Genomic DNA, 66,772 nt, shown 5'->3' with positions numbered 1-66,772 from the left:
TGTACTGCGTACGTGCAGCATTTTGATAATTGCAAGTGAACTTTGTTAACTTTAGTTTTAATAGGTACAAATTCTAGCAAAGCATTTTTGTTAGTATGAATCTCAGCAAACTGTTTCCTTAAGTAAAATCCTAACACCATAAAATCTGTCAATGTAAAACTATGCAAACGACGTGAGTAGCAGCAAAAAGCAAATTTCAGGTGGAAGCCTATAAGGCAGCACTTCTCAAGAAGGTGCCAAAACCATTTACTTCTGTTTTATTTAAAAAAAAAAAGTTTTATATAACAACTTCAATCCGCAGTTGAACTGAGACTTCTGCAGAGAATATAAATGAGATCTTATGTTTTGGAAGCACTCTGAGGACTCTCAACGCTGCAAGGCAAAGCTGCCTCCTCCTTTGTTATCAAATAAATGATTATGCTCTTCCTGCTATGCAGGACATCAGGAAGTACCTGCTTATCCTTTCTGATGAAAAACAGCAGCATCTGTCTTGTTGGCTTTTTCTTAGCCTTTATAAATAGGTAGTTGCTGTGGTGTTTGCTTACAATCATATAAATGTCCTCTACTGTAAGCTCTGAATGCAGAAGTGCCAATAAAGTAACTGTCCTGGCTACACCAGCCTGACCGCAGCTGCTACCAGAAACACGCCCTGGAAGCACTCCACGGGTTTGGTTTTTTTTAATCAGCACTCCAAGATGCAGACCCAGACTGTCTCCAGCTCAAAACATGAGACAGCAAACTCTGTCCTTGGGGATCTCTGTGAGCGGAAGCTTCTCTTTAAGATTTTAGAGAAACTAGGAGGAGAAGGAGAAGATGATTTATCTTCAGATTCCCCAAGATAGCCCGGGGGCTTGAAGATTGAACTTTGCTATCAAATGAGTTGAAGAATGAATTGCTGCTTGTTGATGTGCTCCTCTTGGAGAGGCTATGTAGGAAGCATCCAGACAATACCGGTACCCATTTGCTGTACGTAGTGTTTCAAACATAGCAAAGAAAGGTCAAAAGAGGAAATAATTGCCTGTTTTGGAAGAAGATTAAGTGGAGATGATGTAGGTGATTATGCTCAGAAATGCTCTGATATGCTCATGTGAAATAGGATAGCTAAAGGAACATAGTTCTCAAGACTGTGAAGTAAAAAAACAAGCTTTATGACCAAAATCGGGGGGGAACCCATTTATTTGGATGAGAAACCCAAGTAAAATGCTTTTTTTTTTTTTTCTGTGGCAGAAGTAGAGGCTTGTGTGGAGATAATGAATCTGTGGCGCTCCTAGAAGAAATGCCCATTAGTGCTGCTGCTTGCTCTGTTCACTCTTCTTAATGCATTTCCCTAAAGTTGCATCTGCTTTGAAATATAACTCTGGTTCTGCAGACTTCAGAAACGCCCATTTTCCATAAAATCTTCTGGACACATTGCTTTCCATGTAACTCTAAAAGCAGCAGCTGTGTCGGTGCTGAGGCTTTTGGTCCTCCCAACCCAAACAAGACTTGGAGCTTGTTGGGGCTGCCCTGGTGTCCGAGTGCCTGTGGAGGCAGTTGGACAAAGCAAGCCAGGCCTGGATTTCATTTTCTTTTAAATGGGTTGGAGTGTCCTGTTATTCAAGCCCAACACCAAACAGGCTGTGCTGTATATTTAAATAGTGGCATTAATGTTGTGTTTTTCAGAAATAAAATGTGCAACTTTGCAAAAACAGCTGACATTTCCATGCTGCTCAAAAATAACCATGGAAATGTGTAGGAAACGGCAAGTGTAGATCAGCGTTTCTGTCTTGACGATGGTAGTAGGCTGCAGAACTGGAATAACCACATAAAGCTGTATCTGGTGCTTTTAGAAATCCATAGAAGTTCCAAACCCATGCAAAAATGCAGCGAGTTGCTTGTCTTATGGAGTTGGTATAATGTTTTGTTTATAGGAACTACAAGACACAGGAAGATGCATTTGTCACCCTGAAATTTTTCAGTCATTTCCACAGCTGAAGCACAGTCATCTTTAACCAGTTCATGCTTATATCTGTATCCTAGATAAAAACTGGCATGGATTAGCAACAACATCTCCAGAACTGACTGCTCCTCCTTCGTGGCCTGTTCATGCAGCTGCAGGCAGCGATAAGGGAACCGTAGCTACAGAACTGCAGCCAAAGCTGCAGTGGCTGTGTGTGGCTGGGTTACAAAATGGCAGCCATCTGCTGGCAGCAGGTTCAGAACATGCAGAAGCTGTGCCAGAGTGGCCCCGCAGCGCTGTTTGCCCGTTCTGCGGTGCAAATCGGGCTCGTCAGGCTTTTTACTTAGAAGCAAAGCCCAAGATAGAGGAGCCTTTAGCAGTACGGTGCATAAAGGAGTTTGGGGATCAAGCCCACTCTTCCAAAGATCCTGTGTGTAAATCTGTACTACTTAGCATAAGTGGTAGGAAGCTGTGATAGGAAATTGCTGAATTGAAGATGTAAGAGTGTGTAACACTTGGTGGAGTTAACGACTCGCTTGCACATAGAGAACTGGAGCCCTTTTGAAGCATGTCTTTGCTCCGTTTATAATGTGCAGGTGTTCCTTGTGGCAAAATGTCAGTGTTAAGAAGCTGCTAGTGTGTTGTCAACAGTGTGCTTGCTTTATTATTTAACAACTCTTTTATAGAACCAAATTTAACTTGTGAAGAGGATGAAGTTACAAAGGGTGGAGGGAGCCAGCATCTATATGTCTGTAATCCTCAGGTATGAAAACTGCACTCTGTCACGTTAACCTTTTACTAGAGCTTTTGTGAAGCTTCTTTCCTACTTTGAGTGATTAATAGGTAATCTGCTAAAGGTTTATTTACTATAGTCAGTATTTTCAGCAATAAAATGCATTTGCATTTTACTTCCCAATATTTTGCAAAGATGATTAATATTTTAAAGCAATCAAAAGCAAAAATGAAAGGCTGTTTTTCTGTGATACACTTCTCAAACCAAACAGATGGTCTGACTGGTGTTAAGATAAATGAGAATGCAATTTCCGTGTTTATAAACAGCCATAACTAAACGCTCTTCCTAATAGAAATTTCTCTGCTAATTCTGACAGACCAAAACTTCATTAAAGGCTGATTAAAACTTAAAATGCAAGTTTATTACTCAGACTTAAAACTCCCACTACATTCCCTGCATGCAGTAAAATGGTGTCATTTAAATGTGGAGGACTACTTCAAACACAGGTCCTTAAGATTTCTTAAAACAGAATCGCCCTGGGTAACTGTGAGTGACTTACTGTGCAAAAATAACTGATGCTTTGATCTGTCAGGGCTCTTCGACACCTTCAGCTGTAAATAGTGCTCTTGACTTCAATGGGTGTGTGTCTGTATTTAAATTTCAGCTCAAGTGCTGAGCAGAGCCAGAGCTCTTTGCATGCTACAGCACTGAACCCTGCTGTAGCCTCTAGTATTATATTTGGGTTTTTTTACTGCTGTTACAAGGCAATGTCTTATTTTCTGATTTTAGGTCGATCATTTGGCAAGTAAGACGTCTGAACTTAATGTGTCAGAGAGCAGGACAAGAAGCGGAAAGATATTTCAAACCAACACTGTTAGTATCGTTTTTTTCTCTAGTCCTGTTCTTTCTATTTCTGTTCTTCTTTAAGCCAAACAGTGAATAAAACTCTAAGCTTTAATGCTTTTCATGTTGACAGAATGAAATTCTCATCACTTCTAAAATTCCCATTAACTTCAACACATTTGGATTCTTAGTGTCAAAAAAAAGTCTGTTCCAAAGAGTTAAAAGCTCAGTGATGATGTAGTTAACACAGGTTGAGAAAGATTCATTAGGATTAATTTATATCTTCCTGAGAATACACTTAGCCGAATTCCCTGCTGGTTGAATCCGTCGTTGATAGGAGCGTGTGCCAGGAGAGATCCCCAGCCCAGTGCCATATGCTTGCTAGTGATTTTACTTGGAAAACATGAGGCCAAAGTTCTAACCTTGGATCTGTGACTCATTCATACCAAGAAAAATCTGCTATTTCTTTGCTTAATCATATTTTAGCAGATGAGTCTCGTAGTTGGTGCTACCTGCGGGGAGCCAAATTCCTCCAGCCTTGCACAGGTGGAGCAGAAGTTGTCTTCAGGGTGGAATTTGGCCTTTGGGGATGGCGTTGGGGGGCCCCCGTTTCTCTGTCGCTGCTGCCTTTACCAGCTGAGCTTGGCAGCTTCAGCTTGGGGGCCTTCACCAGACCTCAGCATCTCTTACGTGTGAATGTTTGAGGTTACTGGTAGGTTCTTATCAGAAAAAGCTGTGGGGTGAATGACTGCTGTTCTAGTAAATAAGTGCTCTTCATTTACAGTCAGAAGGGGAAATGATGCGTCAAAGCCAAGGAAAATTGTACCCGTCCTGTCCCCACTCAGAAAAGCTCTTCACTAATTTTTAGCGCAGGTTAGGGAACAGTGGTTGTGTAAGGATTCATAACGTGCAGCTCAGTTGTTGCCAGTAGTTTTCTCCTAAACCAATAGTTGCCTTATTTCTATAAAGGCCGATGGAAATTGAGCTTTGGGAGCGTGCAAAATTCGTTCGTCAGCAGAATGTTCTGAAGAAATCCAGAAGATAAATTGGTCTGTGTCTTAAAAATACCTGTCTATGAAAGCTGCATGTGAAAAGGGCTATTGGTGTTGGCAACAGATTCATGAAGTGGAGATGTTAAATGCAGAATATAGAACTAGTAGATTCAGTCTTTGTAAAGTACCGCTTACTGCAGAACAGAATTTTTTACTTCCAACCCCAAGGCCATATGCGGTGTTTTTTGTTACTCACTGATGTGAAAGGGGAAAAAAAACAAAACAAAAAAACCCAGAACATCATTCTGTATGCTCACTATCACTGTATCTTTCTTTTAAAAAAAGCTTTTGTTAATGAACTTAATACTAGAATTTAAACAAAGCACAGTTGCTTTGAATAATCGAAAGCAGAGCTAAAGGCTAAATTCTCATCTTTTCACGTGTGCACATCGGAAATAAGCGGATCAAACTCAGGAAGGCGAGCCTGTGTGGTGCTGAGCCCCCTCTCCCGTTGGTATGGGGTGCTGTGCTCCTGTGCAGAGCCCTCCTGGTGCCGCCGGGCTCTGCGGCTGGGCTGCTGTGGTGGCTCCCAGCTGCTCGTGGAATTGGAGTTGAGGCACTCCCTCTGTGGAGGGAGCAGCCTCTGTCACGTTCCCTTGCAGCCATGACACACAGGGGCTTTTTTTTAAAAGCCTGCCCACAGTAATTTAGAGGGATGCTCAGTTCTGCCAGAAAACATATCCAGATGTTGCTCCCGGCTTAGCACCTCTGGGCGGGGAGCAGGCGATAGTGAGGTCGGGCTGGATGCTCCGCACGCGGCTCTCGACACGTCGCACAACTGCCTCGGTCAGGGCGGGCTTTTCCTGTGTTGAACTTGCCAACGCTGTGGAGCGGGCTGCGGTCTGTGCAGCGTGGCAACCTGTAATGCGGTGTTTCTTTGCCCTTGGCAGGTTCATCACTTTGAACTCTCATCTAGTCAAGACGTGCTGCCAAAAAGGAGAAAGATCAGCGAACCAAAGGAGCGGTTTTAGATACTCCTCTCCCTGCTGTTGGTTTACAGAGTTCTTCTCCACACCACTTCCACTTTGTTGTTTCATGTGAATGTTCATATTTAAATATCTTTTAGGGATCTTTTCAATTTGTAGTCAAAATAGAGTGTATTTTAGGGAAAGAAAATCTGTGAAGAAGCCCAGCTGCAGGAATGAGAACTGAATTGTTAGAGGAGGTCGTACCCCATCGGGAGGGACAGGAGGGACCTGGCTGCTGCTGTTGCCGAGACCGTTTCTGTAATGAGGGTGATTTGGGGGTTTGACTCCCTGCTCGTAACGTGTTTAAATCCTGATGGTGATGGTGTAACTGGCAGTGTTGGGCTGTGTTTTGGAGCTGAGGAGCTCCCTGTCCAGAACCCGCCTGTACGGGGCACAAACCCCTCGGGGCTCGGCTTCGCGGCCCTGCTTTGCGGTGGCTGCGCCATCGGTTCCAGCGATGTTCTGTTTCTTGCTTTTGCTACTGGGGCAGTTGGGGGGCCTTGATTTTTTTGCATTTCTGCCAGGCTGAAGGCTCCAGCCTCGAGTAAAAAACGAGCATCTTCACACCTTCAATTACATATTTCATGCCAAAATGCAGGGATTTCTGTACAGCTGTGATGAGACATGTACGTAACTACAGATGGAGTATTAATCTGTGGCAGGCATCTACAGGTGTGAGATTATTTGAAAAGACTTGTATTTATGCAAAATGATTAATTGCAGATTGCAGGTGCCGTTTCTTTTTCTAACTAAATCTTGTTCATTTTTTCCGGTGCTGTGAATGACCCGGCGCGGCGAAGAGCTGCTGCCGCCGTGACGGGGGGACAGCGGAGCCCTTTTGGGCGTTTTTGACGTTGAAATGCAGCGTGCCTCTCTGCCGTTCCCCATGAAACGCCGTCAGCGTGCGGCCGCCGCCTGTTCCTTTGCCCTGCGTGCGGGGCGATGCCGGGAGCCCCGCCGCTCCCCGGGCCGCGTCCCGCTACCGGTTGCGCGGGAGGCGGAGGCGGCGGAGGGGAAATCCCGCCCCCGCCGGCCCGGCCCCGCCCGCTCCCATTGGCGGCTCCCGGCGGCGCGGGCTCCCATTTGCCGGCGCGGGGCTTGAGCTACCGGAGCCCCGGGAGCCGCCGGGCCGCTCCCGCCCCCGCAGGAAGCTTTGTCCCTCCCCGGCCCCGAAGTTTGGTCGCAGGGAGCGGAGTGGGGGGGACCGGCGGGCAGGGGTAAGGCCGGGGCAGCGCCGTCCCGCGTTTTGTTCCTCGGCCCCGAAGCTGCGGGCGGGGCGGGGGGGGGGCGGGGCGCGCTCCCCCTCGTTTGCTGTTTTTGCGCGTTTTGCAGGGGAAAAGTTGTGGGCTGGGGTCTGGGCGGGAGGCTTGGGGGTGGCGGCCTGGGAGGGCGAAGCTGAAGGCGCGGCTCGGTGCCCCCTGGAAAGATGGGGGTCCCTGGCGAGCGGATGGGGCCCTGGGCGAGCGGGTCTGGGGTCCCTGGCGAGCGGGTGGGGCCCCGGGGTCTCTGAGGTCCCTGGAGAGGGGGTGGGGCCCTGGGGCCCTGGCGAGGGACAGGGCTGCACCGGGCGAGGTGAGAGGGAGACCCGTGCGGATGAAGGTGCTCGTCCCGCATCGCCCCGGGACGCTGCCGGGTGTCCCACCACCCGCCTGGGTGCGGGGCCTGGGCTCTGTGCGGGGCTGGGAGGCCCCCAGCGTGGAAGGACTCGGCTGTGGCTTGGATCTCCCATCCTCTCCCTGGACAAGCACGTCATTAGGTGACAGCCGGCCGCTCCCTGTCTGTGGCTCTTGTACAGCCATCCTGGGAAGGGTGAGCTGAAAATTCCTGGGTGGAAAGGTCCCTTGTCCTTGTCTGTGCCTCCCTGGAGCCTGGGCTTTGGGTCTTGGGGCTTAGCACTGTCGCAGTCTGTTGTGTTTAGAAACAGGGCAGACCTTGGTTCTCCGTGTGCCCAGCCGGAGGGGGAGATGACGACGCTAACGCACCGAGGACGGCGTGCTGAGGCGGGAAGGAACTTGGACAAGAAACCCGACAGCGAGGAAGATGCAGCTGCGGACAAAGACCTGAATGAAGATGATCCCGACGACTCCAAAGATATCCGCCTCACGCTCATGGAGGAGGTGCTGCTCCTGGGGCTGAAGGACAAGGAGGTAAGGCAGGCGTCTCCCGTGGCCGCGTGCGCAGCGGTGGCAGCGCTGCCTCCGGGTCCCTGGAGGTGAGGTTCTCAGCGAACAGCAGAAGGAATCGTACAAGTTCCTCTGAGTCCTCTTCAACAAAGCTAGCCTGGCTGGCTCAAACCACCTTCATCTGTAGCTTAAACTGAGCTGTGGAGGTTGCTTGCAAGTGCTGTCCCACCAGCTCTGCTACGGGAACTGTCAGAAGCAGCTGGAGGCAAGCGGTGCCTTATGGTCTTGTGCTCCTGCCATTTGCAGAGCAAAGGTGGGTTTGTTCTTTGCCAGGGTCAAAGAGGTGGGGTAAAAGGAGCCTCACCTGGTGCATGAGATGGTAAATGTCCTCTTCCCTAGCCCTAGTGCACTTTGCTATATGAAACCATCAGCTGAAACGCAGAGATACTCTGAGCACTGGTTCCACTTCGTTAAAAATTGATGTGAGAAACGGCAGGGGCAGGTTTTGAGAGAAGAGAGCGAGGCGAGAGAAGGCAGCTGGACCGAGAGTTGAAAGCAGGTGCAGGATGGGTCTGAGCACAGCAATGGCAAAGGAGGTAGGGGCCACGTCTCTGTTTTTAGGCCTTAGCTGGGCAGGAATGGCATCCTGCAGCTCAGGGCGAGTGGGGCTGGATGGGGATCTCTCTGCTGGGTGCTCGTCTTGCCCAGGTGTGCCTGGTTACTGGCTCTCCTTGGCAGCAGTGGATGAACTTCACAGCCAGTTATTTTCAGTGGGTTGTTCCCTGCTAGAAAGGGACCCTGGTCAAACTGAATTGTTTTGTGCTTATCAGCCGGTAGGAACTCGTTTCTCAACTCTGCCTAGAACGAGCTGTGGGGAAAGGAGAAGACATCTTGCGTCGAATTCTCTGAGCTGCTTGGCTCTTATCTGCTGTGTCGGCATGCCTTGTCGTCTTTAGTGCGTGCGTCATCTTGATCTCTTTGGGGGAATCTGATGCTGCTATTCCTGTCAAGCAGATGGGGAAATCGAGACCAGGGGAAGCTAACCAGTTGCCCAAGGTGCTTCTTGGGATGATAATGGCAGAGGAGAGCCTTAAACACAGGTTTTTCAGCTCCAGGAGGACTCTTCCTATGAGCCTGTCTCCCACCCTGAGGAAAGGAGACCCTGTGGTCGTCAAAGCTGTGGTAGATGGGCCACCTTCTCTTCATCTGTTTCTCTGGGTTGAAATTAAGCCCCTGTGAGGAGCCTGAACTTTGTTTTCTGTAAGGCCCTGCTACTGCTGAGTTAGTTGGAGCTGGTGCTCAGGCCATGGCTTCTGACGTGGACCACGCTCACAGATCCGGCAGGGGAGAGCTGCAGGTCGTATGAGTGACAGCGGCCTGTAGCTGTCCTGTTTAACAAACCCAGATATTATCTAGGACGTGCTGAGCCCAATAGGAAGTAACCGGAGAGCAGGGCTATAAAGAACACATCATGCAAATAATTTTGGAGCAAATATTTGAGAGCAGCCTAGGAGCATGGCGTGGTCTGCTTTCTTCCTGGGCTACGTTTAGCATTCTTGTCTTGGTTAATGTTTTCCTGGGAATGGCCCTTCAGCCACCAGGAAGTTAGGAGAGCACAATAGATACGAAAAAAACTTGTCACACTTTTATTCCCCGCCCCCCGCCCCCATCCTGCCCTTCCACATTCCTCGTCTCAGAAGGAAGACCAGGGGCAGCAGCAGCCTGGCTGTGAGCTGGGCTCCCAGGCATTGGGTTTTCCCAGCTCTGTTGTTCACTCATGGTTTGATGATTGGAAAAAAAATCAGACAATTTTAGCCAAATCCAATGAGCTCACAGTGTAATTTCATTATTTTAAATACGAGTCTGTCCATCTAGGAGAAACTGGCTGCACACCGGCCTGGCATTTGTTACCAGTCTGATTTCAGAAGCTGAAAGTAGCCCAGGAGCTTTCGACTTGTTTGATTTCAGACCCCTTAACATTTTCTAGGGGTAACGTGCCTTCCAGCCCAGTGAACTGAAAGTTTTGGTCACCTCCACACCCTTTGCTGGAGAAGTTGTTCCTAAAGGGCACGTGCAAAAAACAGGGCATCTCCCGTGGCTGTAAATCAGCAGGGCAGGGATGACAGGTTGCTTTGTCTTTCCTCACAAGGAAATGAAGAAAGCAAATAAAGATTTTCATTTCTTTTATGGTTCTCTGTGCTACGCAAGCTGAGCAACCCGGTGTCCAGATGCACTGTATAAACAGACAGACTGGGGACAAGAGTTTACCCATATGGACTGTAAAAACTTCCGTGTCGGGGGGGCTGCATGTTCTCAGCCTTTTTTCCTTAGGAAAGGGGCTTGTTAGGCTGCTTTCTCTGCAGTCTCTTGGTAGCTTTTAGACCTGCCCCTTCTCTCCTCCCCCCCATTCCCTCCAGAGAAAAAGAGCAACGAAAAGGGAGTCACGAGCGGGCCGTAGCGTTTCTGCTGATTGGCGTCCCCCTGCAAGTAAAAATAAGTGCGTTGTGACTTTGCATCCCGCTTGGCTCGCCCTTCCCTTGGGCCCATCGCAAACGCCAGCACCTGCCCCGTTCCCAGCCCCACTGCCTGCCTGGATGGGCCTCTCCCCGCAGCCCTGCCTGCTCTCCACTTGCCCTGAAATCCAAGGGCTGCCGCCCCACGTCCGTGCCACGACACAGCTCTCATCGGGCCAGAACAACCGGGCTTTGTTCTACTCGGCAGATAAAAGACAAGTGGAAGAAGGGAACGGAGAGGTCGCCTCGGCTGTCCCTTTGCTTCAAACCAGGGTCAGCTCTCTCCCGAGAAGCATCAGCTGAATGTTCTTAAACCTTAAGGGACAGAGCCTTCCCTTCCCTGCCCCCTCCCTCCGGGGGCGAACTGTTCCTGGCCTTTCTTGTCTGGCTGGTTATTTCTTCCTGCTGCCAGCTCCAATCTCTCTGGCTACAATTTTAGCCGAGGACTCTGTCCTGTGCACAGTGGAAGTGGGAACTGGCCATTCCCTTTCTTTTTGCTGCTGCCTTTTATGTGGCTGACCCTGCTTATCCTGTTCTCCCTCTGTCTTCTCATCCCTGGACCAAAAACCCCGACTCAATTGCTGGTTCCTTGTGGGCCATATTTTCCAGACCTCTGCACCTTCTTGTTGCTTTGCCAAATGCCTTAATGATTTTGGAGCTTGTGCTTCTCGGGCTGAGGACCCCATCCCGTGGCGGGCTCAGAGAACAGGGCTCAGGGCCAGGTGGGGAACGTGCCGAGGCTGAGCAGATCCAGTCAGCAGCAGCCCCAGCGCTACCCCGCTGCTGGGACCCGAACTGCTGCACCCCAGCCCCAAGGTGCCTGCTCTGGGGGGAGAGGCGGGATGTGTTTTCCTGTCCTTCATCCCCGGCTGGAAATCTTCTCTTCCCTCGCAGAAGCCTGCGGGTGGGTTTGAGTGATGGGGGGTGATGGGGCGGGTGGGTGAGGGGCTGGGGAAGCTCTTGTGCCCTGTGGTGGGAACTGGGGCTTGCTGCAGCCTGCGCCCCAGGGAACGGTGCTGTGGGTCGTGGGGAAACTCTTCTTCATGGGCCTGAGGAGCGATTTCTTCATACAGCTAATTACTCCCAGGGCATACCTCGAGCTGGTGGGGGCTTTCTTCAAGAAAAGCAGATTTTGCCTCCCGTTTCCCCCGGGCACATCTGCAGCCAGCGCTGAGGCAGGGCAGAGCAAAGCCCGCATCGCTGGTTGCAGCCCCACGGCAGCAGCAATGTCCTTCTGTGGGCAGCGGCTTGCCAGGGGAAAGGGCCCTGCTTTTCTCATTCTTGCTCAGATTTTTTACGATCCGGGGTTGGGCACAGGTGCCTGGCCAGCACCGGGGTGTGCCGGCTGGTTGTGGGTGCAGCAGGAAGGGCACGGCCTGAATTGCTCAGTGTTTACAGGGAGGTTTGGGGCAGGGAGGGGGTTCGTTGGGGCTGCTGGGCACTTTTCACCTGGAGGGGAAAGCCCCTTCTCCCTCTGGCCTGGGAGGCAGAGCTGTTAATGGGAGCTGGGAGAGTTGCCTGGGCAAGGGCCGAGCAGGCTGGGAGGGGTGAGGGGCTCGGCAGAGCTCCCCTTCCCATTTCTCTTCTCCCCTTTCCATCCATCCTCTCTCTCCCAGGGCTACACCTCCTTCTGGAACGACTGCATCTCTTCAGGCCTGCGGGGCGGCATCCTCATCGAGCTGGCTCTGCGCGGCCGGATCCGCCTGGAGCCACTCTCCATCAGGAAGAAGAGGCTGCTGGAGAGGAAGGTGAGGGAGCCACAGGAGCTGGGCTGGAGGCCCCACAGGCTTCAGGGCTCCGTCCACCCCAGCCAAGCCCGCTGGCAGCGAGCTTTGCCGAAGCGGCGCTGCCTGCCAGGGCTGGTGCCAATCCTTCAGGAAGGTCTGCGTCCGGCCTTACGCCGTGTTTCCCTTTGTCCTTCCAGGTGCTCTTGAAGTCAGACGCACCCACTGGTGACGTCTTGCTGGATGAGACCCTCCGACACATCAAGGCCACGGAGTCTGCGGAAACAGTGCAGACCTGGATAGAGCTGCTCACTGGTAGGGCCAGTTAAAGAGGCCAGCTCCCCAGCTCCCTCGGGGCCCGTCCCTGCCGCCTCTCCCCTCTCCGCGGCTTGGCCATCCCCTCGCTTCGCTGGAGACGGGCAGAATACTGACAGCGGCACAGGGGAAGGCTGAATGTGGGGGCAGGGAACGGTTTTCTGGGTCTTTTTTGTTGTGAGTTGGGTGGAAGACTTGGATCTTGCTCCCAGTTGCCTCTTTTTTCATGATGAGTCTTCACCAAGTCTGGAGTTCAGGGTTCTGGGAAGAAGGGGCTTTCCAAAGGGATCTGCCCCAGGCTGCTGCACCCTGTGGCTGCTGGGAGCTTTGCCAGCTTGGACTGATGGGAGAAGCGGGTCAGAGTCAGGCCAAGGGGAGGAAGAGGGTTCCTGCGGTGGGGACTGGTGTCCGTGCGAGCACGGGTGGTCCTGGGCTGGAAGCAGCCTGGGTGCTGGGGTTGGGTGGCAAAGCTGTCACTGCCCCGGCGTTAAAGGGGCTCTCCTCTCCTGCAGGGGAGACCTGGAACCCCTTCAAGCTGCAGTACCAGCTGAGGAATGTGCGCGAGCGCATCGCCAAGGCGCTGGTGGAGAAGGGCATCCTCACCACGGAGAAGCAGAACTTCCTGCTCTTCGACATGACCACCCACCCTGTCAGCAATGCCACTGAGAAGCAGCGCTTGGTGAAGAAGCTGCAGGAGAGCATGCTGGAGCGGTGGGTGAATGACCCCCACCGCATGGACCGCAGGACTCTGGCTCTCCTGGTGCTGGCCCACTCCTCAGATGTGCTGGAGAACATTTTCGCCAGCCTGGCAGACGACAAGTACAATGTGGCAATGAACAGGACCAAGGACCTCCTCGAGATGGACCCCGAGGTGGAAGCAGCCAAAGCCAGGGGCACAGAGATGATCTGGGCCGTCCTGGCAGCCTTCAATAAGTCCTAAAAAGTCCCTGAACCCCCCCAAACCAGGTGGGGGAGCCTCACCCCCTCCATGCGAGGCCGGGTGTGTTTGGGCACCGAGGTCCTGCAGCTCAGCTCGGGGAGACCGAGGGGGCTTTGTTCTCCCCCCAGGCAGGGGTGGGAGGGCGAGAGCATGGGCAGGTCACAGGCTCCTCCACGGGCCGGTGCTTCTGGGGAGAAGTGGCGACAGCTCTTTGCTCCCCTTCCTGTGCTTCTTGCCCGTGGGCTTCCTTTTTGGGCCGGTGCAGAGCTGGGGGGTGGCAGAGCCCAGCCCTGCCTCTGCGTGCAGGAACCGAGCTGCTCGGATTGGCCAAACCCCGGCAGAAACGGGGCCGCGGAGCAGCCTGCGCTCCCGGTGCGCCGGCTTGTCCGGCCACCTCTGCAGCTCCCTCTTCTGCGCCTGGGTCTTGCCTTTGAGCTGCCTGGGCAGCGGGGGTTCCCATTCGGGGCACACCGACCTCCTCCTAGGATGGGGTACGGGCAGGGACCGGTTCAGGGGTGTCCGGCGGCTGGCACCCATCTGTGCCGGCTGGCCCGGGGCAGCCCAAAGCCCTCGGCACGTGTTGCCGTTGAGGAGCAGCTCTGCAAAGGCCGTGGAGCCCTGCCCTGGGCCGTGCCCCCGCCGCACGCCCGCTCTTTCTAGCAAGAGCTAAAAGTTAAACTGTGATTTTTATTTTTATCCCCCCGCCCCCTTTCCTCCACCACTTTGATCTCCTGTAGTTCCTGTCAATGTATTTCTCTGCAGCCCAAGGGAGTCCTGGGTGTTTAAATCTGTCCTCCGTGGCTGTGGGGGGTGCAGCTGCCCTTCCCAACGCGGGGTTTGCGCGGGCGGGGGCACCGGTAGGGCTCTGGCTGGGGAGGGCGTCCCCGGGCCCCGGCGGTGTCATGAAGGTGCCGGGTCTCAGCTGCCGCTCCCCGCCCGTACCCAGGGCCGCGTCCGCGGGCGGCGGGGCCGGGCGCCGTCTCCTGTCCCCGTCCGGCCTGGCCCGGGCCCGGGGGGCACCTGGGGCTGCCGGTGGCACCGGCCAGGGGGCAACGCCCCGGGACCCGTTTGCCCCCCTCGGCCTCGGGTTCCCGCGGGCTCTGCCGTCCCCTTTGCGTGCGGGTGCTGCCAGGGGTCCCCGAAATCCCGGGGGTGGGGGTTCCTCCTCGCTCCCTCGGCGCTGCAGCGCGGGGAGCTCCCGAGGCCCGGCATTCACCGCGCAGGGCCTGCAGCGGGCGGCGCGTCCGGTCCCGCCGGGTCCCAGCTGCCGGAGGCGGCCGGGGAGCGGCAGGGGCCGCGGCGGCCCCAGGGCGGCCCCGCGGGGCCCCGCCTCCCGCTCGGGGAAGGCCCCGCCCCCTTGTGCTGCCTCACTTCCCACTGGCCAGTGGCCGCTCCAGCCGAGTGGCCTTGCCCCGCCCCCCCGGGCGCTGATTGGTCAGCTATGATGTCACCGCGGCCGCCTCCCTATGCCCATTGGGCAGCGCGCCTGTCCGTCGGGCTGCTGAGGCGTTAGGGGGCGGTGGCGGCCATTTTGCAGCAGAGCGCGGGGCCGGACGGAGCGGAGGGAGCGCGGGGCGCGGAGGGAGCGCGGAGCCCCCCCCCCCCCCCCAACCCCCCGCCATGGCAGCCCCGCTCGGTACCGGCGCCCGCGCGGAGGAGACTGGGCAGGAGAAACAGGTGGGGAACCCCGGGCCGGGCCGGCTCCCATTGGCTCGACCGCACGTCGCTCTTCATAGCCCTGTGCGCGCATTGGTTGCGTCCGTTGTCCTTCTGATGAATGCTGGTTTCTCATTGGCTGTGGGGCTGGTGGGGGTTGGTCTTCCGGCGGGGCAGGCGGGAACGCTGGGTCTCGATGGCGGCGTGGGGGGGTGCGTGGGGGTTTGTGGGATACTGGGGGTGGGAGGGGGCTCGGCTGGGGGGTTCCGGCCGCCCCGTCGGCAGCCCCCCCCCCCCCCCCCCCCCGCCCCGGCTTCCCCCCTTGGGCCGCCGCGGGGGCTCGGTGGCTGCCGCGCTGGGGCAGAGCTGCCCGCAGGCACCGGGGGCCGGGCTGGCGCCGGAGCGGGGCTGGGCCGCGGCTCCGGGCGGCTCAAGCGGCTGCCGCGCCCCCGGGGGCGACCCTGAGCCCTCCCGGGGCTCCGGGCCCGCTCCGGGGCGCAGCCGCCCCCCTGCCGCCAGCGCGGCCTGGCTCTGGTGTTCATTCCGCCCTGGGGTGGGCGTAGGAAGGGGGCAGCGAGAGACGGAGCTGGGCGCTCCCCCGCGGTGCGAGGCGCTGCCCGGGGGCAGCTGTGAGGGAGGCCGGGGGCGGCCCTGGCTCTGCCGGGGGCCGCGGAACGTGGGCGAGCAGCGGGGCGCAGGAGAGACGGGCTGGCGGGAGCCGGCGGCGCTGGCCGCCGGGCAGGGAGCGAGGCGACGGGGAGGCGAAGAGCCGAGGGGAGCAGGCTGAGGTGCTGGAAGGGCCGTGGGGGGCAGAACTTCGGCTCCTGCTGCCAAAACCCCCCTCGGCCCGTCTGACCCCGGCGCCCAGCGGGGCCGAGTGGCGTGCGCTGGCTGCGGCGCTTGTTCCTGGAGCCATCATGGAGACGGGTAAGAAGAGCCAGGCTCCTTTGGGCCATGTGTGGGCGAAGCCCTGCAGCAGGCAGGAGCTGAAGATCATGGTGAGACTCTCGGCACCTTCCCCCGCCTTTGATCCCCTGGGGACCCCCGTGGACGGGGGCGTGAGGAGGAGCTTGCACGGTTGGGGCTCCGAGTGGGATGCGCCGAGCCTGCGCATCATGCCGCTGCTCCCAGCTCCAGTTGTCCCAGTTGCAACTGTCGGGAGCTGTCATTAACTCAGGTTTGCTTTGTCTTTGTGAGAGGCAGCCGAGGAGCCGTTTCATGGCAGCCTTTGCGCGTGGGCTCTTGCAGCCTCTGCTGGGAGCTGGCCCCAGGGGCCGCAGCCGCGCTGGAAGCGCTGCTCCCCCAGGTCACCGCCAGTGGAAGAGCACATTGGAAACCTCTCGCGGTGCCAGCAATGCTTTCCAGCCTGGGGGCTCGCAGGCTCCAGCTCCGCTCTTGGCCACCTGGGAAGGGAAGTCCTGGCAGTGGAACATGCAGGAGCACATCCCCGCCGAGCTTCAGTGCCTCGTCCCTGGGGAGCCCGGGACTCCCATCCCACCCGCCTCCCCCTTGCGCGCTTGCCGGCTGCGTCCTGCCAGCTTGCTGGCCCTGTCCGATGCCAAGGGCTTCCCTGTTTCACAGGTGGGGCGGAGGCTCGTGGTGGCAGCGTTCTGCCATGCTTATTGCGTGGAGCGTGCTGGTCACGAGTGGTGTTCCCCAGGGCTCAGTACTGGGGCCAGTCCTGTTCAATATCTTCATTGATGATTTGGATGAGGAGATCGAGTGCACCCTCAGTAAGTTTACAGGTGACGCCAAGTTGGGTGGAAGTGTCGATCTGCTGGAGGGCAGGAAGGCCCTGCAGAGGGACCTGGACAGGCTGGATCAATGGGCCGGGGCCAACTGCATGAGATTCAACAAGGCTCAGTGCCAGGTCCTGCACTTCGGTCACAACAACCCCATGCAACAGTACAGGCTGGGGGAGGAGTGGCTGGAGAGCTGCCTTGGGGGGAAAAGGACCTGGGGGTGTTGGTTGACAGCTGCCTGAACGTGAGCCAGCAGTGTGCCCAGGTGGCCAATGGCATCCTGGCCTGTATCAGGAATAGCCTGATCCTGGCCAGCAGGAGCAGGGAGGTGATAGTGCCCCTGTACTCGGCACTGGTGAGGCCGCACCTCGAGTACTGTGTTCAGTTTTGGGCCCCTCACTCCAAGAAGGACATCAAGGTGCTGGAGCGTGGCCAGAGGAGGACAACAAAGTTGGTGAAGGGGCTGGAGCACAAGTCTTATGAGGAGCGGCTGAGGGAGCTGGGGGTGTTTAGTCTGGAGAAGAGGAGGCTGAGGGGAGCCCTCATCGCTCTCTACAACTGCCTGAAAGGAGGCTGGAGCCGGGGGGGTCGGTCTCTTCTCCCCAGTAACGAGTGATAGGACGAGAGGGAACGGCCTCAAGCTGCGCCAGGGGAGGTTTAGGTTGGATATTAGGAAAAACTTATTCATTGAGAGGGTGGTCAAGCATTGGAACAGGCTGTCCAGGGAAGTGGTTGAGTCTCCATCCCTGGAGGTATTTAAAGAACGGATAGATGTGGTGCTCGAGGACATGGTATAGATGGACTTGGCAGTGATAGGTTGACGGTTGGACTCGATGATCTTAAGGGTCTTTTCCAACCTTGACGATTCTGTGATTCTATGATCTCTGGTGGGCTGGGAGTGGTTCAGGGCCTCGGCACTGGGGAGAAGATGCACATGGCATCCATCGGTGCAGCCAGGCTGGCATAGAATCATAGAATCATTAAGGTTGGAAAGGACCCTTAAGATCATCGAGTCCAACTGTCAACCTATCACTGCCAAGGCCACCACTAAACCATGTCCTCAAGCACCACGTCTACCCATCTTTTAAGTCCCTCCAGGGATGGAGACTCAACCCCTGCCCTGGGCAGCCTGTTCCAATGCCTGACAGCCCTTTCGGTGAAGAAGTTTTTCCTAATACCCAACCTAAACCTGCCCTGGCGCAGCTTGAGGCCGTTCCCTCTCGTCTTATCGCTTGTTCCTGGGGAGAAGAGACTGACCCCCACCTCACTACAACCAGCAGGCAGGAGCAGGTCTGCTGCTGCCAAGTCTGCCGGCATTGTCCCTGCTGGAAGGGGAACAGCAATGGCAAACACTCCTGGCCAACATCCTGTGAAACAGTGACTCGCGCTTGTGCTGTGGCTCGGCCCCAGGTGGTCGGTGGCGGAGGTGGCCATTGGTGAGGTGTTCCCATTCGAGCCGGACCAGTGACCAGCCAGAACTCGGCCTTGCTGTGGGTGAGGCTGTCCAGGCCCTGCTGGGACCCTGACTCCTTCCCACCCCAGGCCGAAGCTCCTGTCCCCAGGCCTGTGCTGTTCCCTGGAGGGGGGAACACGCCTCCCTGAAGAGAGAGGCTCGTGGTTGGGGAGCGGATCCCGAGCCCTGCACTGGGAATCCCCCTTCGGGCGTTGTTGCTCAGCTGATGCTTCTTCAACGGCTGGGCTAGGAGGTGTCTCAAAGCCCCTGCAGAGGGGCCAGGCGACAACCAGGGCCTGGCACCTCCTGCTGCCATTGGCCCCAGGGGTCCAAGGCTTCGAGTGGGAACATCCTGGAAGTCCTGTGGCTGTGAAACAGGTGCTAAACCGCTGCTTTGCTGCCTGCGCCTGTTGTCATTCCCGATAAATTGGTTTTGGAGAAGAAGGGTTTCTTCCATCTCGGCTGTGCCGCAACGGGGAGCAGCAAGGCTGAACCCTTCCCACAGCACAGCGCGCTGCTGCAGCCCGTCATGCTGTGCAGCTCTGGACTGATGTTTGCCGATGCTGGGCTCACCGGCTGCTGGTCAGGGGAAGGCGCTTGTCCAGCAGCGATTTGCGGTGATGTTTTAAGCCCAGTTTGCAAAGCCAAATGTCAGCACAGGTGCCTGCAAGGGCACCCGTCTAGGAAGGAGGCAGGGAGAGGGGCTCAGCCGGTTTCCACAGGGACTGGAGGTAGAGGTGGTTTCTGGCTGGGAAGGTGTTTGTAATAAGATCCAAGTGCATCTGGGCTTTCAGGGGACCACGCCTTGCTCGGCAAGCGAGGCGCCGGGGTTTGGATGCGCCGCTGAATATTGCGTTACAGCATCGCAGGGGTGTTTTTCCCGTGGGGCTGAAGGGCTTTCCACCCCCTCTTTGTTTTTCAGGACATACAGGAGAAGGAAGCCGTCACCCCTGAGAGAGCAGAAGAGGCAAAACTGAAGGCCAAATACCCCAACCTGGGCCACAAGCCCGGAGGCTCCGACTTCCTCATGAAGAGACTGCAGAAAGGGGTATTTATTTCTCAGCCATGGCTTGTCCATGTCCTCTCCTCCCTCAACAGCACAGGCAGCCAAGCTCCAACCAGGCCAGAGGAATCACACCAGGTCAAAAAGTCTGTTGAACCCCTGGGCCAGGCTCCTTTCAGTGCCTGCGCTGGACGTGGTACCCAGTGGGCACAAGCCTGAAGCAGCGAGGGCTGCTGTGGTCAAGCAAAAAGGGCTTGTGCCTGCTCAGAACCCAAAAGCTGCCGCCTCTCGGGTGGTTTTGCTCTGTGTATCTCCCCCAGCGGTGGACCCCACCCTGTCCTCCACACCCTGGCCTGAAACCTGGGGTCTAGAGGCAAAACAAGTGCATAAATCCCCCCCTGCCTGCTGCTGCACTGCCTGGGGTTCAGTGGGGCACTGGGATGCTGTGGGCCTGGGTTTTTCCCTCTGGTCTGCGTTTTGCCTGGGTTCTGGGCTGGTGCAAAGGACACTGAGAACGCCCGTGAGTCAGCTGGCTGCACCTTCACTGCTGGCACCAGTGTAAAAAGCCAACCCTCTGACTCTGCTCCCTGGAAATGTAATTAAATCCTTCTCCGCGAGCCATCTGTAGCCTGCTTGGGTTGCCACTGCTGGCTCTCTTCCTTGCGGAGGCTGGCGCAGAAAACATAAATCCCTCCTGAGCTGCTGGCAGCCCGTGGCCATGTGCCTTCCCCCGCTCTGAACGCACGGTGTCTCCGCGTCGCGCTGCGCAGGGTTTGGCTCTGTCCTGCCGCTTCCCTTCCGGCTTGCGTTGACAGCTCGCCCCTCTGCCTGAGCAGCCGCTCTGCATGCTCACCCTCGCTGTTGATGTGATCGCCGGGAGTGGTGTTTTAGCTACCAGCTCCTAAAGTGAGCACAGAAAGGAGGGTGGTTTAATGGCTTGGTGCTGGAGCGGGGAAGGGCTTTTGGTCAGGACTGGGCTCGTTGGGGCCTGCTGGCACATCAGGGCAGAACTGGGCTCAGAGCGCAGCAAAGCCCTGGCTGCAGCACCAGCGTAAGCTCTGCTTTGGTGTTCAGCCCTCTCCTACGCTGCTGCGGGGGGTGAAGCAGCACCTTGAAGGAACACAGAGTCCCGTGGTGGTGTATGTGAGAAGGGAGCGACATGCCCTTTGAACCCCGGGTTGGTGGTGCTGTGCAGCAGGGAGGTGTCCTCCGGCCACGTCTTCGCAGGCATTTCCCTGTGTCATTTCGGCTGTTGGGAGCCTGGAGAGTCCGGCAAAGGCCTTGGCGCCAGCCAGGCTGTGCTCCCTGGGGAGAAATTCCTGCCTCTGTCACACTGGCTCATTCAGTCACCAAACCAGAATAAACCGTATCGGCAAAAGTCCCCTGGCTTTGCCACTGCGGCTGAGCCTCCGCCTGGAGGCGTCTGCTGACGTGGCTGTGCCCGCCTTCGGTGCTCTGGGGGGTCTCTGGACCGGGATTGAATCCCTGTTGTGCTGAGTGTGGTGCAAGGGCAGAGCTTGACCAAGCTGGTCTTTACCCAGTGAGTGCCGTGCCAAGTTCACAGGCTGCAGACATCTAGAGGTGCCTCAAAGGGAGAAAACGCACCCTGGGATCTCGAGGCAGGCAGCTGCTGCGGGGCAAAGCTGCTTCCAGCTGGGGCAGCTCAGAGTCCTGCTGGGGCTTGTGGATGGGTGCTGAAGGCCTTTTACATCAGGCCAGGCTCCCTTGCTTGGATTTTCCCCTTGTGTGATGTTTTGGTGACCTGGTTTTGAGCAACCCCAGCGGCTCCTTAAAGGATTGTATTTGTGGCCAGGTGTCTGTATCTGCCGTGTCCCCACCTGCAGCTCAAAGTAACCCAAACTCCTCTCCCTCTTCCAGCAAAAATACTTCGATTCTGGTGACTACAACATGGCCAAGGCAAAGATGAAGAACAAGCAGTTGCCAAGCACGGGGCCAGACAAGAACCTGGTGACAGGAGACCACATCCCCACGCCGCAGGACCTCCCGCAGAGAAAATCCTCGCTTGTAACCAGCAAGCTGGCAGGGTAGCCTGCACACACAGCCTGGGTTTTTTCCTGTTTTCTTTTTTTTCTTTTGGCTAAATGGATTGAACTTCACTGTACCATAGGGACGGGAGCACCAGAATCCACATAGTTATTTGAGTATTTACAGCGAACACACACCAGAACCGAGAAGGCAAGCGAGAGGTGTCGGTAGCCCGGGGTGCACAGGCAATTTTGATTGGGCCGTTCCTTTTAGCAAGTCCGTTTGCTGCCTTAATTTTCATGGTGTTTGAAACCATCTGTGCTCGCCGAGCCACTGAAGCGCTGCCTCCTTGCTGGGAGAGCCGAGCGGCCCCGCGAGAAGCAAGAAAGCGCTCAGAGGACTCGCTTGCTGTTTGCTTGGCACCGGGTAGGAGGGGAGAGCTCGGAGCTGTGGTGTGTGAATGCTTTTCAGGTGTCAGGTGTCCGCGGAGGAAGAACCGGCTGGGCAAAAGGTGTGATACGTGATCTGAAAGTTTAGTTAGGTGTGTGCATTAGAGCTTCGAAGTGAAGAAATTAGCTGATATGCGAAAAATTATGAGACCGTGTTGCTGGGCTGGGCTGAGCTGCCTGGGATCTGACCCCTGCGTGCACAAAGCAGCTGAGGCCACAGGAGGGGACGATGTGTCTGACGGCTGCGGGAGGGGGCTGGGCAGTGCTTGAAACAGTCCCCATGGCTTGGAGCTGCGATGAGGCGTTTGCAGTTTCGGGGGTAGAGCCCCGCCACAGCTGCATCCGAGCGTGGCTGTGACGGAGGGGCTTGGTGTGAGGCTCGCGGCTGCCCTGGAGGGTTTGGGGACAGTTTCTCTCTCCCCGGTGGGTTCTGGCCAGCGAGGCTGTCTGCCTTGGCAGGGCTGAGAGATGCCTCCTCTCCCAGCTGCCGGGTAGGGAGCTGAATGCCACCAGCAGCAGGGCACCTGGGACGCGGGAGAGCGTGGCCCTGTGCGGTCGCGTGCGGCCCCTGCCTGATGCGCAGCCGTTTACACTTGCAAAGCGGGGGCCAGCAGCAGCCGGGGCCACAGATGTGAGCTGCTGGACCTGATCTCTGGAGGGAGAGGCAGGACTGGGAATAACCACCCCGGAAGGGAGGAAAGCACTGGAGACGGAGAGCGTGGAGACTGGGAAGAGGGGAGCCTAGAAGCAAACCTGTGTTGACAGTGTCAGGCACCCTGAGCTCGAATTTCTTTCTTTTTTTCTCCCTTTTTTTTTCTTCTTGCCTTTTCTTTGTTCCAGGCATGAAAAAAAAAAAAACAACAAAAAACAAAACGAAAGGTTGGTGGGATGGCTGCAGCCTGCAGAACAATGTGCGTGCTTCGTGCATATCCTGTCTGCTCCTCGTGCAGCGGAGACGAAGCGGCCTCCCGTCCTGCGCGGCGGAAGGTCTCAGCATGCCTGCACCAGGGCAGTGCTAAACCTGCCCGGTTTAGGCCTGGTTTTGAAGGCATCTGGGCAAAAGTCGAGTGGGCTTTTGTTTTTTTTTAAGGGATTCCCATCAGGTCAGGAGAAACCAAGGCAGGGCGCAGCTTTCCTTACGTGTGTTTTTGGCTGGCTGACCCGGGCGTTCCCGAGAACCTGTTTTACTTATCGCGCTTTTCCTGCTGCTGGCTGGAGCGAGGAATGCGGTGTTGCTTCCCAGGAGAGTGTTTGCCAAGGGTGTGCTTGGATGCTTGTGTCTGCCTTCAGGTGGTTTGGAGTAAGCCAGCCGCCGCTCCGCTCGTCAGGGCGCTCTGAGCAAGGGGCTCCGTTGCCAGCTCCGTTGCCGGCCCCGTGGCCGCAGAGGACGGTTTTTTCTCTGCGGAGCGGGCAGGGAGCGGAGCGGGATTGGGAGCTGCCCACTTGTAACCACAGGTCCGTGCTTCGCTCTCTGTCAGCTTTCCAGCCCCTGCGTGACCTGGCCAGGGCGGTGCTGGCAGTGGCTGTGCAACCTCCTTGGATGTTCTGCTGTCCCAGCCAGGTTGTAAATAGATATGAATCATATATATAAAAAATATATAATTTTTTACATGTTCATCTCTCCTCTCTTCTAGAATGCTATGGTTGCTTTTTTTTTTAAAAAAAAAAAAAAGAGGAAATAATAGTGCAGACTGCAAAGGGGCGTTGCAGCTTGGGGGCTGCCCCTGTGCTGAGGGGGGGCCAGGGGGAGGGGACGGCTCTCGAACCACAGCTTTCCCCGGTTTTCCGGAAATGCCAGGCGTGCTTGCGCAGGAGGGGGAAGCGATTGTGACAACACAGGATGAGAACCAGCAAAAGCAATTCCATACAAGGGCAGTAGCTGTGGAGCCTGGTTATTTCCATTCTGCCGGGGAGGCTGCGAGGGGGTGATGATGCCCCACTTCCCTTAGGGGCAGGGGTGCAGTGGGAACCGCCCTGGATCTCGGAGGCCTTTGCATTCTCATCCTCTGCTCCTCATAAAATATTACCACAAGGATGAGGCTGGCAGCACTGGGAGGCTTGATGCCCCCAGGGCTGCTGGGGTGAGCCGGCAGGAGGAAGGACACGTTTAGCACCAGCTGTTGGGATGTCTGAGGGACTTGTGCGGCTTGAGCAAGGCCATCGAAGTGCAGCCATGGGGTGGGATGGGGTGCAGAGGGAGGGCTTGGGCCCGCTGAGCCCATGCGGGGTTTTGTTGAGGCGGGGAAGGCCACGCTCCTGCACCCCAGGGATGGGCACCGGGTGGGAGAGGGCGTGTGGGGAGACCCTCAGCAAAGCGCTCAGAGTCCCTGCCCTTTCTTCCTCCTCCCTCTTCAGGGCTTGGTTCAGCGAACGCTGTGCAACACCTTCACCACCCCCGGATATGTGAGCAGTGGGGTACCCTTCTCTGGGGGCTGTGCGGGGGCTGTGGAGCGTGTGTGGGGCTGTCCCCCAGCAGCGGAGCCACAGGGTGTACGTGGGGTTCATCCCCAGCTGTGGGGCGTAGGGAGCGCTGACCTCCAGCAGTGGGGTGGTTGGGTTTGCATGGGGCTGACCCCAGCGACAGGGCTATGGGCTGTGCAGGGGCCAACCCCGGGGCTGGGGGGTGTTCGTAGGGCTGTCCCCTGGTGGTGGGGCCTGTGGGGTGTGTGTGGGGCTGAACCCCAGCTATGGGACCATGGGTGCGTGTGCTGGGCCATGGGTTCTCCGTGGGGCTGTCCCCCAGCGATACATAAGGCTCTGGGATGTGCAGGGGGCAAGAAGGTGGGTGTGGGGTGTCTGGGTGCCATCGCCCAGCAATGGGGCGCATTGGATGTGCGTGGGCTGGGGGGTGGCATGGGGTCCATCCCATTGTGCAGCCACAGGGGCCATGGGCCAAGCAGGGCCAGCAGCCACCTTGGCTCACAGCTGAGAGACGGGGGGGAGCACAGGGGGAGGTGGTTTTTATCCTCCTGCCTTTAAAACAAACCCTTGTCTCCACTCCGTGCCATGGGGCAGGGGCTCCTGTGCCCTCCCCAGGGGGCAGGGCTGCCCCACTGTGACACCCTCCCGCCCCACCCCACCCTGCCTCCCTCTGTCCCCACTGTCAGCCGTCCCCGAGGCTTCACCTCGAGGTTTTCAGCCTTGATGTCACACCTTTAATTTCTAGAGTTTAACAGCGCAGCTGATGGCGTCACTGGGGTGGGCCGCTGTCCAAACGCACCCACTGACGCTCCCTGGGGCCGCCTGAAGCCTCTGCGCTGCATCTTCCACCCCCAGTTGGCCATTTCGCAGCCCTTCAAGCCCACCCCACAGCGGGGGCTGGGGCTGGGTGTTTGCACAGGGACGCAATGTTCCAGCCCAGTGCCAAGTATGTGCCGGTGTTTGTTTGTGCTTTAAAGCTTGGAACTGTGGGGAAATATGTGCTGGGCGCTGCCCCAAGCTGCCCCAGCAAGCCGAGCTCGCCTCTGTTATTGCTCCCGGTGCCAAGAATTCACTTCCTGACAAGGACGCATTCCTTGGGGCCACGGGAAGGATTTTGAGGGGGCTGGGTTTCGTCTTGCTGGACCCGAGTGCGACCCAGTTGCGCTCTCACCCTGGTTTGAGGGGGTGGCAGGCGGGAAGGGAGCTGGCGAGGGGGTGGAGGGGCACCCGGGGGGGTGCGCACCCCTGGTTTTTGCAAGATCTGGGGCAAGAGGACTTTGGGGTGCTCGGAAGAGGGCTGTGCTCACCACAGCTTCTTCCTTTGCTGTTCCTGCCGGTGCAGGGTGATGCTCAGGATGGTGACAGAGGTTTGGCTTTGCTGCACTTTCTGTCCCCAAAAATGCTGACCAGAGAGGGCTCGCTGCCTCCCTGGAGCGGAAGGACCCATTTGAGGAGCCGTGCTGGCGTTCTCTCCCCACATCTGGCATTTTATCCCCACATCTGGGGTTCCTCCCACCCTCCCAAATCCCGAGGATCGCCTGCCCCCCAGGCGCTGCTGCCAGGGTGGGCGGCAGTTTCTCGGGTCCCTTTGGAGGGGCTGTTCGGGGCTCAGCCGCGAGCCTGCCTGCCTGCGCCAGGAGGGGAACCCAGAAGCGCCCCGCGCCGCGGCCCCTGGCCCAGTGTCACGCTCTCGTCACACCTTGGTTTGGTGACGCTGCGGCGCCTCGGCTGGGTGACTTGGGGCTGATGTCACTTTCCCAGGTGGGGCCAAGGGCTCGGCTGCGGCGGGGTTTTTGGGTGGCCTTTGGACAGAGTGGCAGCGTAGAGAAATCCCAGCACGCGTCCCTGGGGTTGCCGGCCTGGCCATCTGTCTGCCATGGGGCCTGCAGAGAAACCCTTCGCTGCCTTCAGAGGGGGTAACCGGGGCTCCCAGCCCCCAATTTCCCGTGTCCTGGGTCTGGTTAGGCACAAAAAGGCCTCGAGGCTGGAGTGGGTTGAGCTCCGCAGGCAGAAACACCCCTCAGGCGAGCTCTGCAGGACGGCAGCCACCTTTGCCCCCACGCCTCTCCCTCCATCCCCGCCTCTCCAGGAGGCGGGGATGGAGCAGAGCACAGTCCCTGGGACACGGTCCCGGCACAGGGTCCTGGCAAAGGGGCGCTTGGGAGACCTTTCCTTCCTCACTGCCGTGAGCAAAGCCGTGGTGTTCGCCTCTCTGGGGAGCATCTGATCCACCTGCATTGGCACAGATCCCCCTGGCTTCTTCCCCAGCCGAGTTTTGCCCAAACTGGGGCAGATTTTGAGGGCATCGGGCTCAGTCCCAGGGGGTGCAGGAGGGGCCTGTGGCCAGGGAAGACCAGAATTGAGAGCCGGTGCCCCAACGATGCCGAGAGTGGCCAAAGTTCCCCCAGGGTGTCCCAGGCGATGGGTGACGGTGGAGCAGGTCTGGCCTCCCGGGGCACCCACCAGCTCTTTCACAACACCCCGGCCGCATCCTGCCCGCAGCCCCGAGGGCACGGGGCACTGCCCTGGCTTGTGATGCCACAGCCGTCACGTAGCCGGCAGATGCAAGGTTGTGAGTAACGGGAGAGATGTGAGGCAACTGATGACTGGAAGAAACGGGGCTAAGAACATCCAGCGAAGTGAGCCAAAGTCAGAGAGGGCTTTAACCAGACAGATCCAGGTAAAATGCCGAGCAGTGGGAAGCAGCATAGAATCACTGAAGAGTTTGGGGTGGAAGGGACCTTTAAAGGCCATGCAGTCCAAGCCCGCTGCCATGGGCAGGGACATCGTCACCCAGATCGGGCTGCTCACAGCCCCGTCCAGCCGGGCCTTGAACATCTCCAGGGATGGGGCATCCACCACCTCTCTGGGCAACCTGTGCCGGTGTCTCACCAGCCTCAGCACAAAAAAATTCTTCCTTATATCTAGTCTGAATCTCCCCTCTTTCAGTTTAAAACCACCCCTTGCCCTATCGCTACAGGCCCTGCTAAAGAGTCTCTCCCCATCTTTCTTACAAGCCCCCTTTAGATATTGAAAGGCTGCAATGAGGTCTCCCTGCAGCCTTCTCCTCTCCAGGCTGAACACCCCCAGCTCTCTCAGCCTGTCCTCACAGCAGAGCTGTTCCATCCTGTGAACATTTTTGTGGTCTCCTCTGGCCCCGCTCCAACAGCTCCATGTCCTTCCTGTGCTGAGGACTCCAGGGCTGGATGCAGGGCTCCGGGGGGGTCTCAGGAGGGCACATCACACTCCTCACTTCCAAGCAGCCCTTCCAGCATACGCAGCAAGGGCATCCTGGCTCCCCCTGTGTGTACGGGGCTTTGGTCTCGCTGGCGTGCGCTCATGGCCTTCCTGGAAGATGCTTTGTATTGCAAAAAACAGAAAGAAAACAGGGCCTGAGGCACGGGGGGGACACGCAGTCCCTCAGAAAATAGGACAGGCTGCAAGGATTACGTGCTGGGGGGGCCGCAGTGGGGCCCAGCTTTGCCAGGGGGACTTGAGGCACTGCAGCACCCCGTGGTGCTGGGGGGGGCATGGCAAGGCCTGGCTGGGCCTGGGGGTGCTGAGGGGGGGGCACCAGCACGGAGGTACCTGCACTGCTGAGGGGCTGTTGCACCGGCCCAAGGAGGGCGGGGGGCCCACAGCAGGGCCCGGCAGCACCGGGGGCGAGGGGGTACCCGGTGCGGGGCCTGGGGCGGCGGGGAGGGCGTCGGTGCCGTGGGGCCGCAGCAAGGCCCGGCGGAGGGGGCGGCGACTGTTTCGCCCTTTTTCACCCCAAAAAGCCGCGGCCAGGCGAGACGCGGCCCCCGCCCCCACGGCGCCGGTCCCCCGGCGGGGCCAGGCCGGAAGCGGGGCCGGAAGCGGGGCCGGAAACGGAACCGGCGCGCCTCGCCCCGCCCCCGCCGCGCCCCGCCCCGCGCCACCGCTGCCATATAACTTGCCGCGACGCTCACGCCCGCGCAGCTCGCCGCCGGTGGAGGTTAGGCGCCATGTTTGCCGTGAAGCGGAACGCCGTCATCGGATTCAACCTCTACTGCGGCGGCGGCGCGGCCCTGGCGCCCCCCTCGCCGGGGGGGGACCCGACCCCGCCGCCGCCCGCCGCGGCCCCCGCCGCCGCCGCCGCTGAGGTACCCCGGGCCCTGATTGGCTCCGCGGAGCACTGGGCCGCCGCCGGTCGCCCCGGGGCCCCCCGCGCCCTCATTGGCCCGGCCGGGGCCCCCCGCGCCCTGATTGGCTGCGGCGCGACCCCCTGCGCGGCGTTGCCCCCCGCGGCGCGGCCGGGCGCGCTGTGGCGCCCCGAGGAGGAGCTGGACGGCTGCGAGCCCGAGGCCGAGCGCGGCCCGGCGGGGGACTCGCTGCCCGGCACGCCGCCCGGGCCGCCGGAGCTGCCCGATGGGCTGCGGCAGGACTCGCTGGAGCTCATCAGTCGCTACCTGCGAGAGGCGGCGGGAGAGGCCGAGCCCGCTGCGAAGAAACTCTTCCCGGGACTGCTGGGCGGGCCCGGCCGGCCCGGCGGATCGGGTGATGCCGTGATGGAGAAGGCGCTGGAGACGCTGCGGAGGGTCGGCGACGGCGTCATGCAGAAACACGAGCTCGCCTTCCAGGGTGCGTGGCGGCCGGCTCCTCCCCGGGGGGCGCCGCGGGCCCTGCCGTGGGCCCGCCTGGGCAGGGGGGTGTGAGGCCACGGGGGGGCCCGGGGCCCCCCTCTCCTCCTTTGGGGGCGAGTTATAGGCCCGGTCCCGTCCCTTCCCAGTCGTGGGGTTCTGGGGGGGTTTGGTGGCTTGCCCCTCGAAGAGAGGGGCAAAGGGATGTGGATCCCCGGGAGATCCTGCCCCGTGTGTGTGGGGGGCCCTCGAGGTGGGTGGGCTGCATGGCAGGGGCTGGGAGAGGTCTAGGCCAGAGCTGGCCCTGGGGGCTGGAGGAAGGCCTCTGTGCCGCCCCTCCCAGCACGGGGTGCGGGGGGGACGCCTGGGCTCTCGGGTGGGTCATTTACCGGATGGGATGTGGCCCTGGTTTCGAGGGAGTTAAAACAGCTGAGAAGTGATTAAAAATGAAACTGAACTTTGGTCAATTGGGAGGTGGAAAAACCGCTGGTAACGTGTGCAGAGGAGATAATCTAGTTACAGATTAGCCCCAGTTCCTCCTTCCATCCTGCTTTGCTCAGCATGACTATATGCAAATAATCCCAAGCGTCCAAAGATTAGTTAAACTCCTCACACCCCTGGCTTGGGTGGAATGGGGTTTCTGGGGGAGAAATTTTCCTAGACAATGTGCTTGGGTTATAGCTATTTTAATGTATTTTGCCCACTTCCGATGAGTCCTAGAATAGCCATAGAAACTTGAACCCCAGTGCCTGGGCTTGGATGAGCAAGTGCCCTCACTGCAGTGTCTTGGGAATGGACTGGGAGTGAGAACCGACCATTTTGACCTGGTTTCATGTAACTCAGAAATGAGCTGTTTTGGGGCCAGGCTGAGCCGTCGGGGTGGTGGGGCCGAGCTCCTGGCCTCGGGGCTTGTGCTGGGACTGCTTTTGACACATCGCACCGCATCTGATCCCAGATCAGGATGGTGCCTGGCACAGGAGGGTAGTGTCTGCATTTCTTCCTGAGATGGTGTGTGGTGAAATGCCTTCCTTCTTGCAGGAGGATGTTCATTTTTTTTTTTAAATGCAAAGGGCTTTGGTTTCTTCCTTGTGTCCTTAGCTGGGCTGATGCAAAAGGCTGTGGGTTCAGTTACCCTGGCCAAATTCACGGACATGCTCGTTGAACGAGCTACGCTTGGAAGGAATGTTCAGATCAATGTTTGCTGGCATTGGTGTCTGAGGTTTCTGCAGGGACTGTTACCTTCATGTGTGCAGAAAAGGAACTGGCTTCAGGAAGGCTTCCTGTTAGTTTGAGCAACAACAAGCAATGCCTTTCAGTTTCGTAAAGGCTTGTCTTGTTTGCTTTTTCATGAGGGGGCACTGCAGGCCAAACTGGGGAATTCTGTTGTTCCAGTCACTAAACCCACATTAATAAAACGGCAATGCATCTGCCTGGCCGTAGGTGACTGTCCTTTGTTTTGGCTCAAGGGGCAGGGCTCACACCAGGCTGCAAATAGACTTCTGTAATGTGATTCTGACATGGTGGGGCTTTAAAGCCCTTGTGAGATAGGGGAGTGTGATGTGCACAGAGATGGCAGCTGTGCCTGAGGTGAGGAGGAAGGAACTAGAAATGGGTTATGGCCTTGTTTTTGTGTGGCCTGGGCGAGGGTGAGCAGCAGAGTCCTCTGCAGAAGCAGGCAGGTACTTGCTCTCCACCACTGACACTGGGCAGCTTTTGGACCTAGAGTGTGGGGGCTGCATCTTCTCACCGGTGGCCTTGCAGGGTATTCAGTGTCGTGTGTGTGCCTGCCTGTAAACCCGCATCTCTTGCAGGAATGCTTCGGAAGCTGGAAATCCAGAAAGAGGAAGATCTGCAGTCAGTGTGTGAAGTGGCTGCCCATGTGTTCAGTGATGGAGTAACAAACTGGGGTCGAGTGGTGACGCTCATCTCGTTTGGTGCCTTTGTTGCAAAACACCTGAAGAGCATAAACCAGGAGAAATGCATCAGCTCGCTGGCAGGGATCATCACGGATGCGCTCGTCTCATCTAAGCGCGAGTGGCTGCTGAGCCAGGGAGGCTGGGTGAGTCACTGCCTGTCCCAAGCACTGCGAGCTTTTCAGAACAGTACTTTCCTATTTCTGTGACCTGCTCACTTGACAACCACGTGTGTCAGCAAAGCACAGAGATGACTCACTGTTCCAGTTAAAACCGGAGTCTGAAACATCTAGCCAGAGTTCTGGTGTTTCAGGAGCTCCTTACAATAAGCAGTCTTGACCTAAAAATGTGCCCCCGCCCAGCAGGGAGAGGGCAGCATTCCCAAAGCTGAGTCAATCCCCGGGGCCCTGAGCTTGCTTGAAGCTGGTCCGCAGCTGCTTTGGTGCTGTCTCCTGATGGCCACCTCTGCGGGGCGAGCTGTGGGTGTAGCGAGTCTGGGGGGAGCGCACTCGGATGTGCTGGGCAGGCCGTACCCCAGCCCACTCTGTCGGGGAAAAAGGCTTTCTGTGCCTTCCTGCCAAAGAAGGGTGTCTGGCGGGGAAATGACTTTCCCTTCTTTCTCCTAGGAGGGCTTTGTTGACTTCTTTCGAGTCGAGGACCTAGAAGGCAGCATCAGAAACATACTGATGGCGTTTGCAGGCGTGGCTGGACTGGGGGCGAGCTTGGCCTACATGATCCGATGAGCCAGGGCGTGCTGCAGAGGGACAAAACTCTGGGTGGACCGGCTCTGTTTGGGGCTGGCGAGCTGGTCGCTTCCTCCTGTGAGTACTTAAGAAGCTGGACGTGAGTGACCCAAGGAGACTATCTAGGCACCCCCTGAGCAATCCTTTCCTAAGAAGGAAGGCGTGATCCGGTCAGATTGTGGGTACCGATGAGGATTTATTGCTTTGGGAACAGAAAGTGGAAGAATTGATGTTCTGCTTCCTTCAAGAGGATGATGACAGAAAGCTGAAATGGACTGCTTCAGTTTTATCCCAGAGGGAACTGATCTGCTTAGCAGCAAGGCAGTGAGCACCAGCAGCTCTTGTCTGGACTGGAGCCTCCTGGGCTTGGCACGGCAGCTGTGCGTGGAGCAGATGTTTCAGGGTTGTGGTTGTGGGTTTCTGGAAATAGCATCTTCTGCTGCTGGTGTCCTGCCTAAACTTGTGGCTCTTCTGTTGGAGCAGAAGCTGGGCATTGTGCGAGCCTGCGCCTGCCCCCAGGTGTGCTGGCAAGTGGGCCTTCAGCCACTGCCAGCTCTGCACGCGTCTGGCTTCCAGAAGCAGTAGAGCCACGCCAGCAGCCAAGATGTGCAACCCGCTGCCAGAACGTGGGGCGCTGGAGCCCCGTGTGGCCCCTTCCCTCCCAGCGGGGCTTCAGCCAGGTCACTGAGCAGGCAGAGGAGTGGGGGGTGAGGCGGGGCTTGGGCGGTAACCACAGCCAGCTGCGGCGCGGCTGCATTGGCCTGTCTGGCTGATCTCGGCTGCACGGATGCGACTCACCACACACAGACAGTTTAAAAATAGGGAGTGCATTTGTAAGTATGTAAAACCCCACATGGGGTGGGGAGGCTGTAGAGAACCTGTAAATATCTATAAATCTGTAGAATATGTACATTTTTACAGAGCTAATGATACAAAAAGAGGAAATTTGGAATGTGGTAGAACTGCTTATGGTGCACTGTACTTCATTCCTCATGTGAAGTAGCATTTTTGTGGTGAAGCCTTCTCCTGCCTTGACTCCAAGTGAGCCTTTCTCTGATGTACTTGAGCAACATTGCCAGGGAGCGTAGCAAGGAAAGTGGCCTGGTGGACTCTCGTTGTGCCCATGGCTTGCTGGCAACAGTTGATGTTTTTGTTTATTTTTTTGGTTATTCTAGCCCTTCTAGCGGGTGGGGAGCTGTGGAAGTCTGTATCAGTCGCTTCCTTATCTTCCTTTCATTTTGATGCTCTAAGCCATGACTCAAATGAAGCTGATGTTTGAATGTAAACGTTGTGGAGCAGAATAAAACTTGACAGCTCGTCCGCAGCTTGTGCAAGTCCGTCGGTGCCGGCCCTGGGCTCGGTTCCTGGTCCCCAGCTGGTAGCATTGCTTCTCGGTGGGCTTGCAGCCCTCCCCCGCCTCGTGCCCTCCCACCATGGATCCGTTGGTTCTTGGGGAGCTCTATGGGAGTGGGTCCTGTGCTTGACCTGCAGCCCGAGTGATGCCCAGTGGAAACCCAAGTGGAGAGCTAAAAGATGGTGCTATTGTCAGGCCTGCTTGTTTGCTGAACAAGCACTTAGTTTTGTCAATAAATGTCTTTTCTCAATCCTCTAGTATAAAACTTGCCATTTCCTGTAACAAGATGCTGACGTGCTAAATGCTCCTGCTCTGCTCTGCTGATGTGGGCCTGTTAGCACGGATGCTGCTTGTGGGTCGCCCCGCAGCCTCTTGGTTATTAGAAAGCCTCTGTGGGCTGTGGAAAACTGCTCTGGGTGTCTTGTGTCACCCGTTGGGGCTCCCCGGAGCTGCTCTGTGCCGAGATGCTCTTTTCCTTCACTGTGTATGTGGGTGGGGAAAGTCCACGAGGTGCCTTGCGCTCAGCGCCTGCCCGCTCCAAACCGGCTCTTCTTGTGGCGCCCTGAAGTGCGCTGTGGCTCTCGGGGTGCCTGCACTTGGCGGCGGGGGCTTGTCACCCTCTGCCTCAGCGAGGCAGGGGCCTGCAGCCCCAAGGAGAAGGGGACTCTACTGGAGCCTGGGGCTGAGCTGTGCTCCTTGCCCCTTCCAGGCGGGGGGAGATGCTCTGTGTGGCTCTGGTTGTCTAGCATTTGTCTTGTCCCTCCTCTGCCTGGGCAGAGCAAGCTGGCGCTGCAGTTGCCGAGGAGGCCTCTTTAGCGGGTGTTCTGCTCCCCGAGATTGCTCCCTGCCCTGTGGCCCCCAAGTTTCGATTCCTGCAAGGTCGGGGGTGGAGGAAGCGCGCAGCCTGCCCAGGGCTGGAGGGCGCAGCCTGGTTACGGGCAGACCTCGCTCGGGCAGTGGTTTGATGAACAGCTTCCTCCTGCCGGGACCAGCTCCTCTGTGGGAGCCTTGGCTGGAAAATTCCCCTCCTGAGGGGCAAAGCGCTTCCCTACCCCAAAAACTCTGCTGGTGGCTCCAGTAAGGCCGTCAAGCCTTACTGCAGATGGGGAGAGGCGACAGCTTCCTGCAGTGCTGGTGAGGCCCTTGCCACCGAAAACAAGCTGGTGGCTCAGCCCCGCTATGCAGATATTGCAAAATGTTTTTTTGGTGTGGGTTTTTCTCTTGTGGGTTGTGTGTGTTTTTTTGGTTTTTTTTTTTTTTTTTAAAATGCTATGTCTTTGCTGGCTATTTTGGGCCCGTTTGGTCCCCCGGGGTGCAGCGGGGCCCTCATGCAAAGCTGGGCCTTTGCCATGGAAATATGCAAAGGTGCTGGTGGGTGCGGAGGGTGTCGGGGCTGCTGGCGCTTTCTGGAAGCCGCAGCGCTCCGATAGTGCCTGGCTCGGTGCCGATAAACCGGGGCTTCCTCTTCCGCTCCGGCGAGGGCTTTTCGCAGAAACCGGCTTCGACTTCTCTGAACCTTTTGTGTAAATAAGAGGGGGGTGGGGAATTAAAGCGTCCGCTGTGTCTGATGGGGGGGCGGGGGGTGTGCTTCAGATTAGGGGCATCTTCAGTGCCTGCCCTGGCTGATTTGGGGTTCCCCTTCCCCTGGGGCTCCTAAAGAGGGCAAGTGGGCATTTCCCACCGTTGGCTGGGCTTTTGGGTGCTGCCTGGTGGTGGGAGGGGGGGTACTGGAAAAGCAACACCCTCCCCTCCTGCTGCCTCCTCTGCACCAGACAGTGCTGAACCAGGATCCGGCCCTGCTGCGTTTGAAAGCTCGCACTGACGTGGCTCGGGGGGGGGGGGGGGGGGGCACATGCAAATGCAGAAAATCCCCTGGCTGAGCAAAAAAAAAACCCCAATTCCTGCCCATTTCTGGCTCGGTGGCCCCGATCCGGTGTTGGGGGCTCAGATAATATTTCATGTTATTTCTTGTGCCAGGAGCCTGGGCTGCATTTGTCCCCAGGCTGTCCCTTTCCTCTCCGGGGGGTTCCAGGAGGTTGGGGGGGCCCAGTGTGGAGCTGAGTCCATGAGGAGCCCTTGGGAGCTGAGTAAGGGGGACAGGGCAGAGACAGGGACCCTCCCCACTGGGAAAAGATCCTTGAAATGGGGAGGCTTTGGGGGGAGAGGGGCTTTCTGGAGCAGCACTGATGCCCCGGGGTTATCAGGGTGGCCACGGGTGGGTGCTGGGGACCCCCCCCCCCCCCGGCCAAGCTCCCTAGGATTGTCCCTGCGGGGGGGAGGCTGCGGGGTGTGGGGGCGCGTGACTCATTTGGGCTGAGATGGCAAATATTTGGTTGTCAGTTTCGGTGGGGGGGGGGGGGTGTGTGTTGCTGCATTCCTGTAATGATCCTGTCAGGCCTCAGCCCCCCCGCCCAGCTCGCAGGGGAAGGGTGAGCAGCCACGGTCGCCTGGGGTCCCATCCCGTCCCCCCGGGCAAGGGGTGCTGGCCTCTGGGTGGGCTCCCGTCCCCTCCCCGGGCTGAGCCCAGGGGTTGGGCCCCGCTGCCCCCACCCACCCTGGCCCCTCTCGGGGTGCCAGGGCCGGGTGTCGGGGTGCACCCTTGGGTTCTGGCCCACCCGGCAGAGCTCTGCCCAGCAACAAGGGCCGCTAATAGCATATGGGGAAGTCACGTGGGCCTCTTCCAGGAACCCAGGCGTCCGGTGCGGCCCATCCCCCTCCCGGGCCCTGGGGTGACACCGGGGTGGCAGCGAACACCCCCCCGCCTCCCCCAGCTCACAAGCCTGGCCCTGGGCAGGAGGCTGCCCCGATGAAGGCCTCCCTCCTCCTCCTCCTTGCCTGGACGCCTCAGTTCCCCCCCGGCATGGGAGTTATGAGGGGTGTAGGGTGTGTGTATTGAGGTATGGGGGTGTAAGCAGTGTGAGTGTGGGGTACAGGGGTGTTTGTGTGGCTTTAGGGAGCCCATGAGAGGGGGGTTATAAGGCGTACGGGATGGGTATAGGGCAGAGGGGGTGCACAGGTTGTGGGTGGGGCTTTGCCGTTACAGGGTTTATAAGGCAGGGGGGCATTGGGGCGAGTGCGGGTACGGGCACTTCAGCGTGGATGCGCGCTGATCAGGGCGGGGAGGCAGGGTGTGAGTGCCCGCGTGTGGGGCCAGCCCAGCCACAGGGCGTGGGGTGCAGTGGGGCTGGTGTGGGCCCTGCGTGGCGCCAGCGTGGGGCTGCTGTGGGGCTGTGGCCACGGACCTGCCCAGGCAGGAGCCAGCAGTGACTCAGGCAGGAATGTGCTGGCAGGACACCGTGTTCCAGCAGCACCCAGCCCCACGGCCAGCACCCAGTCCCCAGCCCTGGATCTGGCGTGCTGCTAACAGCCCCATGGCCAGCGCCTCCGAATAGCTCTGTTCCCACTTGGCTCAGCCCCAGTCCCACACCCTGCCGTGCCCTGTGCACCCCAGCACTGATGCACGCGTCCCGTGGGGTGCCCAGGAGCGGTGCAGGGTTCCCTGCAGGACACTGGGGTGCCTCTGAGCAGGACAGTGCCTGCAGGGACGCTGAGGACAGGCTGCGGAGCAGCACAGCCCCTGATGGGGACATGCGTGACGCACGGCCTGTCCCCCCACATCCCCGTGGGAAGCAGATGGGACACTAAATTAACTTGCCCCATGTGGCTGCTGTCCCTCTGGAGGTGTCCTGAGGGCCAAGGGTGGCCACAAGGTCCCGGGGAGCTATGGGCCGGGGGTGGCAGGGGTTGGTTGTGGGTGCAGGCGGCGCAGCAGACGCAGAGCTGGGCCTGGACCACCACTGCACAGCTGGGGTGTGTGTCCCTGCAACTCCTGTCTGCTGGTGGGGGGAAACTGAGGGACAGGGGACCCCGGCCTCCCTCCTGCCCCAGCCGCTTACCGAGCTCCGGGGCGCAGGGGTGGGTGTTGCAGGAGTGCTGGGTGCTGGGCTTGAGGTGGGGGGCACAGAGGGCGCTGAGGGTCTTCTTGGGGGTGAGGCACTGCGCGTCCCATGCCTGGGTGCCCTCCAGAACGCTTGGGAGCACTGTGGCGACATAGGGACTGCGCTGACGATGGGGCAGGGTGAGAAGGGATGGGGCACCCCATGGCTAGGGAACAGTGGGTCTGGGGACATCGGGAGGACCCGATGGCTTGGGATGTATGGGGATGGGGGACACGGGGAGGACCCCATGGCCAGGGATCCATGGTGAGGGGGGACACAGGGCACCTCACAGCCGGGCACCTGTGGGACAGGGGACACAGCGCGCTCCATGGCCAGGCATGGGGATGCAGTGATGAACCGGCGGGAGAGGTGGGGGGGCTGCAGGGCCGGCGGCCGCTCCAGGGGGCTGCATTCACCTGTGCTGGTGTCCCCGCCAGCGTCTCTTTGGCATCCCTGGCCAGGCACACCGCTGCCCTGCACCGCACCCCCGGCCTGCGCTTGGCCGAGCGCTGCAGGGCACGGCAACAGCCGAGCCCCTGTTCTCCCCTGCAATCCCCACAGCCACCCTACATCCACCAGGCGCCGCCCCCGGCACTGCCCCTGCACCCACCCTGCACCCCCTCCGCCGCCCTTGCACCCACCTACACCCAGCACCATGCTCAGCTCAGCAGCACCTCACACCCAGCCCCAAATCCAGCCTCCAGCCCCCTGCACCCAGCCCAGCCCCCAGCCCCACACCCCGCACCCAGCCACACAACCCCCCGAGCACCCCACACCCAGCCCAGGTGTCGGCAAAGCCTGGCAAAAGCCCTGGGGCACTCTGGAAGACAGCAGGGCCCTTTGCGGGCCACAGCAAAGCCCGGTAACAGCCCTGTGGACCTCTTGAGGGCAGCGGGGACCCTGGCAGACCCTGGCAAAGACCAGCAAAAGCCCTGGGGCACTCTGGACAGGAGCAGGGTCCCTCACGGGCTTTGGCAAAGCTCAGGAAAAGATGTCAGACACTGGAGAGGAGTAGGGCCCTACACAGGCCTTGGCAAAGCCAGCAAAAGCTGTCAGACACGCTGGAAGGCAGAAGAGCCCCACACAGGTGTCAGGAAAGCCTGGCAGGAGCTGTCGGAGGCTCTGGAAGGCAGCAGGGCCTCTTGCAGGATTCAGCAACGCTTGGCAAAAGCCATAGGGAACATCTTTCAGGATGCTTCCTGAGACCTTCCTTGGGCACCACAGCCCTCTTTCATCTCCGTAGGGCATTTTAGGCCTCTTTTGCTCTCTCAGAACCATTGCTAATGCCTTCTTTGAGGCCCAGAACATGCATTTTGTCCTCTACGCTCTCTAGGATTCCTCTGTTGAGTCCCCTCTTTGCCATTTAGGGTACCTCCCTTCAGCCCCTGCCCCCTGACAACACCTGTACTTTGTTGAAATCCCCTTCAGATTTCCTCAGTCGTCCTCAAGGCTTCTCTGGTCGCTCTGCCCCTCTCCAGACCCCTCTGCTCCCGTTGCTGAGCTCTCCTGAGACGTCCGCAGCGCCCCAGAGCCCTGGTTTAGCTCGGGAGGGCACTTTCACCCCTTTTTGCCTCAGAACCCCTCCTGAGGCCATATCTGTTAACCAGGTCGGTCTTTTTGTCCTCTTATCCGTTCGGCATGCCTCATTCCGTCCCCGCCCCCCTGAGGGCAGCTGTACTTTTTTAAAATTCTCTTTTGAGTGCCTCATTGTGTCCCCAGGACCACTTTGGCCTCTCCGGCCTCCTCAGGAGCTCTCTAATCCCTGTGATGATGTCTCCAGTTTTGTCAGAACCTTTTCCAAAGCCATCTTTGTGCTCCAGAGCAGTCTTTTCGTTTCTATGGCTTATAGTACGTTTCTGTTCAGTCCCTCATACACCAAAATCTCTCTTGTCAGCTCAGGTCTCCTCTTGGGCGTTTCAGAGAAGGCAAGAGCCTTCTCCTGCCTTCGTAGTCCTCCTGCAAGATGCATTTACTGTATTTCCATGCTTTCTGGGGTGTTTTCTATCCTTTGGGCCTCGGCTGTTTCTGTTAAGGGAGTTAACCATCGAGGAGTCTTGGTGACTCAGAGTCATTGGTGATTTACAGTGAATAATTCACTTTGCAAGCAGAGATATGTTTGAGAAGGGATTTGTGTGGGATCTAGTTCTGATTTGTCGTTCGGTCCTATCCAGAATGTGGCTCTGGTAGAAGTTAGGAAATATGTCTGGTCTTGCTAGAAATGAATTGTAACCGCATAATGTTTGGTTTCTTCAATAGGAAACTAAAGTGCGTAATTTCTGCTAATAATGCTGCTATTGCATTTAATGAACTACTTTTTTACATGGCTTAGTATGATCTTAAGCTATTTTTATCTATTTAAATATAGGTTTGCGTTTGTCCCAGTAAAATTAAGTTTAACTACCGACCTGGTCACGTGGCTCGTGTGACAAAGTTATAGCAAAAGAGCGGGTATCACAATTTCCAGTAATGGTCCGTGTCTTTGTCCGGGGCGATGCACGGAGCAGAACGCCCGCCCCACTCCTCCGGCTGTCCCCCAGGGAGCTGGGGCTGCTCCTGGGCTGCTCTGGGGTGGGTGCTCTGCTCCTCCAGGCCACCGCGGTGCGGAGCCCAGCTGTTTGGGCAGCTGCGTTCTGACCTGCAGAGAGGCCGAGGTGGCCGAGGTAGGAGCTTCAGTGAGTGAAGCATCTATAGCAGAAAGTACATTTGCTGTGCACAGCTTGTTCTTGGATCGGTGATTGTATATGGGGTGTTCAGGAGTTGCAAGGTGGTTTAATATTCTGCGTTCTTGTTTTTTTAATTTTAGGTGCATTGTATTTTTTTTGGCATTTCTGAGTTTACTGTAGAAAGAACCTTGTTTTTTTTTCATTGGTTCTGTTGGATGTTGTTAAAGTTGTTGACATCATCTTTTTCTATAGGACTGATGGTGAGATTATCTGTCAGGGGTTAGGGTGAGCATCTTGTGTCTGGAGTTTCAGCATTTCTCAAGAAAGCAGCAGGCATATCGGGCATAGTGTTTTTCAGGGCACAGGATGGCCCGTTGCCTTTCCTGATCGCCCATAAAGTGCCATGTTGTCCCTAGAGCCTTTGCAGCCTGCTGCAGGCCCCTTCCAGGCGAGAAGTGTTGGAAATTCTCTTACTGCGTGGGCTGCAGCAGAGCCCCGAGCCTGAGGGATGCTGGAGGATGGGAGGTACCCGCGGGAGGCAGGGCAGGGCTTGGAAGAGCCGCTCCTGAGCAGCAGCCGACGCAGGGGGTTCAGGAGTGCAACTACAGGGCAGGAACTGTTGGGAAGGAGTAGGGTTTCTTCCCTGACAGTTCAGAAGAAGAGAGGGGGTTTCTAAAGTTTTGGGTGCGAGGGATGGTTGGGAAAGGGAGGAGGCGGGTTCATCAGTTGTCCTCAGTTGGTTTTGCAGTCGGATTCAGCTGTCGGTGAGGTCCGTTCTGTTTGAGTCGCTCTGCAGCCAAGACGAGGTACGATGAAGTTATGAGAAATGCAGCATCAGCCATCTGGACCTCCATGTCACTGTGCAGGGGGCTGGCTGTCAGATGGGTCTCATCCCCGCAGGAGGCCCCAAGGTACGAGCTCTGGCGACGATAGAGCCGAAGCAGATGACGGGCTGTTTGCGGTTAAGTGGCATTGGAGGGGATAAGTGGTTTAAGGCTATTTTAATAGGGACATATCATGGCTTAAGTGTGAATGTAGGAAACTTTGTCAGAACTATGGCTCAGAGTCACCAAGGGAGGTAGGAGGATCGGCCGTACATGGCAGGCCACAGCGGAAATAGTACCCATTGCTCATTTCGTGTGTGAGATGCACATTAGAATATACTATCCACAGCTCTGAGGTCTCTGCTCCCTTGTGCCTTTCAGTCACTACATTCCCTGACTTAATTTTCACGTCCATCCCTTCACTCTCCATCTAGATGTCATGATCCTTAGAATCCATGCTTCTTAGGGGCATCGACGAGGCACTTATGTCCATCGCAGATTTCTGGCACAGTCTTCCCTGGAATTTTTTGGAGAAGAGTATGTACATTATCCCTGCTCGTATCGGTCTCCGTCCAGGGGTGTTTTCTTCATCACAGTCCCTGGGCATGCAAGCCTTCTCCATTATCCCAGTTTTGGTTTTTTTCTTTAACTGCCCAATGAGACTTGCTTTAGTGTCAGCCACAGCAGTTATGCTCTCTTGTCCTTGTTTATCTGTTGTGTTTTTAGCACCAGTTTCTGTAGCCGTGGGTGTCTATTTTAGATCTTTTAGTCGCCATGTCACACCATCGTGTTTTTTCCCATCGGCTGACCGTCTCTGTAATTGCATAAGGGGCTTCACGGGTAATTGGGCTTGGGTGTCTTCAGCTGCTTTCATGGCAGGCCTCTTGTTCTCAGGGCTTCATCCGTTGGGCGGTCTTCGTTGCTACATTCAGAGCTCTTGCAACATAAGGTAAGAATTGAACCTCGGGCTGAAAGCAGAATAAGAATCCAAAAAGCAGAAGGAAAATCAGTGTTCCAAGAATCAAATTCAGAAAAGGACAGAGAAAATGGTAATAAAACTTCCCCTCAGTACAGTACCTGAGCACATAAAGGATCTTTTCCTTCCTTTTCCAAGCTTACAAATTCCTCATAGGAAGTCAGCCTGTGTCAAAAATTAGAATAAGCTTTTCTTCTTATTTTTTTTTTGTCCTTCTGTGATGGCACTGTGTGTCCTCCTGCAAGGCTCTTGGAGGTGTGGAGGAGCTCCTTGCAGCACACCTTCGTTCTTGGAAAGTTGATAAATTCAAGGACTTGGCTTCTTTAGTGAAGATGAGCTTCAAGTTCAGGGATTACATTGCTGCTTTTGGTTGTATTTCGAGTCTGTCTGTCCCAAAGCCAATGGGACATGCTCAAATGATAAATCAGATGCAGGCAAAGACCACGGGGCAGACTTGGTCTGTGCTTCACTCACATGTTTCAGGGCAGCTCTGCTGAAATGTGGTTTCTACAAGAAGTTGCATGGAGCACAGGGTCCCATAACTCGTCCTGTGCCTGTGGAACCCATCCAACCTGATCCATGTCAGGGGCAAGTAGCAGAAACAAGCCTGTTTCCTCCCCATTGGTGCCTGATATCCAGCATAGGGAAAGTTTTTCTGGGAAGGCAGGGAGAAAGCTCCAAAGAAATCACAAATATGACCCCAGAAGAGCCTGAGACTCTGGCTGCTTGAGGGCTAGGCCGTCTTGTGGATAGACTCCAAGATGCTGGGAAAGGAGGGAAACAACATGCAGCAAAAAGTCTTATGAGAGGAGGATCTGTCAAAACCCCTTTTCTTTGGATGGAAAAACACCGAGCAAATGCTGACAGCCACCCAGGAGGAGCAGAGACTCCCAAAGGAGTGGAGGAGAGATGTCAGAGGGGTTGCATGAAACAGCAGCTTTATGGGGCTGTGGTTTCCAGGGGCAGAGCAAGCCCTGAATCCTCTGTGAAGTGAGGAAAAAAGTGCATTGAGGCACCGTCACTATGGCAACACAGAGGCTTCTGGTTAGCTGGGCTTGTTTCTTTGCATCATCATCACAACAACAATAACGAAAGCCGTTTCCTTCCTCTTTTTCTGTGCATGCAACAAGTGTCACCGTCACTCTCTGCAGGAAGGTCACCAAGTGCTGGACCCCCAGCCTGGGGTGGCAGGACACAGAGCTCCCGGGTGAGTGTGGCAACAGGGGCTGGTGGGGAGCATGGCGGGGTCTGGTGCCTGCTGTCCCCCCAGGGGATGGAAGCCCGTGTGGATGCCAGGAGGTAACTTGTGTCCCCAAAGAGCCCCAGTGACCAGTGAGCTTCGGGGGCTGGAGGACAGAGGCTCCATCTCCTGCACAAGCTCTGCTGGGCACTTGCCCCTTGTACCTCTTTGGGGCATGTCTGGATGGGGTTTTGCCCTGTCCAGAGAAGGGGAGATTTTCATTTATCCTGCCAGGCTAAGGAGATTTGGATGGAGCAGTGGTCACCCCTGTCACAACATAGGCTCAGGGCTTCCTCCTTGGGGTGGTCCCATTTGTTGGGGAGGAAGGAAACTGGGGTCCAGCAAGGCTGGTGGGTATGAGTGTGGTGAGGATGGGGACACCATGCTCTGGGGTGGTGGGGAGTTGCTGGTGGGTGTCCCAGGGACCTGGCAGGCCTTGCCAAACCCTCACCCCCACAGAATGGCTCACGTCCCAGGCCGGCATCGCTCCTCTCTATGCCAGGGACATTGCAGGAGACCTGGCAGGCACATCCCAGGCGTGCTCATCCTTTCTTCCTTTCCCCCTTTCAGCTCAAGCCCTTGTCCTTGCTGGTGAATCTCTTTGCTCGCAGATTTATGATGACAGCCCTTGGGGCACTGGACAGTTCTTGCTGAACAAGGCAACAGGCCCTGGTGTCCCCTCAAGCGGCAGCAGGGCACGGTTTGACTTTGCTGTCCCTCCACATGCTGCCTGGCTCAAAAGATGCCAGGCAGCACTGGGCACCGGGCACGAGCCCTGCTGCCCCTCTGAAAGATTAGACAGTCTCCCAGAATCCCACCAGTGCCCTAGAAACCCCAGTGAGCACTGGGGTTCTGCCCTCTTCCCCCATCTCAGCCTGTGTGCCCAGGGCTGAGGGCTCTCCACCATGCATGCTGTTGCACTGATCTCTGCTCTGTCCTGCCCTTCCCTCCTGCCTGGACCTTCACAGCTGCAGAGACAGCCCTGCTGACCCTGGACCCACCCTGGAGCAGGATACTTCCAGGAGAGAGCATGGCCCTTGGGTGCTGGGGCTCCCACTCGCTGCGGCAGCACCCCACGGCTTGGTACAATGGCAAGCTCTTGGCACCCACAGACACGGACACCTGCAGGATCAGAAATGCCAGGCAAAAACAAGTGGGCAGAGCGAGTGTCAGAGCCCTGGCTCCACACACGGCAACCACGTCACCCTGACTGCTATGGTGAGTGACATGACCCAGGGTTGAGCCCTGCTATCCCCCTGCCCCAGGACCCCTGGGCTTCACTGTGGATCTGCGTGTCTGCCCTGGGACAAATGCAGCTCCTGTGGGGTTAAGGAAGGCAATGCCGTTGGGTTTGGGGTGCTGCAAGCTGGGCTATGGGGGCTTTTGCCTCCCCTCCTCTGCAAAATGCATCCTTCTTCCCAGGGCCCCTTTCAGCTGCTGCTCTTGGGGTCTCTTTCAGACTGGCTGATCCTCCGGGTCCTGGTGTACGTGGTGTTCAAGCGGGAACTGCTGCCCGTGCAGTGCTGGGGATGGGATTGGGGGGGGCACATCTTCAGTGCGGTGTTACAGAGATGGAGCTGGCATCATCGCGCAATATGCCTCAGCAGAGCAGCATTCCATCTCCTGGCCTGAGACCCACCACAGTGGCAAGTATCACCGCTCCTTTTCATTGCTAACTAAAAGACAGTCTTGGATTTTATACGTTTCCACTGAAGGTAAGAAATTCCCATGTCTTTGGGCCCTGTGTCTTTGGGCCCTCCATCTTCCCAGGGTCTCGTCTGGTGGGGGCTGCAGGACAGAGAGGGTGAGGGGCTCTGTGATGCCTGAGCTGGGTCTCAGCTGGGTCTGTGCCACCAATGCCTGTGCAGGAAAGCCGGCACCTGCCGGCACCAGGAAAAGACCCCACCACCCCCAGCCTGGCTCTAGGACGCTCCCTAAACCCATCGCAGGGTCTTGGCCCTGCGTGGTCTTGGCAGGGTGGGATGATTGTCCCTCCCCTCCTGCATCTGCAGAGGCGATGCAGCTCCAGAAGGTCCATCCGACAACATGTGCCCCATCTCCCCCGTGCCCCGTTTTTGCCACCCCTGTTCCCCCCCATTCCTCCCTATCTCTCTCCCGTGTGTGTCTGTGTGTCCCCCCCCCCGTGTCCATCTCCCCATCCCACACCCTCCTCATGTCTCTCTGTCCCCCTTTCTACCGAAACGTACCCCACATGAGTCTTTTGCCCAGGCGAGTCTTCCCCATGTGAGTTTTTTCCCTGTGTGACACCGCCGCCATCCCCTGCCCTCCCGTCTGGTGCCCCCACTCCTTCCTCCCTCCTCTCTCCCCTCCATCCCCCCCATCCCACACGGGGTGCACAGAAATTTGGGAGGGGATGCAGCCAGGAGAGCTGAGCCCAGCTGACCAAAGGGATGTCCCGCGCCACATAACGTCGTGCACAGCAATAAAACTGGGGGAGGGGTGGCGGAGGGGGCATTGCTCAGGTACCGGCTGACCATCAGTTGGTTGGTGGTGAGCAATTGTTTTCATTTGTATTACCTGTCTTTCTTGGGTTTATTTTTCTCTCTTTGTGTGTCGTACCCCCCCTTACATATTATTGTTGTTGTTTCTTTTTAATTATTAAACTGTTCTTATCTCAACCCAGGAGTTTCCTCACTTTTGCCCTTCTGGTTCTCTCCCCCGTCCCACTGTGGGGTGGAGTGCGTGAGCGGTTGGGTGGTGCTTTGTTGCCAGCTGGGGTTAAACCATGACACAAGGTCAGTTGCAAGCCCTGCCTGGCCAATGCTTTAGGCTCTCAATGTTGTTCCTGCCATCTTGGTAGGCCATCCTTGTTCTTCACTGCTGCTTTGTAGCAACTTTTGCTCCGTAAGCAGCAGTACTCATGCCATGCAAGCATACCTGTCTCCCAACCTCTGGGAAGTAACTCTACCAAAAACAGAGAGTGAAACAGCTACGGCACAACCTACAGCCATTCTGCCTCTCGAGGCACCCAGCAGGCCCCTTTCTCCTGCCTCTGACTCTGTCCGGCTAGGCTGGAAAGTACGGTTGTTGCAGCCCATCACTATTTTTGTCTCTCTCCGTCTGTCTGTCTGTCTTCCGGTCCCAGTCTTTTTAATTCCTCCCTGTCTGTGCTTTAGCCCTTCACAATTCCCACCCCCCACCTCTGTCTGGCTCCATGTGCCTGTTTTTAAATTCCTCTTTCTCTGCCCTGTATTCTAGATATACTTTTTCTTTCTCAGATTCTCTCGTTCCAGGTGCCTGTCCCTGTGTTTTAATTTCTTCCCTCTCTGTCCCATAGCCCATTTTTCCCTTTACCGTTCTCTCTCTCTGGCTCCCTGTCCCTATTTAATTCCTCTCCCCTTTAGCGCATCGAAGTTTTTTGGTATTTCTCAGTCTGCCTTTGTCCTCCTCACTGTCCCCCTTTTTAATTCCTCCCTCTCTGCCCCATCACTTCTTTGTTTTTCTCCATCTCTCCGAGTCTGGTTCCCTCTCCCTTCCTCCTCTCTGTCCCGTAGCCCATTGCTATTTTTTTTTTTCCCTCTGCCTCTCCCTCTGTGGCTCCCTTTCCCTATTTTTCAGTCCCCCCTCTCTGCCCTGCAGCCGATCGCTGTTGGATTGGGTTTACGTGGCAAGGTTTTATTAGCTGGGGCAGGGCAGGGCTGCAGGGGTGGGTGCTGTGAGAAGACACCAGGAGTTGCCCCCTCGTTGGGCCCAGCCAGTTCCAGCTCCAGGATGGATCTGCTGCTGGTCCAAGCTGAGCCTGTCAGCAATGCTGGTAGCACCTCTGTGATGACGTATTTAAGAAGGGCTAAAAAAATGCTGCACAGAAGCTGTGATGGAGAAAATGTGAGTGTGAAACAGCCCCGCAGACACCAAGGTCAGTGAAGACAGAGGGGGTGCTCCAGGCACCGGAGCAGAGATTCTCCTGCAGCCCGTGGTGAAGACCGGTGAGGCAGGCTGTCCCCCTGCAGCCCATGGAGGCCCGCGGTGGAGCAGATACCCACCTGCAGCCCATGGGGGACCCCACGCTGGAGCAGGGGGATGCCCAAAAGAGGCTGTGACTCTGTGGAGAGCTTGTGCTGGAGGAGGCTCCTGGCAGGAGCTGTGGATCCATGGGAGGGAGCCTGTACTGGCGCAGAAGAAGAGGAGGCTGAGGGGAGCCCTCATCGCTCTCTGCAACGGCCTGAAAGGAGGCTGGAGCCGGGGGGGTCGGTCTCTTCTCCCCAGGAACAAGCGATGGGACGAGAGGGAACGGCCTCAAGCTGCGCCAGGGCAGGTTTGGGTTGGGTATTGGGAAAAACTCCTTCCCCCAAAGGGCTGCCAGGCCCTGGCCCAGGCTGCCCAGGGCAGGGGCTGAGTCCCCATCCCTGGGGGTATTTAAAAGCCAGGGAGATGTGGTGCTGAGGGACATGGGTTAGTGGTGGCCTTGGCAGTGCTGGGTTAACAGTTGGACTCGATGATCTTAAGGGTCTTTTCCAACCTTAACGATTCTATGATTCTATTCTATGATTCTATGTCATTTTCAGTATATGAACTGGGGGGGCATCGGTGAGCAATTGCATTGTGCATCACTTATTTTTTATATTCTTTTATCATTATTATAATTATTTTCCCTTCCTTTTCTGTCCTATTGAACTGTCTTTGTCTCAACCCATGACACTTTTTTTTCCCCTGATTCTCTCCCCCATCCCACTGGGGAGGGGGGAAGTAAGCAAATGCCCATGTGGTGTTTAGCTGCCTGCCAGGTTAAACCACAACACCGTTTCTTTTCCCATATCACTTTAGAATTTTTCCCCATCCCTTGTCTTATCTTTATCTTGTCCTGCTGGTCCCTTCTGCCTCTCTCTCCTGCTCCCTGCCTCTCTTATTTATCCCTCCATCTCTCTGTCCCTGTTCACCCCCACAGCCTTTCTTCTGCTCTCCTCTCTACACCGTTGTCCTGCTCCCTGTCCCTCTCTTTTTCACAGCATCCCATTTTCTGGCTCCCTGTCCCACACCTCTATGTCCCTCTGTCCTTCCTCCTGCTTTTCTCTTCCCTTTTTTCCCTCTGTCCTGCTGCGTTTGGGCGCTGAGCCTTGCAGCTAGCTCATCGCCGGGGTTTCTTATGTGCATTAATGAATAAACTTTCTGTGTGCCCCTGGCTGTGTTTGCAGCCCCTGGGTGCAGAGCTGGTGGCTGTGGACGGGTGCAAGGGAGGGGGAGATGTGCTCTGGGGCTTTGTCAATGGCTCCTGTTCCCGATGGGCTCCAGCTGGGGCTGGGGCAGCCCCAGGAGTGGCCAGTGAGGCCGAGGATGGGGCTGGCCCTGCTGTGTGAAGGAGCTCTGGCTGTAAAGCAGGCTGCCTTGGACGCACCTGCCTGAGGGAGCTGATGAAGGGCTGAGGAGGGAATCCAAGGGGGTCGCGCAGGCAGGTGCCTCCAGCAAGGAATGTCCAGTCCCTGCAGCGAGGAAGGATCCCTCTGAGCCGTCGCTGACAGAGCAGAAACCAGCACGTGGTGCTGGGAGCTCCGTGCCTCCATCGGCTACGCACATGGAAGCCACGCAGATGAGGAGCATCGAGGCGTCCGCTGCGTGCTGCTGAGCGGGTGAGGGTTGGGCAGGAGGTGCTGCGGAGGAGGAAGGGGCAGAGGGAAGTGTTGGGGTGATGAAGGTCTCCTGCCAGCACTCGGAGCTGCCGTGAATAACACGTCCCCTCGTGTGCGTCGCGGTCCGTCTCTGCCACCCTGCCCCAGATCTCTGCCTGCCGCGCTGCCTGTCCCTGCTTCTGGCTCCCTCTCTGCTGGCCCACCCACCACTCCGGCTCCCCAGAGCTTGGTACTCCTCTGCTAACTCTGCCCTGTACCACTGCACCTATCATTTTTTTTTCGTGTTTCACTCTCTGTGGCTCCCTCTCCCTTTTTTTTTTAATGCTTTCCAGTGTTCTTGTACCCTGTTGCATTTTAATGTCTTTTTCTAAGTTTCCCTCTCTCCATCACTCTGTTTCTATTTTAAAATTCCTCACTCTGTCCTGTACTGTGTCACTTTTTAGATTTTCTTTCTAGGTTTCCTTCTATCCATCTCCCTGTCCCTACTTTTTAATTATTTCCTCTGTTTCTTGTACCCTGTTGCTTTAAAAATTTCTTATTATGGTTTCTTCTATCTATCTCCCTGTCCCTGTTTTTTTAATATTCCTGTGTTTCTTCTGCCTGATCACTTTTAAAATTCTCTTTCTACTTTGTCCTTTATCCATCTCCCTGTCCCTAAGTTTTAATTCTTGTCTATGTTTCTTGTACTCAGTTGCTTTTTAAAATTCCTTCTACGTCTCCCGCTATCTGGCTCCCTTTCTTGATTTTTAAATTCTTCTCTATTTCTTGTACCGCACTGCTATTTAATATGTCTTTCAACAATCCCTTTTATCCAGCTCCCTTTCCCTAAATTTTAATTCCTCCCTTTCTTCTGTATATCCTGTCACTTTTTAAATTTTCTTTCAATGTTTCCTTCTATTATCATCCCCGTTCCTGTTTTTTAGTTCTTCCCTGTGTTTCTTGTAGCCTTTTGCTTTAAAAAATTTCTTTCTATATCTCCCTCTATCCAACTCCCTGTCCCTATTTTTTTATTTGCTCCCTTTCTGTCCTGTACCCAGTTGCTTTAAAATTTTTCTGTCTGTGTCTCCATTTACTTGGTTTCCCATACTCTGCCAATTTTAAATTTAGTTTCTATGGATAGGCAAGCGCAGAGCCCCAGCGTTGGTGGGGCTGGGAAAGGGCTGCCCAGGGAAGGTGAGAATGGGAAATACATTTGGCGTAAAAAAGGGAATGCTGAAGTATTGGAAAACAGGTATAAAATCAATGGTACCAAAGGAACAGGGAAAAAGAGATTAGAAATATTATGTCAAGAGGATCGGCCACTCCTTACACAAGAGGGCAATCTGGCAGAAGGTGGCCACCGCAGGGAACCTTTGACCAACAGGAATTAACCTTCCTGCATCGACACTTGGAGGACAGGTTCCATGCACAAATGTGTTATTGGTGTGTATGGGATAATTGGGCATTTGCTAGGTGAACAGAAAAGCCTAGAAAAAGTGAAAAAAATCTCCTTTAGAAATACCGTGAGTACATCACCTGCTAAAACGCTTGTGGAATCATCTCCACCCTATGCTCCTAGGCTTCTATATTCCCCCCTTGCTCTCATATATTCCTGTTTTCCAGGCCCCTTACAGGTGGTGCCGGTACAGGGAACAACCACGCCTGGTCCTGGTGCAGTGCCCCCGGTAGCCAATACAAGGGTCTACTGACCTTAGTGTCCCCAGGATTTGATTGCTTGGAGTCAACAGACTCACAGACTTAGAAAGGACACTGAGAAAGTGTGACAAGTCAGGAAGGCAATACTACGGGGACCCTACCTGGGGAGATGTGCAGATGCTTCTTGAAGCCCTGTTCACCCCGGACAAAAAGTATGCCATTTATGATGCGAACCATCGCTGGGCAGAACAAGGGGGAGATGCAGCTGCCCGGACAACTTGGCCGACTGCGGATCCTGGGTGGAATTATAATGTAGATGCAAAGTCCAGACAATTACAATTAGCCAGACAAGGCTTAGAAGAGGCTATACTTTTGGCAGGACAAAACCATGCAAACTGGTCTAAAGAGAGTGTTAACAGAAGCCTGAGGATCACCCCACAGCTTTTCTCTCTAGATTGCTTGTAAAAAAGTCAGAATGTTTGGAGGAGGAACAGACTCCGAAGCAGATGCTAATACACCTCTAATGGTCCCTACTTTTGTGGATCAACCAGCTCCGGATATTACAAAATATTTTTCTAAATGTGTCCCTGACTGGCCAGGGAAGTCAATGGATGAGGTAGTGCATTTGGCTACGTTTGTATACAATGGTCGAGATGAGGAAAGGGTTAAGGAAAAGAGATGTCAGAGGAAGGAGGTAACAAGTGTGTTTGGGCTATGCTGAGAGAAAGGTTTGGAGAAAGCAGAGGGAGAGGCTGGGGAAGAGCCAGAGGAGGCTGATGGACTCAAAGTGAACGTGATTTGCCTGTGGGAGCTGATGACTGTTGAGCTGATTGTAGGGAAGGGGGGCATTGGAAACAGGAATGTCCCATGAGGCCGAGAGGACCCTGCGGACCCGGATTTGGGAGGAATCAGATGAATATTGTCAAACAGCAATGACGGGAGGAGGGAGACTTGGACAAATCTCAGGGTATTAGAGTACTAAACTGAATCATAAGGGTCAAATTGTGGGAGAAATAGTGTTCCTATAGCAGAAGACAGCCAGCATATGTTTGCAATTACATGGAAAGGCCAAAAACTAACGTGGACTGTCTCGCCCCAACGATTCACTGGGTCTCCTATGATATTCTCCTGTTTGCTTAAAGATGACTTTAAAGATAATATATTAGCTGGAGGTTCCATACTTGTGCACTATGTAGATGATTAGTTACTTCCTAGTAAGACATATGAAGATTGCTTGAAAGCTACTATTTGTCTATGTAGTACTTTGGCAGAAAAAGGTCACAGTGCATCTCTTTCTAAGCTTCAGAGGAGTCAGCAGGAAGGGAAATATTTAGGATTAATATATTATTAAGTAGGGTGCTGCAGAGCCTGGGTATCGGGGCTAGGGGAGTTAAGTAAGCCGTTGACAGAAGCGGTGAAGGCAGAGGAAGTGGAACCTGTATGGTGGGCTCCAGGGAGAGAAAAGGCTTTCAAAGCTGTGAAAGGACCTTTAGTTTCTGCTCCAGCGCTGGGATTGCCAGATTACTCCAAGTCCTTTGAACTATTTGTGCATGAGAACAAAGGAGTAGCCAGGGAGTCCTTACTCAAAAGCTAGGTCCGCACCGCCGCCCTGTGGCATATTTCTCAACTCAGCTGGATCCTGTAGCAGCAGAGAATAATTCCTCTTTAAAAGTGATAGCAGAAACAGCGACTATCACAGAAAAAGGCAGATCATTAGTCCTGGGTCACCCAACAACCGTATGTCCCACGTGAAGTAGAACTGATTCTTAAGTGACTTGCTACACAAGCATTGTCCCCACAAAGAGCACGTTGCTATGAATTAACAATTTTGAATGCAGGTGATATTACTTAAAAAAGATGTAATCTTTTGAATCCAGCAACTTTAACTGCCTGTTGCCTCCGATGGTGAGTCGCATCGTGATTGTGCTAAAGTAGTGTTGCACTCCAGCCATCTGTGGAAAGATCTGCAAGATCAGCCTCTAGAGAACTTGGATCTAACCCTTTCCACGAATGGATCGTCAGACTATGTGAATGAAAAATGACACACGGACTATGCAGTGGGGAGAAACTTAGAGGTACTTAAAGCAGAACCTCTACAACCCTTGGTGGGTGCCCAGGGGGCTGAGTTAACTGCATTACCAAGAGCAGCCTGGTGGGGACATAATCAGCAGGTAAATATTTATACTGATTCTTAATACGCTTTGGGAATGTGTCGTGCAACAGCTATGCTATGGAAAGAACGAGAGTTCCTTACGTCGGTGGAATATAATATTTCTAATTGAACTGAAATCCGAATGCAGTTGGAAGCTATTAAGAGTCCAAAGGAAAGTGCTCTAATACACTGTCCAGCTCATACCAAAAGCTCCAATGAAATTGAAAGAAATAAATAAAATTACTCAGACTTGTAGTCAGGTAGGTTTGAAATGGCCCGAAGTTTTAGAAATAGTACTATAAGATATTGGGATGTTGCAAATATCCCTCATCAACGTCTAAGGTTGTCATCAACAGGAATAGCTTTTGGTAGACACAGCTGTACCCGGGACCTTTGTCTCAGCTAGGACCAGCCTCTTGGGTGGAGATTAATGAGTTAGCAAATTTGTGTTGGAGATACAAAAACATCTACAAGAAAGTTTCAAAATTAAAAGGGATCATGCTCGGTGGTACCAGCCCACCCCTCCAGAGATGCAGGTAAAGGATTTGCAGCCTGGGGAAAGAGTTTTAATAAAAGTATTTTCCTGTAAATCTAAACTGGAGGCCAGGTGGGAGGGGACATATACTGCCTTATTAAGTTCTTACTTTACTGCACAAGTTGCAGGAAAGGAATCTTGGATCCATGTTAAACGGCTGCCGGATCATTCAGCTGCTGAACAACGACTGGTGTAGAAAGAATCTACCGTGGCCACTGTTCTAGAAACTGGAACCATTTGAATTTCTTTCCCAGAGCTACTTGGATGCAATACTTGCAAGCATTTGATCTTCACAACATCCCTATAAGGAAATTATGGCAATCCTACGGGTGAAGTTACTAACCTTCGTTATCCTTATTACACAGGTAAAAAGAATATCTAAGTCTGTACAACTGGACAATACTTCAGCAGGATTTCAAGAAGTATGGTCTTGGCTCACCTCCTGGCTGCCAGATCTAGGAGCCTGGGCAAAACAGACTTTTCTGGGGGGTGTTATTGCTTGTTATAATGATCTTTGTAATAGCGTTTGTTTGCATTCAGTGTTGTAACATTTGCAGTACTCAACTGTGCTCACATCTTAGAGGCTATAAATATTCTGCTCCCATATGATAACAGAAATGTTAATAAAAACAAAGGGAGGACTGTTGCAGAAAAAGTTAGTCGAAACTTAACACTAGCGGCTTAAACATTAAGAGTGAGAGCAAAAAAAGCCTATAGGCTGTGGTACATGAACTATAACAACCGTATTACAACATTGCCAAAAAGCTAACTACAGAACCGGCCGAAAAAGACCTAAGAGGATGTGAAACAGGATATAGACCCACTGCATATTGTGTAAGAAGGTGACCACTTAGCTTAGTAATGAAACAGCAAACAACTCCAACCAATAAAAAGCAAGAAGACCCCAGACCTTAATATTACTATTGGTCTGAGCCGTCGTGTGAGGGGCATGGAACTTAGATTGTAAGGGTATAATTACCCAGGGATTTCTTTCTTTGAGGTCCCTCTTCAGAGGCACCCAGCTCGAGCTGTAGCGCCATTAATAAAAAGCACGTTTATAGAAGAATCTGTCTTTTGGCTTATTGATTCAGCGGAAACCTAGAGTTGAACCCTGTTCTGGTGGCTGGCATGCGTAATTTCCGTAACATTGCATAAACCAGGGACTTTCTCCTGACCTCTCAACTACTTGGAAGTAGTTTGTGCATGAGAACAAAGGAGTAGCCAGGGAGTCCTTACTCAAAAGCTCCCTAACAGCTACATAGCCACCAGTGACATCACAAGCAGCTGCACAAGCCAGAGGCCTCTTGTCTCCCTATCTCCTACTTTGGATCATGTGACACCACAAGCACTAGGACAACCCAGGGCCCAGCTTCTGCCCTATCACCCATTTAGGCACATGTGACATCATAAGCACCTGAACAAGCCAGATGTATGCTCCTGTCCTATCTGCTACGCATCCATCAGGGACAGCATAAATAGCTGCACAAACCAGGGACTTTGTCCTGCCCTATCGACTACTTGGGAACATGACATCACAAGAACCTGCACAAGCCAGGGGCCTGCTCCTGGCCTATCAGCTCCTCAGCCACCAATGACCTCACAAGCACCTCCACAGCAGGAGTGACATCACTTCCAACACCCTGGCCTTGGAGGACTCACAGCAAGGTACAGAGCACGGACCTGCCTCCAACATGGAAAAAAACACCTTGGGCAACAACAGTGGAAGAGTCTGGGACTGCTACCTGGAAATTCATCCATCTCCTGAAAGAGTCAAAACACCCCTGGAGATGCCTGTGAGGAGTACTGTGGAGCTTCTGGGCATGCACCTGAGTCCTACATGAGGAAAACTTTTCAGGTAACTACAGAGGAGGAGTCTGCCTCTGCTACCAAGGAAATTCAGCTGTCTCCAGGAAAGGTCAAAAATCTTGCCAAGCTGCTTTGGAGGAGTGCCAGCAAGGTACAGAGCATGGACATGCCTCCAACACTGGTAAAAATCCTTGGGTGGATTCCTTGGAGGAGTCTGTGGTTGCTGCCTGTGAAAGGCCACAGTATCCAGGCGAGGCCAAAACTTTCCGGAGATACCTGGGAGGACTCTGAAAGACTTATGGGACATGGACCTTTCCCCAACATACACACTGCTCTTCAAGTAGCAACTTGCAAAAGAGTCTGAGGCTGCTACCAGGAACTTCAGCTTCTTCCAGCACAGGAAAACACAATCCTGGACATAGGTGGGAGGACTTATGGGTGCTACCAGACGTGGACTTCCCTTCAACATGATGAAAACTTGTAAACAAATCACCTGGGAGGACTCTTGGGCTACTATCCAACACTTGAGCCATCTCCATGGGGAAGTGAATGCACTCTTGGTGAAGACTCGGAGGACTCGGGGAGCTGCAAGGCATGGACCAGCTTCTAATGTGGACAAAACAATTACACTAACTATGCAGGAGGAGAACGGAGCTTCTACCCGCCAAGTCAGCTGTCTCCAGATGAAGCCAAAACACTCTTGCAGGTTGATAGGAGCCCCAGACAGATATTGGGCATTGACCGGCCTTAAATATTAAGAAAGGACTTAAAATAACTAACTACGAGGACTCTGGGGCTGCTACTGCAGAAATCAGTAACAGCCAAGGAAGGCAAAAAAACTCCAGAGATGCCTGGGAGGAGGCCAAGAAAGCTACAGGGCATGGACTGTCCCCTGTCAATGGGATTGAAGGGAAAGCTGAGGACCAACAACTTTTAAACATAGTACCTTATGTGTGGGAGATACTGCTGAATGTTTGCAATGTCGGTGAAGGCTCAGGCTGTAGTGGGCAGGAAGACAGAGATTGTTGGGAAATTTAGGAGGTAAGGCAAGTGCACAGGCATCATGCTTGTGGGACACAGACATTGCGAACATCCAGAGATTGCTCCCACACTACAGGTGGTACGACCAAAGGCTCTTGCTGCTCTTCAAGTATCCAGAGATTCACATTCACAGCCCCATAAACGATGGCGCTCTCTCTTTCTGTGGCCTCCCAAAGTTCAATCATGTCTCTCCTTGACCGAATGAGTACAACCAGAGCAGAGCTTAGACATTGCGAACGTCCAGGGGTTCCTGAGGCCCGCGGCTCAGCACTGGGTGCAGGGACCCCCTGTGCTCCACACCGTGCCCCGCAGTGCCCAGAAGCTGCCAGAGGCCTTTAAGAAGGATGCGGCGGCCATCCAGGGCAGCCACCCTGCTGCCAGCCCCAACCAGCCTGCCCTGGCTCCGCCGACCGGCACAACCACGACCAAGCCCAAAGGTGAGCATCTGCAGGTGGCAGAGCCCGCGGGCACGGGGCCCGTGCCCAGGAAAGCTTGCAGCGCCACGGGCTTGGGTTGGCTTTGTTTGCTTTTTCAGCAGCGGTGACCACCCTGGCGGCCCTGGAGAAGCCCGTGGACCTGTCCGAGCAGGGGCCACACACCTTCGCCGAGGCCTTTCCTCAGCAGCCAGGTGACACCAACGTCAACGAGACACTCGCCTGGCTCAAAACTGTGCACGGCACCGAGGCCGTCCCCGACATCTCCGACAGCCCCAGCTTGACCGCCTTGGTCCACCAGCTCCCCGACCTCTCCCAGTACGTGGCGAAGGTCGGCTGCCCCAAGGAGCGAGCGGTGGTGGTGGGGATGGGGGACAGCGAGGACACCGTCCCCGATGTCCCCGACGGCCCTGACTTGACCACCTCCCTCATCAAGCTTCCTCACCTCTCCGAGTACAGGGCAGGGGGCGTCAGCACCAAGGAGCGAGTGGCAGCGCCCATGCTGGGGGACAGCGAGGCCACCGCCCCCGATGTCCCCGACGACCCCCATGTCCCCGGCGGCCCTGACAGCACCACCTTCCTCAACCGGCTCCCCAGCTTCCCGCAGGACAGGACGGAGGGTGACTGCCCCCATGACCAAGCGGCGGCAGCGATGCTAGGGGACGCCGACAACTCCTGGGCAGGGCTGCCGACGTCCCCCTCGCTGGACACCAAGAGGAAGCCCCCCCAAGAGGTGGAGGAGGCGCTGTGGAGGCAGTGCCGGGTGGTTTTGCCAAACACCGCAGGAAGGGCTGCCGCAGCAGCTGCACATGCTGCCGCGGCTGCCACGCCCTCCCACCAAATCCGCGCTGCCGGCTGACTCCTGCTGGCCCCGGGCTGGAGGAGCAGGAGGAGTCAGTGCCCATCACGCCTGAGCAGCGGCCCGAGCGGGAGCACCTGAAGAAGCTGGCCCAGGAGGAGCGCCAGCGGGCGGCCCTGCAGATGACACTGGGGCAGCTGCAATTTTTTTGTGCAGAGGGAGATCGACATGGAGATAGTCGATGCGTACGGCTACTCATAAGCCACCGCTCCAGCAACGTCCCCCCATCACCCACGCACAGAGCAGATCCGCAGGCAGGGACCTGCACCCACCTGCTCCAGCCCCAGCCCTCTCCCAGATCTGCCGTTTCTTGTTTCATTCATTAAAAGGCTTGGGTGTTCGCTTTGCAGCGCCTCTCTCTGCCTGCGCCCTTTTACTCTGCGGGGCGGGCGGAGCGAGTGTGGCAATTAATCACAGACTCCGCATAAGAGTTTAGGCGAAGACAAGAGAAGACCAGTGAAGAAGACGAAGACAATGACAATGACAATGGCGATGATAATAACGATGACGATGACACTTTATTTTTACAATCTATCCCTTTTATAATATGATCTAGTGTTCATGAGCAAGCAAAACCCATTTCATTGGCTACTATCTTGCGTCCACGCGTCTCTTCAGCGTTACTTATTGGTTCTTCAAGCTGGTGCACACGAATTCCTCTTTCAGGGATGTATCCAATCTCATCCTTATTTTCCTGCCTCTGAGTTTTACAAACTTGTTTGTAACAAGCCTCAAGGCCACAGCTGCATTCCTGCGAACCTGTAACAAGCCTCAAGGGCACAGCTGCATCTCGTCAAAGTAAAACACAATCTCACTTATTCCTACAAATCCCCCTTTTTGTTTTTCTATCACAAAAGCTTGTTTAATCATATTCTATAGCATTTTTCTGTACCCAAGACACTAGACAAGAAACTATCATTATTATAGTGCAACATATTAGTAATAAGAAAAAACCCATTTTGATTAGAGACATTATCCACCTGCCAATTCCACAACTTGTTAGTAAGTGATTCAGCCAATCAAATCCATCACTGACTTGTAATTTGCTAACTTCAAATCTTTGATTGCTTTATGGATTAATTCGGAGTTATCTGATAAGTCATTCCCCATCAGTCTTCTCAGAGTTCAGTGTCTTCTGCTGTTCGTTCTTGTTATCTGATGCAAGAGCCGGTCCTATGCACCTTGCAGGTACGCACTTAGGTCCTACATCTGTTGAGACACAAGCATACCCTCGACCCCAAGTTAGTAGCCGATACGGCCCTTAACCGGTTGCCACTGGTATAGTGGCGCCTCTTCAATTTTCACATTATTGTAAAAGGTGAACATTTTATGAGCAGGGGTGATGAGTATCAATTCTTCCACTAAACCCTGCTAAGGCCATTGGAAGTTCTAGACTATTTTGTAAGCACCAATCTAAGTAGTCCTTTACGACAGGAAGGACAATGAGATGAGGCTCTTCTCCGGCCATTTCTACAATTCGTTCTCTGCCCTTTTTTATCAAGGCGGTGAACATTTCGATACGAGTAGCCAGGGTTTTCGCAGGTTGATGTGGCAAAAACACCGATTCCAACATTATGAGAGGGTCTACTCCTTTGTTCTCCCATTGACCGATGATTGCCAGAGGCTGTTGGTTTTGCTTGCAGATATATAATTGTATGGGTAAATTTTCAAGTCGTCGGTGACATTGTTGCAGTGAGAGTTTTTCATTTATGATTCTCAGTGCGTTTTTTGCTTCGGTCGTCCATTGGCGTGGTGCGTTAATAGCGGTATCTCCTTTAAGTAGCTCAAATAAGGATGTTAATGTGTAGTTATCGATACCATACTGCGCTCTAATCCAATTTATGTTTCCCAATAGTTTTTGTACATCATTCAAGGGTTTTATGTCTGCTGAAATGATCACATTTTGAGGTTGGATACTTTGTTGTAAGATTTTCCACCCAAGATATTTCCATGGTGCTTCCATTTGAATTTTTTTCTGGTGCGATTTGCAGTCCTTTGCTTTGCAATGCGTATTTTAAAATGGGTAGTGCTTCACGCACCATGGTGTTCGTGGGGCCTGCTAGTAAAATGTCGTCCATATAGCGATAGATATAAATTTCTGGGAATTTTAGTCATACAGGACGTATGGCTTTAGCCACATATGTTTGACAGATCGTTGGAGAATTCTTCATTCCTTGAGGCAGGACAGTCCAGAGGTATCTATCCATTGGCTCGCCTCAGTTAATTTTTGGTACCGAAAATGCAAAATGCGGTGCATCCATAGGATGTAGTGGGATAGTAAAGAAGCAGTCTTTTAAGTCTACTATGATTATGTCCCAATTTCGGGGTATCATTGTTGGCGAGGGCAAGCCGGGTTGGAGCGCTCCCATTTCTTCCATAGCTTCATTTATTTGTCTCAAGTCATGTAGCAGTCACCATTTTCCACTCTTCTTTCTTATAACAAATACAGGAGAATTCCAGGGGCTGGTTGTAGAAGTGATATGTCCTTGTTGAAGTTGTTCTTTGACCAGTTCTTGAAGGGCAGCGACCTTTTCTTTGGGGAGCGGCCATTGATCTATTCAAATGGGTGTTTCTTTTTTCCAAATAAGTTTCATTGTCGGTCGCTCATCAATGGCCGCTACTGAAAATTTTCAGGGCAATTTAAGATGAAGCCACATTGGGACATTACGTCTCGCCCCAACAGGCTCATGGGCAAATTTGTCACATATGGCCGTACAGTAAATGTAGACCCTTCTTGGGTAATGATATTGAGCAGGTGGGTGCTTTGAAAGGTTTGAGAAAGGCCGCCGACTCCAATCAAGCCCTCTGTGGGGGTGGCTATTAAATCTTTTGATTGAAGAGACAGAAAATGAGAGATAATAACAGGAATATTATTTTCAGACATATTCAGGTAAACACATACACGGCTTTACTTTGTCTGCTCGAGTGGCTCCTGGCATTCCCCCTTTTTGTTTTTGCAGGTTCAATTGTTTGTTGCAAGATTTTCCAGCCCAGATATTTCCAAGGCTCAGTTTTTTGCACTTTTTCAGGGGCTATTTCAGGTCCATATCTGTTTAGAGCTCGTCGTATCTCTTTTTCTTAGTTGTGGGCAATCTCTTTTAAAATGTCCAGTTTTTCCACAGAAGAAACATGATTTCTGTACTTTCATTGCGGTGGCATAAGCTGTAGCTAATGTTTCCATATGATGGGATATTGACCCCACCTTTTGGGTAGCTTCTATCATATCCATTAAGGAGGGATTTTTTTAGAGGCAAAAGCACTTTTTTTTACAGTCCGTATTCGCATTTTCAAAGGCTAATTTTAAGAGTAGGACCTCTCTTGCTTCTGCATTTTTGACTTGTTTTTCCAAAGCCTCTTTAAGACAATCTAAGAATGAGATATGTCCCTCTCCCGTCCCTTGCTTTATTAATGTAAATGATTTTGTCGCTCTTCCGGCATCAGGCGCTTTTAGTAATGCCTGTAAAGCAAGGTCTCTGCCTTGTGCTAATATCTCTAGTCGTAATCATGCCTGTAACTTTGGGCGATTTAGTGGCGGATCCCCCATAAGTTGTGGGAGTCCTGCCCCTTGTAAAGGGTCGCCTTGTTGTCGCTGCATGTTGATAATTGTGGCGTTTTGGCAGGCGGTACGCCAGGTGCTTTCAAAGATCTCCTTTTGCGTTGGGGTCAATATAAGATTAGTAAGCGTGCATATATCAAATGGTACTATTTCATTTGTAAATATTCCCCGTCGCAGGGATTGTGTAAAAGGAGAACCCAGTCCATGCGCGGCAACTGTTTGTCGTAGATCTTTTAAAACATTATAGCCAAAAGGTTCATGCTCATCGGGGACATTTGCATTGCTGCGTATGATGGGACACGCTACCAGTGAACAAAAAGCTGTATCCCCTGCTTGCAATGCTTGGTGTCTAATCTTTTGCCACCTCGCAGCAGCGGCTGATGCCCCCCCATTCCTCGGGCGGCAATTGATTATGGGTTTGTGGAGTATTGGCATTAGAAGCAGTAGAGAAAGGCGGTACGAGTCCCGACGCAGCAGGGGCTGGGGCGGGCGGGTGGGGAAGTGGAGGGGAACTGATTGCAGGGATCGGAAGGTCTAGCAGAGGTGTTGAAGCCATAGGAGCAGGTGAAGGAGAAAACGGCGCGGAAGGTAGCCGCGGCGTGGGGCGGGGGGGTGGCTGCTGTTATCTTGTAGCCACACTGGAAACGCGAACCCCGCGGTTTCTCCATCTTTCAACGCTTCCCTATGGAGCTGCTCCCACTGATCCCGGGGGTCGGAGGCTCGCTCAGGCTGTGGTGCAGCCTGCGGTGCGGGCGGCTGCATCGGACACGGGGGACAGGACGGAGTGGATTTCATTGGAATGGAACTTGGGGGAGGTGGTCTGAGTCCTGTTCCCTTGTTTGTTTCACACAAGTTCTCATTCTTTTCATTTTCCCCCAAGTCTATAAGAGCTTCCTTGTCTTGGGGTGTCCCGATCCAGTGTCGGGGGAGGTTTCAATACGATCCCAAGGACAAGATTAAGACGCTGGAATCGGTCAGATGTCGTACAACCTTTCACTTTTATTTGAGGGGAGAAGAAAATGGAGGGAGGAAGGAGGGCAAGGGAGGAGAGGAAGAGAATAGCGGGGGGAGAGAGAGAGAAAGAGAAGGAGGAGTTTATCACCACCACTTCGAGTCCGATGATCTTCCGCTGGGTCTTCGGTGGCCTCAGGCTTCGTTGGGGACCGAAGCGGTGGTGGGGGGGGGGGAGCCTTGAGGGTGCAGGAACGGAAGGAGCGGTCTTCCGCGCGCTGCCGCCGCCCGGCCAAGGGCCACGTGCGCTCCCTATGTAGGGGCTCCCACGCATGCGCGGATCACAAATGTGTACGTGCGGTTCGCCATGGACGTGCTGCCCCCGCCTCTGCTCCTTTCGCGCCTTTTTATCCCCGCCTCGGCTCTTTTCGTGCCTTTAGTCCCTGCGCAGGCGCATGAGGTTGTTTTTCTCAAAACTGTGGAGAAGAGGGGCTTTTCGAAGCGCGACGCTGGATGGCGCTACAGCGGCAATGTCGAGACAAAACCGCATTTTTGTATCGGTCTTTACACTGCTGAAAAGAGCTGATTGAATCAGCTTCTTCAATGTGTCTTTAAGCTCCTGGTTCCTCATGCTGTAGATGAGGGGGTTCACTGCTGGAGGCACCACTGAGTAGAGAGCTGCCACCACCAGATCCAGGGATGGGGAGGAGATGGAGGGGGGCTTCAGGTAGGCAAACATGGCAGTGCTGAGAAACAGGGTGACCACAGCCAGGTGAGGGAGGCACATGGAAAAGGCTTTGTGCTGTCCCTGCTCAGAAGGGATCTACAGCACAGCCTTGAAGATCTGCACATAGGACAGCACAATGAAAACAAAACAGCCAAATTCCACAGAGACTAACCACAATAAGCCCAACTTCCCTGAGGTAGGAGTGTGAGCAGGAGAGCTTGAGGATCTGGGGGATTTCACAGAAGAACTGGCCCACAGCATTGCCTTGGCAGAGAGGTATTGAAAACGTATTGGCAGTGTGCAGCAGAGAAGTGACCAAACCACCACCCCAGGCAGCTGCTGCCATGTGGACACAAGCTCTGCTGCCCAGGAGGGTCCCATAGTGCAGGGGTTTGCAGATGGCAACGTAGCGGTTGTAGGCCATGATGGTGAGAAGAAAATATTACCCTGCCTTCAATAAGGGAAAGAAAAAGATCTGGGCAGCACATACCGAGTAGGAGATGGCCCTGGTGTCCCACATGGAATTGACCATGGCTTTGGGAACAGTGGTGGAGATGGAGCCCAGGTCAAGCAGGGCGAGGTTGAGGAGGAAGAAATACATGGGGGTGTGGAGGAGTTGTTCACAGACTATGGCAGTGATGATGAGGCTGTTGCCCAGGAGGGCAGCCAGGTAGATGCCAAGGAAGAGCCAGAAGTGCATGAGCTGCAGCTGCCGTGTGTCCGTGAATGCCAGGAGGAGGAACTGGGTGATGGAGCTGCCGTTGGATGTTTGCTGCCTCTGGGCACGGGGACCCATGCAAGGAGGAAAAGTCATTGACAAGTTAGGGGAGACTTTTCTGAGCAAAACTAAAAGCCATTTCCTACAGACCCTCCCCTTGCTGCACACACACACACATAAACACACACACATTTCCCTTTTCTAGGAGACCTTCCTTCAGCTCCATGGCTGAAGCTGTGCTTTGGTGCTGGTTGAATGTGCTGTGAGGAGCTGGGCCTCTGCCCTCTGGCTGCCGAGGTGTCAGCCCCGCTGTGCAGCAGTGAGTTCATGGGAACGGTGGAAGCACGGTCCAGTCCTGGTATTCAGCTTTGTCAGATGAAACCATCCCTAATGCAGAAGGGCTTGTCAGCATCTGCACTCCCAGTGCTAAGGAATGAGGATTGCAGAAGGCAGACTGAAAGTTTTTTTTTAAAAAGAATTTCCCCCCTCTTATTTGAGGACTGTTTTGGGATCTCAGAAGCCCTCAGTATTTCTGTTGCACTCAGGGAGAACAGAGCGAATCCTGCAAGGCAAGAGGATTGCCTTTGGATTAGAGCAGAGTGAGGGGAGCTGGTCTGTCCCTCAGTCCGAGATGCCCTGGCCTTGCACCTTTCTGAGATTGAGGGTGATCACACTGCTATGTTCCTGTGAAAAGCCAGCAGACACTGCTGAGAGCAGAGGGATCCAGTGCAGACCACTAAATGTCTCACCCTTTCTCAAGGTCTCAGCAGCCCACTTGTAGCCAAGGACACACAGGGCTCATTTCACCAACCCAAGAGCATTTCCTTGGCCATTGCATCTCTGTGCTTCTCCATGGGGCTTCCAGGTAACACAAAGATGCTATGAGACAGATGTGCATTCTGGAGGGCAGCTCACAGCTTGGAAGGATACCTCAAGGAGATGCCTCAGTTTTTTCATGATGGTATCTCGCTAAGGGCAAACCAGCTCATGCCCCAGCCCCACAGCCTGCATTGCCCACAGCCTCACAGATGAGAGGAAGGCTGGGACACTTGTTCCCATGGACACACCTGCACGAAAGGCCCCACAAGATCAGTGTGTGACTCTGCAGCAGAAACTGCCACCCCCAGAGAGCCTGACAGCAAGACCAGGATAACGAGAGCAATCACACAGACAAGTGGAGAAAGAAGGAAAAATACAGGGAGGGTCTGGCTGAGAGAGGCCAGGGCAGAGGCATTGGGGCACTCAGACAGCGTTCCCCTTCCCCAGCTGTGCACGCCACCTCCCAGACACCACCATTGCCGGGCAGCTGCTCTCAGCCCCTGCGCTCTGCAGAGGGAAGTGGGCACGTGGCTGGAGAGCTGCACCACGGCTCTGCTGGAGCTCTGGCTGCAGAGGAGGTGGTTCATGGCTTGGACCCCCCCAGCCCTGAGGGCAGAGGCTTTGGTGGGTGGGAGAGGAGGCAAGGGGGCTTGCTCAGAGGCAGGGGTCTGCATTGGAGGGGATCATACGGAGTTTTCTGAATTCTCCCTCCCACAACATTGCTCTTTTAAGTTTCCTCTCATTCCCTGATCGTAATGCTGCTGCCTGGAGATTTTCCTCCTGGGAAGTGATTCCCTGTGCCATGTCTTTTCCCTGTCAGCACTCACGGACCACATGCCAGCCTCTGTGCACTCCCCTTGGCCTACAGAAACCTGCCTGTTTGCAGGGCACTGGCTGGGCACACGTTCCTGTCGGGAGGTTCAGAAGGGCAGGTCAGAACAGCCCTGAGGGGTGCAGCAGAGGTGATGCTGGTGCTGTCCCTAGGCAGAGGAGGGGCTAAAGGCACTTTAGGAGGCTGTTAGATCACCTCCTGGCCACTCCAAGTTACAGCTCAGGAGTCTCAATGACTTGTCCAAACTTGACAGGTCCTTTTCTATTTCTCTTTCCCTCCCCAGCACCACCCCTGCTCCTGTTCCCTGCCCTCAGAGTAGGGAACTGAAAACACAGGCTCGGGAAATCTCTTTATAGCAAACTCTGCCTTGACCTTCCTCTTGAAACAGCCCCTTGGAAGTTTCCTCGTGATGATCGGGAGCTGTGAGCAGCCCTGACCCACGCAGCACCCTCTCGACAAGAGAAGGACCCTGCCCTGCCAGAAGTTGTTCCTTCCACCCACAGCTTCTTTCCACAGCGCCGTTGGGAGCCGCCAAGGGAGGCTGAGTGCTGACCCTGGCAGGCAGCAGAGTCCCTGCCCCAGCACACAGCCCCCTGGGGCACAGGGACCCTGCTCTGAAGGACAGCCCCGGGCACCCCTGGCTGCACTCACACAGTCACCCCCTGCAGCCGTCCTCAGGAGAAGGCAGCTGTGATGCCCTGTCCCTCTGAGGGTGCAGCAGAGAAGCCCTGCTGTGCAGCACGTCCTTCTCCTCTATGCTAGAGAAGCTGGGGCAGTCCTCCTGACTGTGGGATGCGCCAGCTTTTGGAGATCTTTCCACCAGCTGCAGATACATTGCCCTTCATTCAGGTACTTACTATGTAGAGGTGTAGAGGCGAAGATTTCTCCCCCAGTGAGCTCTCAACTTCCCTTACACCCCAGACTGCCTTTAAGCTCTCCCTGCCCTGCTCCTCTCTCCTTGGTACCTGCAGGCAGTGCCCTCAGCCCTGCTGCGCTTTGCAGAGCTGCTGCTTCTGGGCAGAGCTGTTTCTCTGCAGCTCTGCCCGCTTCCCATGAGCTCCTTGTGTCCCAGGAGCCCGGCCCAGCTCAGCAGCAGAGGACCAGCCCAAGGTGGCAATTTCTCTGCCCCCTCTGCGCTCTGCGCTCCCTTGATTTGTCCCTGGGGCTCCAGGGGAACCTGCTGTGAAATAGGCTGTGAAACAGGCTGAAGCAATCGCTGATGTGCCCTCTCTCAGCTGGGGAGAGACACTTCTTTCCAGCAGTGGCATTTCCCTGCTGAGAGACAGAGTTAGGTGCAAATATCAACTTTTCTTGTCCCATCATTAGACAGGACATGAGACAGGGCTCTCCTTTACCCCTGCTGAGGGAAGGGATGCAACTGAGTCAGGCAAGGCATCCTCTCCATGGTTTGTAGTCCTGGGGCTGGCAGGGGACTCTGCTCCCTCCCATGCACACCACCAACCCACAGGAGGTGGGATTCCTCTTGCCTCTGTTCAGGTGGGCATTAAAGAGGCACCTGTGTGTGAGCTCCTTGCCTCAGCTCCCATGGTAATTAATGGTGGTGGAGGCCAGGAGTGAGCTGTTCAGGTGCAAATGTGTGGTCACCGTTGAGGTGCTAGAGGTGGTCAAAGATAGGTGCAGGCAATAGAAAGAGACTGAAGATAGGTGCAGGCAGATGTAGAGACAGGACAATATCAGACCACAACAACCTTGACTGACAGCATCTTCTTGGAGGCTCTTGGGAGTTTCCTTTGAACAACTAAAATGACAGCTGATGCCCAAATTAAGGGCAACTGAACCTCTCCCTGCTCATTATGTTCAGGGTGGCCTATGGAGGTATTCCTATGATGGAATGGAGTCATGTGCCATAGGGAGAGCTCAGGTTCTCTCTTTCTCTTCTCCATGAGCTGTATTTACTAGGCCTCCACTCACTGTGTTGGCAGTTGCCTCATGTTCATCCCCACATTGCCCTACAGAATTCTGGGTGTCGACTCAATTTACTTTTCAAACCCAGGCCCACAGAGCAACCTGAGATGCCAGGGCTGTCAGGGACAGCACAGCACCTACAGGAAAGCAATTCCCATTCATGGCGGGTGTTTGATAGGCACCCCTGATGGCATCGCAGGGAGTGGGATTTGGTGCCTGTGTGCCATTGGCTGATGCCATCAGTCAGAGGCATCAGCCATCAGGTGCCATCAGAGAAGCAAGGTCTGTCCCTTCTCTACACAACAGCTGCCTGCATTGCATGAACACAAAGCACCCTGCACCGGGGTCTTTACTCACTCCCTTAGTGATTCAATCAAGGAACAGGCCAATCATGTTAACAGCGAGCCTGGATACATCTTGTCTTCAAGGACAGCATAATCCAAGCACTGACGTGGTTCATCTCAAAACTTAATTGAAACTCCAAAGGGAATCCAAGGGCATTAAGATGAGCTGTTGCTACTTCAGGAAGAGCTAAGGAAGAGTCAGAAATACTGTGAGACCACTGCTAAATTTAGTAAGAGTAGGTGTAGATAGATCGGAGATACTCTACGTCCTCTTTGCCTCAGCAACCACCAGCGAGGTCTCCCGGGCTTCAGTGCTTTGCGGCAGGACGCTGGAGGAGGGCAACCAGCAGTGGATGGGGATCAAGCCAGGGGTTCCTTGAGCAAACTGCACCCTTACCAATCCATGGGACTGGAGGGGCTGCATGCAAGGGTGCTGAGAGAGTGTCTTTCACCACTGGTTCATTGTAATTCGAGTAAGAAAGGCAGTCAGACTCTGTGAGGTATCGTTTAACATGCTGTTCATAAGCACTAACACTATGAAGAGAGAATCATGCAGATCATCTTAGGTCCCTTTTAGATGGTGGGAACCCCAGGTGGTGTAGCATTGAACAGGCCTCTGACCCACACACAGCATGCCATGCACACCCCACCCATAGAAGCCATTCCCCTCTTTTGATCATTCAAGCTACTGTAGGCATTTATTACAAAAGAAGAACTCTTTCCATCATCTCTACAGTCTA

At 55.0% G+C, this 66,772-nt stretch overlaps 5 protein-coding genes and 1 pseudogene across 25 annotated transcripts in view; 5 read left to right on the top strand and 1 right to left on the bottom strand.

The window, feature by feature from the left end:
- HORMAD1 (HORMA domain containing 1) overlaps positions 1-6,153 on the top strand; it is a gene marked incomplete at its 5' end in the record, with an annotated part of 14,383 nt that extends 8,230 nt beyond the window's left edge. The window contains 3 exons of the mRNA XM_082333038.1: positions 2,626-2,702; positions 3,462-3,545; positions 5,458-6,153. Coding sequence (XP_082189164.1) covers positions 2,626-2,702; positions 3,462-3,545; positions 5,458-5,538 — 242 coding nt within the window. The 3' untranslated portion in view covers positions 5,539-6,153. The remainder of the gene's footprint in view (positions 1-2,625; positions 2,703-3,461; positions 3,546-5,457) is intronic.
- A 474-nt stretch (positions 6,154-6,627) lies between these two features.
- GOLPH3L (golgi phosphoprotein 3 like) lies at positions 6,628-13,917 on the top strand. Of its 7 annotated transcripts, XM_082333198.1 has the most exons (6): positions 6,628-6,752; positions 7,281-7,344; positions 7,454-7,682; positions 11,788-11,919; positions 12,096-12,210; positions 12,723-13,917. In XM_082333198.1, exons 3-6 carry the CDS (start codon positions 7,500-7,502, stop codon positions 13,148-13,150), a joined length of 858 nt encoding a protein of 285 aa, XP_082189324.1. In that variant the 5' UTR covers positions 6,628-6,752; positions 7,281-7,344; positions 7,454-7,499; the 3' UTR covers positions 13,151-13,917. The 7 variants fall into 7 exon arrangements, with proteins under 7 accessions (XP_082189324.1, XP_082189325.1, XP_082189321.1 ...); XM_082333199.1 differs by lacking the exon at positions 7,281-7,344 and having other exon boundaries at positions 7,488-7,682; XM_082333195.1 differs by lacking the exon at positions 7,281-7,344.
- Positions 13,918-14,695: 778 nt separating this feature from the next.
- ENSA (endosulfine alpha) lies at positions 14,696-23,058 on the top strand. 3 transcript variants are annotated; one of them, XM_082333318.1, is made up of 3 exons: positions 14,696-14,827; positions 18,924-19,049; positions 20,883-23,058. In XM_082333318.1, exons 1-3 carry the CDS (start codon positions 14,771-14,773, stop codon positions 21,051-21,053), a joined length of 354 nt encoding a protein of 117 aa, XP_082189444.1. In that variant the 5' UTR covers positions 14,696-14,770; the 3' UTR covers positions 21,054-23,058. The 3 variants fall into 3 exon arrangements, with proteins under 3 accessions (XP_082189444.1, XP_082189443.1, XP_082189445.1); XM_082333317.1 differs by lacking the exon at positions 14,696-14,827 and adding an exon at positions 15,250-15,804; XM_082333319.1 differs by lacking the exon at positions 14,696-14,827 and adding an exon at positions 15,255-16,539.
- Positions 23,059-27,808: 4,750 nt separating this feature from the next.
- MCL1 (MCL1 apoptosis regulator, BCL2 family member) lies at positions 27,809-53,073 on the top strand. Of its 12 annotated transcripts, none has more exons than XR_014230459.1 (6): positions 27,809-28,462; positions 30,273-30,520; positions 42,003-42,079; positions 43,081-43,330; positions 43,572-43,827; positions 44,757-53,073. XR_014230459.1 is itself a non-coding variant. In XM_082333313.1 (5 exons), the coding sequence occupies exons 1-5, from the start codon at positions 27,847-27,849 to the stop codon at positions 43,578-43,580; spliced, it is 1,200 nt and encodes a 399-aa protein (XP_082189439.1). In that variant the 5' UTR covers positions 27,809-27,846; the 3' UTR covers positions 43,581-53,073. The 12 variants fall into 12 exon arrangements, 3 of the variants coding, with proteins under 3 accessions (XP_082189439.1, XP_082189441.1, XP_082189440.1); XR_014230460.1 differs by having other exon boundaries at positions 43,572-51,503; positions 52,385-53,072; XR_014230461.1 differs by having other exon boundaries at positions 43,572-51,503; positions 52,142-53,072.
- On the top strand, positions 35,379-41,993 carry LOC309600747 (uncharacterized protein). Its single transcript, XM_082333316.1, has 2 exons — positions 35,379-39,983; positions 40,791-41,993. The coding sequence occupies exon 1, from the start codon at positions 36,560-36,562 to the stop codon at positions 37,610-37,612; it is 1,053 nt and encodes a 350-aa protein (XP_082189442.1). The 5' UTR covers positions 35,379-36,559; the 3' UTR covers positions 37,613-39,983; positions 40,791-41,993.
- Positions 53,074-60,386: 7,313 nt separating the features above from the next.
- LOC309600686 (olfactory receptor 14J1-like) lies at positions 60,387-62,189 on the bottom strand (annotated as a pseudogene). Its single transcript has 2 exons — positions 61,212-62,189; positions 60,387-60,471 (listed from the first exon to the last, which is right to left on the bottom strand). The product of its transcript is annotated as an olfactory receptor 14J1-like (transcript).
- Between the last annotated feature and the right edge of the window lie 4,583 nt (positions 62,190-66,772).

This window comes from Platalea leucorodia (assembly GCF_965183815.1).
Source record: "Platalea leucorodia genome assembly, chromosome: 24".
Lineage (NCBI taxonomy): Eukaryota > Metazoa > Chordata > Aves > Pelecaniformes > Threskiornithidae > Platalea > Platalea leucorodia.
Note: the sequence above shows the minus strand (reverse complement) of the source record. Positions and strands in the feature narration are given on the sequence as shown.

Bases quoted from the DNA above. Each gene is read 5' to 3' on its own strand.
- GOLPH3L (XM_082333199.1), top strand. From the start codon at position 7,500: ATGACGACGCTAACGCACCGAGGACGGCGTGCTGAGGCGGGAAGGAAC. The intron at 11,920-12,095 runs GTGAGGGAGCCA...TTGTCCTTCCAG, and splicing joins AGAGGCTGCTGGAGAGGAAG to GTGCTCTTGAAGTCAGACGC. The intron at 12,211-12,722 runs GTAGGGCCAGTT...CCTCTCCTGCAG, and splicing joins CTGGATAGAGCTGCTCACTG to GGGAGACCTGGAACCCCTTC.
- ENSA (XM_082333317.1), top strand. From the start codon at position 15,724: ATGGAGACGGGTAAGAAGAGCCAGGCTCCTTTGGGCCATGTGTGGGCG. The intron at 15,805-18,923 runs GTGAGACTCTCG...TTTGTTTTTCAG, and splicing joins GGCAGGAGCTGAAGATCATG to GACATACAGGAGAAGGAAGC. The intron at 19,050-20,882 runs GTATTTATTTCT...TCCCTCTTCCAG, and splicing joins TGAAGAGACTGCAGAAAGGG to CAAAAATACTTCGATTCTGG.
- MCL1 (XM_082333313.1), top strand. From the start codon at position 27,847: ATGTTTGCCGTGAAGCGGAACGCCGTCATCGGATTCAACCTCTACTGC. The intron at 30,521-42,002 runs GTGAGTCACTGC...GCATGCAACAAG, and splicing joins TGCTGAGCCAGGGAGGCTGG to TGTCACCGTCACTCTCTGCA. The intron at 42,080-43,080 runs GTGAGTGTGGCA...GGACCTTCACAG, and splicing joins GCAGGACACAGAGCTCCCGG to CTGCAGAGACAGCCCTGCTG.
- LOC309600747 (XM_082333316.1), top strand. From the start codon at position 36,560: ATGGGGCACCCCATGGCTAGGGAACAGTGGGTCTGGGGACATCGGGAG.